This window comes from Lygodium microphyllum, chromosome 25 (assembly GCF_053477565.2).
Source record: "Lygodium microphyllum isolate KBCC chromosome 25, Lygodium_microphyllum_v1.1.10, whole genome shotgun sequence".
Classification (NCBI taxonomy): Eukaryota; Viridiplantae; Streptophyta; class Polypodiopsida; order Schizaeales; family Lygodiaceae; genus Lygodium; species Lygodium microphyllum.
The window spans coordinates 69,187,459-69,254,594 of NC_141159.1; the positions used below are offsets into that span (position 1 = coordinate 69,187,459).

The following is a 67,136-nucleotide window of genomic DNA, read 5'->3' on the forward strand; positions in this document are numbered from 1 at the left end:
ATGGTGGATGATGAAGAGGAAGAACAAGAAGTTGAAGTTGAAGAAGAATAAGAAGATGAAGTTGAGGAAGATCAAGATGCAAATGGACCAAATATTGAGCAAGAAGAAGAGCAATCTCAAGATGCCCCCTAAGTTCATCATAGCTCCAAGCAAAGATGTCGCGGAACTCCCGAATCAGGGACACATAGTCCTCTCTCTCTTTCAAATTGAGCATGGAAGCTTATTTGATTGGCCGCGAATCATTAGGCGTGCCAAGGTTCAACGAGAGAGAGAGAGAGAGAGAGAGAGAGAGAGAGAGAGAGAGAGAGAGGGAAAGAAGAAAAAATTTAAAAAGAGAACAAAGAGGAGAGAGAGAGAGAGAGAGAGAGAGAGAGAGAGAAGAAGAAGAAGAAGAAGAAAAAAGGAAAAGAGGGGAGAGAGAGAGAAGAAGAAGAAGAAGAAGAAGAAGAAGAAGAAGAAGAAGAAGAAGAAAGGAAAAAAGAGGAGAGGAAGAGAGAAGGAAAAGAGAGGAGAGAGGGGGGAGAAAGAGAGAGAGAGAGAATGGAGAGGAAAAAAAAACTAAAATAGAAGACAGAGAGAGAGAAAATTAGACACAGGGAATTTTGGGGGAGGGAGAGAGAGAGAGAGTAAATTAAAAAATTAGAAACAGAGAGAAAAAATAGGAGAGCAACAGATGAGAAATGGATTGTTGAGCGAAGTTCGCACGGCAACTTTGCTCGCAGCTTCAAGGTGCATGGAACGCTAGTTGTATAGAATGCAACAAGCATTTATGATCACTGGCAAAGATTGTAAGTTAGGGTTTTCAATGGTCTTACCACGATACAACCATGATCACTCTAGCCTGCCAGATGCCCACTCCACCACAATCCTTGTGGAACAGTACATGTAGTTGTATGTGCACCTCTCATTGGTAGTCAACTCATCCTTGTGAAATGGTGTAATTAACCAGGGCAGAAGAGGATATGCTCCATCCCCAACAATGAGGTCGCCAATTTCAAAGGGAGCACTGATCGATCTTCTTTGCCTGTGACAAAGCTTGAAACAACACTCGTGTCATACTGAATGTTCACAATCAAAGAATATATGCTAGCATCCACAATTCCCTGGACAATCATGCTATAATGTCCATAGTGAATGTACTAGGTCTGCTCCATTTTCAAGTGGAGGCATGTCCAGCTTCAACTGTGCTGCATCAATGGCTCCACACTAAATGGGGAAGAAATGCAAAGCTTGAAATCCCTCCTTCACCTCGTTCAACTTGAACTCCTTTGGGGCCGCTGCAGAGCAGATGTCTGCCATTTTTTCCTAGGGAGGTTGCAAAGTCAGTAACAATGTTTGAAACTGTTGAGCCTCTGCATCTGAAATTCTCTAACACATCTGTGCAACACATCCCAGATGATAGACGGAGGACAATGATCGATACTTTGCGTGCCACAGAAAACATTCGTGGGGGGACACATTGAAGATACAGTGGAATTTGACCTAGCTGCATGTCATTATGAACCAGGGAGCACAGAAACTCGAACAGTCCGAATGGTAGATGAAATACCTCTCAGAATCTAGCGCCATTTGCATACGTGAAAGACATGTTGACAGACCAAGAGAGAAAAGGCTGCTGCAAATGGCAACATTTTGTAGCCCCCGTGGTCGACCAAAGAGAAGGAAGTTGCTGCACAATGACAGCCTTGTTGTCATCGCTCCCATTGTCTTTCGATGAATTTAGATTTTGGACATACAAATCAAGAGCCTGGCCAGCCAGGGACAACAAGGTAGGAAGGATTTGCAAAAGGTCACGAGCATAAAGTTGGTTGTGCATGCCATGGATGAGAGGTGTGAATCCATGTCAATAGATTCACATTAGTATCAGCAGAGTATGCATCAGAGTTGGGCAATTTGGGCGGGTGAGTATCCATTGGATGAAATCAACAAAAGTCAGTGTGCTGAGATCTCTATTTGATAACTTGGGTTTGGAGAATTGTTCAGTGCAAAAGAAACTGACATGGTCTGCAAAATACAGAGAAAGGGTGCGGGATTGTAATTGGTTATCTTTGGCAGACTAGTTTGGATGGTGGTGGTGGTTGACAGCTGGGCAAGAAAGATAGACATGGACCTTGGTGCAAGAGAAAAATATTTTTTATGAGAGTGGGTAGAGCATATGCTGTCAAAAACAGGCTGAGAGAGAGAGAGAGAGAGAGAGAGAGAGAGCGCACACGCGCATGTGTGATGGAGAGAGAGGGGCAACATTGCTGCAGATTTGCTGTGGTTTGTGGAGAGAGAGAGAGAGCCACCTGCTTCACCTGTCATCATTGACTAGGGTGTGGCCATGACATTTGAGAAGTCAGCACTAAGCCAGGTCAAGTTAAATTTGCCTAGGCGGGGTGTGGGTCTTAAAGTCCATAGCTTGAATATCATTCTTTAGCAACTTGTGGCAGAATCAACTTTATATATAAGTTTATTCTATGCTATATCATTTTCTTGACCTTCTTGTAGTGAATTCTATTGATTTTGCTTATGTTGGCTAATTGTTAGCAACTAGTGTCATCAAAAGAAAAACAAGTCCCTCTCTGATATCTTAAGCATGTCACCTTGTCTCCTGGACATCAAGCCCCATCTCTTTTGGAACTCAAGAAAGTGACATGAAAGGGCTATCAATGATATGGTACAACAGGTTCTGCAAGGACAAGAAAAACATGTTCGATTCTAAATGACTTTACAAGAGCTCTGTCATGTTGAATGTGTTCCACGCTTCCTGCAATACACAAATGCAAACTATGATACCAGAATTCTTACAAGGCCAAATTGACAGAAAGACAAAACAGATCTGAAGAGCTTAAGACCTGAAGAACAAAAAAGGCTGTTTCTGCAATGAATTTCTGCTGAATGGTTGCGTCTCTCTGCTGCAGTTTATCTGGATGAAGAAACAGTGTGGCTTTCCTATATGCCTTCTTGACATTGGCCTCCTCGATTAGGTCTGTTAAAGGGACAGGTTGCCATCCACTGTTTGGCCACAGAACCTGAACAAACAAGGGCAGTGACAGAATATCAGTCGAATTCATGGAGATCACTGCCTTCTTGTGGGACTGCACATAATCACTTCTGAAAAAATCTTGGACATTCTCCCCAAAAAATACAAGTGAGCATGCTCATTCGTGGTTTTTTAAAAGGCATTCAATGGAAATACTCAGTATAGAAAAGAGTGGATTAGGCAAACTGTAGATCCATTTGACGAAATAGATACAAGGAAGATTTATGGTGATTCTCAGTGTGAAAAAAAACCTCCTCTGAAAGAAGTTTATGAAACCATGATAACCAATAGGATACCTTAGCGCTGGTATCACTAAGGGCCTTAAAAACTCTAACAACACTACAACCGTCTAACTACCCTAGTCTACTAATAGACATTGCACATGAGCTGCCATCCTCCTAGAAACCAGTCTTTTGCCTCAGAGAGGGTGGTATAACTTGATTAATCAATAATTACAGCAGGCAATTAAAGCATATAAAACTGAAATGCACAATTCACAACTTAATCCTAGAAACCAGCCTTTCGCCTCAGAGAGGGTGGTATAACTTGATTAATCAATAATTACAACACGCAATTAAAGCATATAAAACTGAAACGCACAATTCACAACTTAATCTTGGACAATGGACAGCCTATTAGTCCCAAAACTCACGCCTCTTATAGTATTTCTTTATCTTTTATTGCAAATGGATGGAGTACACTAAGATTCTTTAATCTCCTCCGCTAATCCACGTGCCTCTTGTTGTCATAAATTACCAGCAAGCCTTCAAATGAATTTACCCATTGGCTTACTTAAATATTGGTCTTCAATTGTGCGCCTTGGGTGACAAATTCAGCCCCATGCTGGCCAAATGGCCACTTTTTTGATGTGGCACATGATGTGGTGGCCCAACTCTAGTTGAACTATGTCATCCCCTATAGCCATGCGGAATTTCTGCATTCATGGTTGAGGTGAAGAGTGATTGGAGTAACCATGCCACATGTCACTCTCTGATTTACCAAACTATCTATATATTGGACTTAAAAAGGACATAGCTATGGCCTAAAAGAAGCGACTTTTTCATTCTTCCTTATTACATGTACACCCAAATGGTCTTAGTTAATTGTGTGTGAGTTGCTGCAGTTTAACTTTCTAGGCAAACACAGATCTATGAGTGAGTTTACCATCGAAAGTGACTTGCATCTTACTTCACCCCATGAGACCAAAACTAGGAAGTCCTTGAAAGAGGTTTTCATTTCTTGCTTGCCACAATCTTTGTAGAAGCACTAAACACATAACATGATACCCAATTTAGATATAGAAAAAATAGTTTGATATTTAGGAATACTAAGAGATACAAAGTTTAGGGCATTGCTTTCATTATGTTGGCCTTGCATCACATTCTCGCATTTTAGATTGAGGGAAGGCACAATTAGAGAATTTGCTTTCCCATCATCAATCAATTGAACATTGATACTTACTAGCCACTACCTCCCATGGTATCTTGTTGGACTTGGAGAGGTTGTAAAGGTTGCTAGTCTCTTCAAAAGGTCGTACGCCTTTTTTCTTCTTTATCAAGTGGCTTGATTTGTATTGTTGGAAGGTTCATATAGATACCCATCTATTCAATTCATCATGCCGACAGTGTACTTACATATTCCCCTTGATTCCCTCCATCCACGGGGGCGTTTTTATCTGGCTGGTCACGCGTACAAGACTCCTTGACCATTGCTTTGCTTGTAGGACGATTAGACACTGTGTAGCGGAATGCTCTAGGACATGACAACGACAGGTTTTCTTTAGGAGTAAGGGAGGTAGAGCATCAGAGAAAGCATGTTGCTAGATAGAGGAGGTGACAACGCCAACAATAGTGAGAGCGTGTAGACAAGGGATAGGGGCCAGAGGAGAGAGACCCAAACCCATAGAGATAGATAGAGGAATGGTGGAGAGTGGTCAAGGTGTCAAATTGCTAGCCCGTACAGTGGTGCCACCTTAGCCTCCTATGGCTTTCATAGATACTCACCTTATTTGGGAGCCAAAGATTCCACAATCCCTAGGGATGGTGCAGAGTGGTTAGGGACCTCAAACCACCAACCCATGCGGTGGTGCCATCTCTCAAACCACCAACCCATGCGGTGGTGCCATCTCAACCTCCTGTGGCTTCTATAGTACTTGCGTAGTTACCTAGGAGCCAAAGATCCATAGCCCCTAGTTGTAGTAGCCCCATAGAAGGGTGGCACAACCACATAGATAGTGACACCATAATTCCCCAAGAGATGTAGCAGGCCATAGACATAGCAATATCTCCTGGACTCTCTGCTCACTAGGCGAAGCTCCTAGAGTTGATCCCATTTCATGTCCACAGTAATCGGTAGGTGGGAAAAGCAAAGGTGACCCATGAGAGTGAGCAAGAGGCGAAGGAGTTGAATGCATATTTTGAGGACTTCCCCCCAGACAACCGATAGTAGATGGGGAAAGCTAAGGAGACCTAGGAGAGTGGGCAAGAGGCAAGGGACTCAGATGCATATTTTAAGAACTTTCCCCTATAACACATTGTAGCAAAGCTAGGAGAGAGGACATTCGAGAGGGTGAATACTAGGAGATACTAGAGATAGGTATAGGTTGTAGAGCCACACTAGTCTGAAAGGCTAAGATGCATCCCATGAGGATACTTTCATGGAATGTAAGAAGTTTCAGAGGATGACGTTTTACGTAGGGATAGAGCCTCATGCCATAGGGTTTGCATAAAGGATTAGTGGGATGATCAATTGATTTTCTCATGTTGCAGGAGCACTACTTGTTGGGGGTAAAGGCGCATGTACCTAACTGCCCGTGTATTCATTACTTTGATAGTACCTGCACATTGTACATTGCAGGTGGCGGGCACCCATCACTATCACTTTATTCTTTATTCTTTTAGTGACATTTGAATAAGGAAAGACCGGTCACACATTGTGACTATTGGAGTTCCCACATCCTGTGTCTCTTGCTCTTTCCACCATAGCTTTTGCCTCCGCTTGCGTGCTTCTACTGAGGGCTTCCTCCCTTCGACTCGTATCACAGTAGAGATTGAGGAACTCTTCCCTTCAATTTGTTTCAGCCTATATTAATACCTACAGTGGTTCATTTTTAGGGCAGCCATGGCTTCTTCCCTCAAGGTATGCACTTGATGCTCCACCTCTTCCCGGCTTGTAAAGCTTCTTCCAGGCCTTGAATAGGCTTTCTTGAGCATTGCTAAGTGCTCTCTCCACCCCATTTATTTCAGCAAAGACACCATCAAGGACAGCAGCAGCAAAGATGATTTGCGCCTGTTGCTGCTGCCCCATTACTGCTCCATTTCACCTCATCTCCAGCTTATCACACCTGCTCCCAGCCTTGGGCAATCAGTTGGTATTGTATCCAGCACCTTTGGCATGAGATTGAACATTGATTGGAGCTCCTAAACCTTTGTTATCTGCTGTATACAATAGTAGACTTGCTGTCGTGTGTTACATGCTTAGTTTGAAGCCTCTCTAGTGTTGGGATTCTTCAAGCATGCTTAAGTGATGACTTGAGGTGCTAGTGGATTGGATTTGAGCTTGCATTGGCTTAGTTTTAGTAGAGATTTCATTGCTGTAATATAGTGGGCAGCAAGCTGGGAAGTTTTATGACTATTGCTCCTAGATGTTATTCGGATGCTTCATTTGGTCTATTGATGTATGCCATTGATGTTCTACACCTAGATATGCTATTGAAAGCTTTTGAGTTTCGATTTTGAGCTTGGTGACATTCATCTTGGCTGTGGTTACATGCCTTTGTTACTTTAGTGGCTTATGCAGTTACGGGCTTGAAGACTCTATTGGGTTTTATGTGTGAGAGTGCGCAATGGAAGAAGAAACTTGAATATAGAGGAAGAGAGAGAGACAATCTGCAAGAGAAGAAGAAAATAAACCTGCACCAAACAAGGAATAAATGTTGAATACAAGAGGAGGATTGATCAGTCCTTGCACGTAGCCCATAGAGCCAGTGAAGGCACAAGATTAAGCTCATGATGATAACAGCACCGAATATGGAGGAAGATGATGGAGTCAGAGTGTGCACCTGCCAAGGAAGGAGGGAAGATGATAATATATATGACTGCTAAGTGAAAAATAGCTATAAATAGCAAAATATCCCAAAAACTAGCTGACTTGAAATCTAGGGCAAAAAATATGGCAAACTTGCATTTAATGCTAGTCTGGTGGTCTGACCAACATTTAATGCTGGTAAAAATGCCAGAAATGCTAAAAAAAATCTCAGAAATGGTCGACAATGTCTTACAAGTGAGGCAAGTTGAAGAATGCAAAAACTACCCAGGAAATGCACATAAAATCCCAATTGGAGGAGAAAATGTACTGAAATGCAATAAATTGAGTGCTCTAGAATGAGCTACCTCCTTTGTCAAAACAAGTAATAGATAGATAAGAGCTCTTAAAGTCTTCGTCTGACTTAGACTGAGGCTCACAGGTAGGAGATGACAAAGCATGACAAACATGATTGCTAATATTATGCTCCCAGCTTATACTTCATGACAAACATGATTGCTAATATTATGCTCCCAGCTTATACTTCATGTATCTTGAATGCTTGGATGCTACATCTCTGATGTATTGAGCTTCTTCTACTCATCTCACATTCACTCTTTATTTCAGTAGGAGCTTTCATGACATTTTGGATGGTTTGGATATTTGTAGTTGAGCTTGAGCTTACTTTTACCAAGACCGTGGAACACTTTACGTACATGCTCTCTTAATATGTATTGGATGCAGTTACCCTATAGTGGACTAATTTGATCGCTTACTTTGGACGTGGCATTTATGTCTGTCAGTGTGTTGTCAGTGACATTTATATGCTTTTGGGTTATTTATTGAGCTTTGCTTAGTGGGTTATGCATTTGGTAGTTATCTTCTCTTTACCTTGAGATCTCCTATGTACATGATGTCTATGCCTACCCCATGTATGGTTACTAACATACTATAGTATGAGAACGTTTAGTGCCGGTTGTTCTTGGTCTTTCTTTCTTGATTGCTTACAATTAATTAGTTGTTGACATTGTTGCGGTTTATTACATCAATCTGTCATTTCAATTTTATGCATTTTATCCGAGGGGAGTTACTTGGATTTGATAGTTATTTGATTACAATTTGTGGACAGCTCATCATTTTGGTAGTTCCTCTCGCTTAGCCCTTGATTTGGCTATGCTTTTGGGGCCATTTTGCTATCTACAGTAGCCTATTTGTCTTGAACTGTGCTTTCATTTACTCCATTATGGCTGGTGGGTCAAATGATAGTGCTATCTTTAACATTGATAAGTTGGATGCCACCAACTACAACTATTAAAAGGCATAAATCTAGTAGAATCTAGTGCAAAAATTACAGATTAAGCCATTGAGATATGAGGGTGTAAAGCTCGAATACTTTGATGCAGAGGATTGGGCTGAATTGGATGAGTTATGTAAATCTACAATCATTTTGTCACTCTCTAAGTAGGTCTACTATAATGTTCTCTCTTACCGGTAGACCGTCTGGTAGTTATGGGATAAGATTCATAATATTTGTAATAAGAAAAGCCTTAACTCTTAGATGTATTGGGTAAAGCAACTTATGGACCTTCGTGTGAAGGAGAGAACTTTCATGTCTGCCCACTTACATGCGTTTCATTCTATTTTCAGTCACTTATCTTTGTAGGGGATTGAATTTAAGAACAATCTTCATTCCTTGTTCTTGCTGGTTACATTGCTCGAGTCATGGGACACATTCCATACTACTATGTGTGCAAATATGCCAGTTGATGGGCTGAAATTGCAAGATGTAGAGGGTGCACTCTTGAATGAAGAGGTTAATCAAAAGAATGTAGATGCTTCTTGCACCTCTCATGCTTTGACAGTCAAAGGCAATAATGGTAGGAGTGGTAATGACTGCTGTGGGAGAGACTCTCAGAAGTCTCGTTCTTCATCACATAGATGGTCTTGTAGTAATTCTCGTGGCTGTAAGTTTGCATTGACTTGTTACTATTGTGGGAAGTAGGGTCATATTTGGCCATAGTGCAGTATTAAGATTGAAGAGATTAATATCTTGCAAATTGATTCTGATGATGACTACATACTTGCAGCTTTTTCTCTTGATGTTTCGCAGTTGACTGATGCCTCATCTACCTATGCTCAATGTTGGCTGATTAATTCAACGGCTTCATTTCATGTTTCCCCTTATCAAGGGTGGTTTCACTCCTACCATAGCATGACAAATTTGTCAAATTGGATAATGACTTGGCATTGGATATTGTTGGTATTAGAGATGTCCAGTTGTAGTTTCCTTTAGGTAGTGTGTTTACTTTACATGATGTATGCTATATTTCGGCTTTGACTAAAAGCTTACTTGGTTGGATAGTTGGATGATGTAGGCTATTTATATCTTTTGGTGATTCCTCATGGAAGCTTACTCGTTGCAAAATTGTCCTGGAATGAGGTGTCAAGTCTGACACTCTTTATCACTTGTATTTGGGTCTATCGACCATGTTTTGGTACTGGTTGCAACACCACATGTATCGTTATGGCATCATTGCTTTGGGTACATGTCATTAAAGGGAATAAAAATGCTTACCCATTTGCAATATCTTTTGTCCCTCGACTATAAGTGTTTTGATTCTTGTGATCATTGTCTTTATGGCAGGTAGACTCATAATTTGCATAAGAAGTCTAGTATTACATACATGGGTGAGCCCTTGACTCATGTTTATTTTAATGTTTGTGAATCTATGCCCTGTAAGTCATCAAGTAGTGTGAAATATTTTGTTACTTTCATTGACGATTACTCACATAAGGTCTGGCATAACCCATCAAGCAGAATTCAAAAGTCTTGGCTACCTTTTGGTGTTGGCTTGCTTTTGTTTGAGAACCAATCTGGGTATAGGCTGAAATGCCTATGATCTAACAATAGGAGCGAATATGTATCTAAAGCCTTTGAGCAGTTTTGTGATGAGAGGGGTATTAAGCATCAATTGACCACCCTGTATATCCTACCCTAGAATGGTATGGTTGAGCGTATGGATAGGACGATTCAGGAGTAAGTATATAGTGTGCTTAGCTAAGAAGGCTTACCGCAACATTTTTGGGTTGAGACAATTACTACTATCGTACACTTGATTAATCATTGTCCATGCATTGCTCTTGACTATCAGGTTGTAGAGGAGATATTGTCTAGAAAACCTCCATCATATGCTCATTTGCATATCTTTGATTGTGAGACTTTCTATGTTTTTCCCAAGGACAAGCGCAACAAGATCGATTCTAAGTTTGTGAAATGCATATTTCTTGGTTATGGGAGTATAGGTGAGATAGGTTATCGCCTAAGGGATCTGCAAGTTTAGAATCTCATTCGTAGCCATGATGTTGTTTTCCATGAAGAGAAAATACATAAGTAGCTTGAGCAGGTCATTGAAGTACGCAAGGTGATATTTCAAGACAAGCCTTCGATTAATGTATAGCCAGCTATACAGCCTGTAGCAGTTGATGCTCCAGTGGCCTAGGATCATGATGTTAGACAAGAGGTATAGGCCAACCAACCTATTATGTGGCAATTTACTAGAGATAGACGTTAGTCTAATCCGTTTGTGCCCTCTATGGATTATGTTATGATGACAAATACCAGTGAGCCTTTTACCTATGATGAGGCCATGTGGAGAGGTAATAGTCACTCTTGGGAGAGGGCCATGCAATCAGAGTATGACTCATTGTAAAAAAATCATATGTGGGATTTGGTTCCTTTGTCTAGTGGAAAGTGTGCTTTGCACCCAAGCTAGCATATAAGGCCAGATTGGTTGCTAAGGATTTCAAGCTAGAGTATGGTGTTGACTTCGATGAAGTTTTCTATCCTGTAGTCAAGATAACTATCCTATAGCTTTGGTTGCACAGCTAGATCTGGACCTCTATTAGATGGATGTCAAGACGACTTTCTTACATGGGGACTTGCATGATGAGAATTATATGCGGCAGCCTAAGGGCTTTGAGGACAAAGGTAAGGAACACCTAGTATGCAAGTAGAGAAAGAGCCTTTATGGCCTTAAGCAGGCACCTAGGGAATGATACTACAAGTTTGATGCTTTCATGCATTTAGAAGGATATGTCTGTAGTGATATGGATCCGTGTTTATACATGAAGAGGGGCCATGATGACTGTCTTATGATTTTGATACTTTATGTGGATGATATGTTGATTGCTCGGAGTACTTATAATGAGCTCGATGCCTTGAAAGGTTAACTAAGGAAGAGCTTTGAGATGAAGGACATGGGACATGCCTGACATATTTTTGGGATGTGCATCACGTATGATCGCTCTAAGGGGCTCCTTAACTTGTCGCAGGAGTACATCCAGAAGATCCTTGAGTGGTTTCATAAGCAAGATGTTAAGCCTATTAGCTATCCTTTACCTTCTCATGTGAAGGCTAGTCAAGCCGATTGTTCACAGTTTGATGACTAGAAGGCTGAGGTGGCCAAGTTTCCTTATGCATCCGCAGTGGCAGTTTAATATACGCCATGATAGCCACTCATCTTAATATAGCATTTGTAGTGGGTTTTGTGGTACGATATATGACTACACTTGCAAGTGGCATTGGGATGCCACGAAGGGTATCATGAGGTATCTTAAGGGCACTACAGATATGCACATATGTTATGGTGGCTAGGATACAGGAGTTGTGGGGTCTATTGACTCTGATTATGCAGGACATGCAGACAGTAGGAAGTCCACCTCTAGCTATGTCTTCACCTTTGTTGGAGGTGCCGTTTCTTGGATGTCTAGAGGGTGTAAAAATGCAAAACCCTATCTGCTATAGAGATAGAGTATGTTGTAGGCAGTCCCACTGAGGCTTGCAAGGAGGCTCTCTGGTTATAGGCTGCCTGGTCGCAGACCTTCGTATTATTGATGTGGTCTCTACATTGTATTTGGATTCTATGAGTGCTATTCAGTTGGGTTTTCCATGTGAAGACAAAGCACATTGAGGTGCATTACTGCTTTATCAGAGAGGTCGTTGAGGATAAGTCCAATAAGCTTGTCAATATCTCAACTGGCCAAAATCTTGCAGATCTGCTCATTAAAAGTCTCCTAGCGGAACATTTTGCCTTCCTTAAAAAGCTGATGGGTATTGGATGAGATATCGTATTTCCTCATCTTGTTGTACTTTATGGACATTTGTACTTTATTAATTTTTTTCTTTGTTCTCTTCTCACTAGGGGCACATTCATCGTTAAGTGGGGGGTTGTGGGGGATAAAGATACCTGTGCCTAACCGCCCGTATATTCATTACACTAAGAGTACTTGCACACATGTACACTGCAGGTGGTGGTCGCCCATCACTGTCACTTCATTCTTTTATCTTTTAGTGACATTTGAAAAAGGGAAGGCTGGTCACACTTTGTGATTGTTGGAGTTCCCACATCTTGTGTCTCTTGCTCCTTCCACCATAGCTCTTGCTTCCACTCGCATGCTTCCACTCGGAGCTTCCTCACTTCACTTCTCAATAGAGAGGATGTCTCGATGTTGTGGCAAGTTATTGTCAGGCTAGAGTCACATACATTGGACAATAGCTATGGGTGTCATAGAGATACAGAATGGAGTATGCATATGTGTTGGGAAGTAGTGGACCCAGTTGGTTCAGGGCTAGGATATTGTGATTCCAAGGAGAGCAATGTGGGTCTCTATAAGAGTAGAGGATGTGCTGATTAGTTTGTTGGCAATTTACCCCCCCAATGGCCAAGAACAAAGGTGACAATTTTCAAATACCCTCAATCAATCTCTACCATAGGTTGGTCTCATTGAATAGTAGGGGGCGACTCTAATATGGTGGACGCTTTAGAGATAGGATAGATAAATACACAAAAACTACTAGAGAAGAAGAGTAGGTTGCCTAGAAGGAGCTCTTATTTTAAATTAGAGGTTAGGATCCATGGTTCATAGTAGAGTTTGATAGGTCCACAAGCTTGCTCTAGTTCTCTAGGAGAGACAAGTTAGTAGGAGCCAAGACTTTCTCTAGGATCAACTAACTCTATGTGGATGACTGAGCATGCAACATGGGCAGCCTAACAAGCATCATACCTAGTATAACCCTTTCGAATGAATGGATGGTTTAGCTACTTCTTTTTGAGAGAGTTGAAGGACCGCACTCCAATCTTAGGATTCCAGGGCACCTATTCTATGATTTTGATCTTAGAGTGATAACCACATAGATTTGGAGATCTAGATGCTTCTCACTTGGAATAGCAGATAGTGACTTAGATGAGAGTCTATAAGAGATCAATTATTTCTTTAGGGAGGAGGCCATGAGGAGGAAACATGTCCTTCTAGAGAAGGAGAGATCCGCCATAGCATTATTGGTTGCATCAGGGGAGGAGAGACATCTAGGGTGTAGACGGGTAGCTTAGAGGATGCACATTGCTAGAGTAGAGATTGATGCCACAAAGGAAGCCAAATTAGAATATAGGTTTCGTACAAGATTTTCCTTTTGGACTCAGTTTGGTGACAAGATTAGACTTAGTTTGGTGACAAGATTAACAAATACTTTTTCTGCACTACCAAGGCCAAAACTTAGGAGAGTTGATGGATTTGTTGCACAAGGCCCTTTGGGGATGGTACATGTGACTACATCGTATTGCACAACTTTGCTAGGATCCATTGCTAGACCCCATGGCTATAATAGGGACAAATAGACATATGGTAGAGTACCATGAGGTGGTCATAGACATTATTAGTAGATATCCAATGGCCCATTTTGTAGAGGAGGAGCTGAGAAGGCACTTCTAACACTACCTTCGAGCAAGTGTTGAGGAGAACATGGAATGGATAAGTTCTTCTTTTTAAGCTATTAGGATCTTATCAACACAAGCCTCATCTCAACTTTTCACAAGATTATGGCATCAAGGGTTATGATAGAGAGACTTATCGAGGGACTCTACAAGAGAAATTCAGCATTTAGAGATTAGTTAGATAGGCTATCCATTAGCCCTCTTTTTGTTCTCATTTGTAGCAGAGACCATGAGCTCCTTTCTAAGAGACACATCTACATGTGCCAGAGGCATAAGGTTACCCATCTTGATTTTGAAGAGCTTCTTGATGTGGAGTTTGCTAATGACACAACAATTTATCTAGATGGGGATGAGTGTAACTTTCAGGCCTTTATACTGGCCATAAACATATTTTGTAGAGGAGTAGGTGCCTTAATTTGACACAAGTCCTATGGATTTTGCATATGCAAAACTAGGCAATTGGAGTGGCAACCACATGAGGATTTCATATGGATAGTTCCCCATGTTTGAGATTAGAGTTGGGCCACACTCTTGGATAGAGGACATACTAATCATGAGGCAGATTCTCTCTATAGGTCATTGCATTAGTGGGAGACTAGTTTGTATTCCAGGGGCTACCACAGGAGACTTAGAGATAGAGACTATAGGGGTATGTAGGGAGCCAAAGATAGAGACTATAGGGTCTATTGGGAGCCACAGCTATGATTGAGGTTGTGATGAAGGGAGCTTCACCAAATTGGTGTATAGATACATCTACTTCTTAGACTTGGATTGGTCTCTTCTTTAGATAGGTGTTTTTCCAGTGACCATTGTGATTAGCAGAGACATGACATTCAGTTTATGGCTGAGGAGGATGGCCACCTCTAGCAAGAGGACTTTGACTAGACAACATTTACTAGATACTCCAGAAAGAGGATCAAAGTAGTGTGGTATGCTGTGAGAGGAAGTGGTACATCAACCCAAACCTAGCCACTTGCTTGATATAAATGGATGGAGATTTGTGGCTTATCTTTAGAGATTACAATGGGTTCTATAGATGGATGGAGATTTTTGGCTTATCTTTAGAGATTACAATGGGATCTAGAGATTTATTGGATGCTCCTGAAAGAGGATCAAGGAAGTTGTATGTTGTGAGAGGAAGTGGTACATCAACTTAGACCTAGCCACCTACTTGATATAGATGGATGGAGATTTTTGGCTTATCTTTAGAGATTACAATGGGATCTAGGAGAGTGGGTGTGAAGGGATCTATTTCTTGAATAGGCCATGTGATGTGTCCTTCTTTAGGTATACTACTAGGTTAGGGAGGAGGATTCAAATGAGTAGGATTAGAGCAAAACCAACAGCTTCAACTTTGGGAGGAGGCTACGTGACAGTTTTAGGTCTTGGAAGATCTCTCTTGCTATGGCTTGTAGCTCACAGGAGCTTAAGAGTTGGTACTTGGCTTGGATACAACAGGGATATAGTGGCATACACGAGATGCGGTGAGCCAAAGGAGATGCATAGACATTGGCTATGGGGATGTCCTAGAGCCTAGCAGGTTTGGAGGGGAGCTTTTAGAATGTTATTCCATGGCACAATAGAGACCATGGTGGAAACTTGGGGGGCTATAGCCTAGGTCATGGATAGAGACCCAACGTGTGGCTATGAGGATGTTTAAGGTAGCCTTTCTTTTCTCATCATTGGACAGCATTTGAACAGGATTGTGTCACTCTAGATTACTCGTAGATGCAGTGGACCTAGGGACACTGTCACAAATGGGGGGTTGATTGCTAGTATCATAACTTGATACATTTGGACCATGATGTGTGCAGTCATGCTATAGACCTATATCCATAGTAGAGACTCTATCGAGGATTTGGATAGAGATCATTTGCACTCTCTGCGAGAGAAGGGAGAGGATGCAAGGCAGCTCCAAGAGGACGAGGAAGAGAAGAGGAGCCTTTTTGCGGACGTGGGACTCGTGCAATTTTTGGTACACTGCCCCTTAGATGGTTTAATATTACAACCCATTAGATTTGTTGTTTACATAACCATTGTATTTGTGATGTACTTAGCTACTCTTTATAGAGTTTTGTGTACTTTATATTTTGCTTTGGGTTTGTCCTTGGAGGTGTCAATAATAGAATTTTCTCTTGTGAAAATTCTATTTAAAAAAGGTACTTTTGAACTATAACTTCAAGTTATTGTTCCCAAAATGGACGAATGTTTGTGGCATAGATTTTTTTTCCCTGCGACCTACTAATGAACTTTACACACAATATCTTACCTAACTTTTCTCAAGGCTGTCTAGGTTTCACATTTTGGGAATGTTACAAGGTCATGTTTACTATTATTGCTGAGGTTTTTGGGCCTTTGAAGCTCCCTTTTATGATCAAAATAGTCAATGATCTATATTAATTCATGTTTTATGTGGATTCATAATCGTGAAGTATTGTTGTGATAGTGCTAAGTTCAAGTCACTTTCCCCAACAGGAGCTACTCTCATGGACTATGCCAATAAGCTTTTATCATAAAATCTCACCCAAAAGTTTTCCCGGTCTCCAACATTGATTGTAGGGAGATTTCCTACATTGGCTTACAACATCCGAGTCTATCTTGTCTACCTCTATAGAGTACTCACATTCTTTAATGCTTGGGGAAGTAGATGCGTCAAAACTTTCATCCATGTCTTCATTCAAATGTCCTTTAAAAATTCTATTGTCAATGATTTGACATAGTAAAATAATCTGAAGCCTTTGGGAAAAATACAACTTGATACTTTAATGAAGTTTTCATAAAATGGTAACTTCATACATACATGCTGAAGGTTGGAAAGCAAAGCCCGAATATTCCCCTCCTTACTGGCAGCCCAACGCTTTATCTCATGTAGCTGCCAAAAGATTAGAATGAAAATTCCAAAAAATCAAAACATAAGGTTGGAGAAAGCTTCTTCCAAATAACATGCCAAATTCTGTTTTTAGTAGTTACATTGTACATCAGCTCAGTGTTCGTGCAAAACATTTTTGGTAGTAGATACAAAAACCTATAAGTTAAAATCATGGAGGCATTTTCTAATCAAATTACACTAATTGCTAGTCTTATAACTATGATTTTTAAATAAAATTCAAGGTTTTAAACCTTCCTTTTTCACTTTCAAAGGTTTTGTTGAAATGTTTGGCAATTCATTTTACATTAAACCTCCATTCAACATTACATCTACTATACATCGCATGAAGGAAAGTCACAAACAAGAATGCAATCTTTGAAGAATCTCCTCATGATCCTAAGAATTTCTCCACTTAAACACAAAGGGCCAAGGGATACACAATCACTTCCCCAAGATCATCCCTCTCTGAAAGAGATAGAGAGTATGAGGGAACCACCAGAGGAGATGGTGGGGGATGGGGTAGAAGTTTTGGGATGGGGGTTGCACAGATTGCAAAGTGTGGTAATAGAAATTTGCCTCAGAGGGCCCTTCACTCTAGAGAGAGAATGAGCTCTACTAAAGATCCCCATCATTTCTACAAAGGCCTTAAACTTTCCCTCATCCCTATTTAATAGATCCCTATGTCATCTACGAACTCCACATCAAGGAGCTCATTAAATTCTGAAGGCTAATCCCTTTGATACTTGTGGACTTGACTGTCAAGTAGAAGCTTATGGCCTCTACTATAGTAATCAGTGAAAATGGACAAGAGGGCAATGTTGTTTGGGATGTTGCACTCCCAGAAAAAACTTGTTTGAGTAGGGTGAATGATTTATATCAGAGGGAACAATCTAAGTCCGACAATCTAAGTCCGATCACCTTTGCAAAAATCTTATAAGCAGTCCCAAGCACGGAGATGCATCTCCACTACGTGATCTCCAATTTTTTGTGTGCTGCCCTTGGGAATGAGGTGAATCAATCCCTCAAACAATCTCTTTTGCATCTACTCCAAACGCAGTGATCTTCTTGAAAGTTTTGTTAAGACCTACATGAGAGCCCTTTCGCGCTTGCCAGCTAATGTTGACTCTCACCTAGTGCCCCCTGCCACTGCTGTTTGGTTCCGCCCCGTCTCTTGCCCCACCACTATTGCTTAGCCACTGCCATTGCTGAATAGCAGCCCTCAACACCATTGTCCCTTTCCCCCAAATTGTGCCGCTGGCCTAATGCTCGCACCTGCACTCCCATCCTCTCCCTGACTCAGCACCACTCTCTCCCTAACGCATAACTCGGGGATGGAAGTGCCATCACTATCTCTTTCATGACATTGATATCAAATCCCTTGTCTCCCTCCAAGAGAAATAGTTGCAAGTGAGTGATCCAGTAAAGTGGTGCCATGAATGATGCCAACGAGGCCCCCTCTATGATAGACCCTTGATGTACCAAGGCTCCTGTTCCCCAATCTGAAAAATAAAATCCTCCCTTGCTGCCTTCTCTCCTCCTTTGATAATGTTGATATGTCTCCCCCTTATGTGTTAGCTTTATGCATATCATGTGTTTAGGCACTCTTGTGTGCACACTTTACTGTGCATTTCATGGGATTTAGTGGGTGCCATTTTTCGGCTGCTGGGTGGTTGCATTCACACTAGCCAACTTGATTCTCTCTGAATCTGGCTGACCTGGATACTTCTATGTTCCATTGCTATTTATAGGCTCCCATTCCTCCTCCTAGTATCATATTGGCATCACTTGCATCCTTGGAGAGGGGGATTGGAGGCTTTGTGTGGCAGCTTACTTAGTGCTGGCTACCTTCGTGGTATTGTACTTCATTCTTGTGCTTTCTTCAGGGACTTCATTTTTCATTCATGAGTTCTCTTTGAGTTCATGGTTTCTTTCTTTTTCACCATTCATTATGGCATAGTCATACCTTGTGTTTTTTGTTCCCACTTCTATTGTGCAGTCTCACATGGTATAAAAAATCTAGCTTTCTAGATGTTGGTGCTCTTTTGGCTTGCATTTGGCTGATTAAAGGTTATACCAGCTGTGTTTTCTGGTCCTGAGGTAATTAATTGCCGTGTTTTGATTGGCTGGAGCTGCTGTCCATTGTGTTTCATCTTCCCTATCATCGTCTCAAGCTGGGCAGCCTGCTTTTGGTGGCTGCAACAGACTTAAGCACTTGCCCACCCATCTAAGTCAGCTACCAATCCTGGGTTTCTGCTGCCCATGGTGACATCTTGCTGATTGGATTGATGTTTTGGCTTCCTATGCTGACAACTTGCTGTTTTCACTAATGTTTTAGATATTTATTGATATTTTGGTTGAATATGCCATCATTGAATGGAGTTCTCTCAGAAGGGACGGGCAATGGAGACCTTTGGTCAGACGCCGGTGCACTCAGCGACGAGTGCCCCCCAGTCAAGAACCTTGTGCGTCGTCCTCTCTGAGGAGCAGCTCTTAGCCGTCCGACCTAAGGAGTTAGAGCTAAAAGAAACAACGATTTATGGTCAGGTAGTAGGACATTCTCTAGCCAGGGCCTAGCTTCGAGACTGGCTTCACTCCACGCTACGCATCGGCACAGCGCAGATCGTGGAGGCGGTCCTAATGGTCCAAGGGATCTTCATGGTCCGGCTCTGTTCGGTAGATGCAACTCATGAGTTACTTGCTAGTTCACCATATGTGTCCACAAAGGGGGTCATATACATGGTCCCTTGGATTGTCCTTCCCGCGTCTTTCGTAGATGCAGTGACAGTTGCAGGAGTCCCAAAGGTACGGGTGGCTTGAAAGAGGTCAAGAGTATCCCATAGCTCCTAGAGATCGAGGCGGGTGGGCACTCCTTTAGGCAGCAGGTCATTGTGACTGGGCAACTAGGGCAATGCCTACAGTGCCACGACTTTGGGATCAGGCAGCAATAGTTTGCATGCGTTTCAGAGTCAAGGCAGCTCCGCCGACAGGCCCATAGGTGGACGCTGACGGCTTCACATGAGTCCAGAGATGATAGAGAGGGAGACGGCAAGGGGGGGTGCAGCCAGCTACTCAGACCCAACCTCGTTAGTAGGGAGCTGGTGGGTGAGCGATGTCCCCTCGGTAGAGCACGCCACAACCCCTCCTTGCCCGCCCCACCCGGCAGGACCGCAGCCCCCCACATCCACCTCCCACGCCATGGACTACTTCACCTAAGATCCCACAGCCCCCACACCCATCCCCCCCCACATCTCATGCCCCCCCTCACCCCCCCATTGACCCTGGCCCACAGCCCATCCCACCATCCCTCGATTCTCTTCCCCTCCACCACCTTCCCTACCGAGCACCCCCCGATCTGCACCCAGTTCAGGAGACCCCCCCCCCAGACCCACCCCCCCTCCTCCCACAGGAGGTGATGAGCCATACACGCCTACATCCTCCTCGCACCAGCAATCTTCCCCCTCCCATACAGCCACCAGCTCATCTGCCCCTGCCGCCGACAGACTTTTCCGAGACAGGCATAGTTGTTGCCACAGGAGTTTTTCCGCAACGGCCCATGGTCCTACCTGAGAGTTGCGGAGCACGGAGAGTTCCCACTACCTCTAGAGGTGGGGATCTTCGTGGTTCGTAAGTTAAGGAGGGGCAAGGTCCACCTACTAGCACCATCGGATGGACCAAACTACACCTTTTTTCTTTAGTCCTTTCACTTAGGGGAGTGGACGACTACACAGATAGAGGAGTTAAAGAGTCAAGTGGCGGACCACATCTCCCAGTGGATGGGAGAAGAGGGACTAGCACTGTTTGCACAACAGTGACCTGGTTGCATGATGGACATTAATTGGTGGGCCGGTGCCGAGGTCTCACACTTGAGCATTATCTTTCGAGCCCCCCTATAGTGGAGAGCTCCAAGGGATGTGATCGACTAGCCCTTGACACAAGCGGCCTGTTTCTACCAATGTACAGAGTCACTACTCTTAGCATGGCTGATAGATGCATTGATAATACCACGTGGAGCATCTATCACCCCTATGGTCCAGCCAAGGGCCACCATAGGGGACTGGAGTTCGCCGTCTAGACCGGTGGCAAAGCGTACTTGCATGCCTCATAGCTTCTCCTCCTCATCAACAACCTCCACACCAAACAAATGCCTATTCGATAAGTCACAGGTTTTCCCATGAGCTTACACCTTGCATCTTGGAATGTGAATAGTCTCAACTATAGTGGGGCATGTGGTTCCATGAAGTTGATTGTTCGGCAGGAGTTGCAGCTTGCCCTTGCCAGACGGATCAACATCTTACTTCTTCAAGAGCACAAGCTCACCCCCACCCAGGCCCAGCGGGTAGGGAAGGTGCTTCTGGGAAGCTTGCACACTTACTGGGAGCACGCCATAGGTGCCCACGGCAAGAGTGGAGGCGTATGCACCTCTATTGGCCCGAGTCTCACGGCCTGTGTTCAAGACCACGGGACGATAGTGGTAGGGAGGGTTCTATGGATCAGATTGGATATTGGGGACTTGTATATTGAAGTCCTCAATGTCTATGCCCCTATGGAGGTTAGGGCATGTAGCATGTTTTGGGTGGAGCTCACGAATGGACTCCTAGAGGTGGACTCCTGGATCGTTGGAGGAGACTTCAACAACCTAGAGGCTTTGGAGGACTAGCAGGGCAGAGGCAGAAACTACCAGGGCATGGCTAGGGAGGAGCAAGAGGCATGGGAGGTCTTTCTTTTGGTAGTAGGAGCCCACGATGCCTGGAGAGACCCTGCCTTCCATAGGAGGAAGAGGTCATTGGACTTCTCTTGGGGATACAGGCGGCTAGGTGGAGTCCTGTTGAAGCGGTTGGACAGGTTTTATGTGGGAGAGTGGGGAGGCTCTTGTGGAGGTCAGATTGAGCAGTTAGCAGGCACCATGTTGCCCGATCATTGCCCGATTCTCCTGACACTTGATCCCCTAGCATCTACCCTAGACACACGATCTTGTCGGATCCCTGACTCGATCTATAATAGGGAGGAGGTGACGAGATAGATAGAGCAAATTTGGACCAGAGAGTGGGACAAGGGGAACCGGATATCAGAGGAGGTTGCAGAGGTCCTAGCCAAGTCAAGCAGAATCTGCCAAGAGGCAGCCATACAGGCCAGGTAGCAGAGCTGGGAGGAGGAGAGAGCACTATGACGGGACCTTGTAGCCACATAGAGATTATTACAGGAGGCACTAGGGGATCCCACCCTCCACGCACAGGAGGTGCGCGCACAAGTAGCCATTGCTGGCCTTGATGAGGATAGGTGTTCGGAGTTCTCTTTCTGAACCTCAGCAGCCTTTTGGGCACGGAAGGGGGACACAATGTGCAGGGAGTTCTTCCATATACACCAGCCTTGCACCGCAAGAGAGCAGATACGCAGCCTTCGGGATTAGTATGGGAGGACTCATTCTAGCCCAGACGAGGTAATGGAAATTGCTACTGACTATTACACGTGCCTTTTCCAGCAGGAGACAACTTTAGCTAGAGGACAGAGATGTAGATAGTAGGTCTGGGATCACATCCCATCCCTCGTTATAGAGGAGATGGGACGCTCTCTCCTAGCCCCCTTCACAGAGAAGGAACTAGAGGAGGCTTTCCATACACAGGATGGGTAAAAATGCGCAAGGGAGGATGGCCTCTCTAAGGCCTTCTTCACTACCTACTGGGAAGTGGTGAAGGACCCCCTATTGATGGCCTTCCAGGAGATTTTCACTTCAGGATAAATGCCAAGGAGTCTTTCGGCAGGCCTTATCAGTCTTCTCCCCAAAGGGGGAGACTGGTTGGAGCTTTCATAGTGGAGACCGATCACCTTATTGTTAGTGGTCTATAAGGCACTGGAAAAGATGATTGGTAGGTGATTACACCCCATGCTACTAGACATCATCCATGACACACAGACAGGCTTTGTCCAGGATAGGAGTATCGTGGACAAAGGAGTATCCTGGACAATGTATTTAAGGCGACAGAGTAGGCTCAGCACAGTGGGCAGAGACTGGCAGTACTATTCTTGGATTTCAAGAAAGCTTATGACAGGGTGAATTGGAATTTCCTAGAGGGCACCATGATGAGGTTGGGATTCCCCCATGTTTGGATTCGCGGGGTCTCCGCCCTTTACAGATCGGCCACTAGCAGGGTTCTCATAGGCGGAAGGCAAGGGGAGGAGTTTCGGCTGGAGAGATAGGTTTGACAGGGCTGCCCCCTGGCCCCTTACCTATTTCTACTCTTTACAGAGGCGATGTCTCACTTCCTTAGGTCACGTGTGAGCGGATTACGCAACCTCCGACTTCTAGTGAGAGAGGAGACTGAGTTGTTAGACTCAGAGTATGCAGATGACACAATACTCTATATAAAGGACGATGAGTTGATGCTGGAGACAGTAAGGCTGGCTCTTGATGTGTTCTATTCGCAGCAGGAGCAAAAATCAATTGGCGAAAGTCGGTTGGTTTCCTCAGAGACCCAGACTCTAGTACGGAGTGGGGCGTCCACCTGGGATTTAGATGGGTGAGTAGAGGGCAAACCGTCTGGTACCTAGGGTTCCGACATCACTCTTGCCCAACAATTTCTTCCTGTCCTTGATTCTATTCGGCGGAAACTGACCTACTAGGGCACGACTCGCCTCTCACTAGCCGAATGAGCCTTGGTGGTTAACCAGGTCCTCCTAGCTACGGCCTGGTACATCGCCTCGTGTTGGTGCTTCTCCTTATCATGCATAGTGTAGCTTCACTGCCTAGTCCGGAATTTCCTTTGGTCAGGGTTAGATGGTTCTAGGGATTCCAAGGTCAAGGTGACGTGGGCGACCATCATACGCCATCGGTCAGAGGGAGGGCTCGGGATCATAGACCTAGAGTATCAGAGTATGGCCCTCTTGAGCAAGCTAGTTGTTCGCGGCCTCACACCAAGTGGGTAGACCTGGAAGGTCTTATTGCAGAAGGGCCTTCAAGACTATAGACCGAGGCTTGGCGGTGAGTGGAGGCCGTCCCTGAGATGGATCTTCACGTCAGCCTAGATCACCCCCTCCCCCCCCCAGATCACCTTTCCTATGCAGCTTACTCCGCATGTGGCAGGGCCTCTATAGGGCCCTAATCTAGAGCCCCCCAGGCTACAGGAGGAGATAAACCATTAGCCGGTGATCTCGAAACCCCAGGTCAAAGATTGGGAAGGGGCACAGATCGGCGAGCGCCCCCACATCCTATGGGATGGTTGGGAGGCCGGCCCGGCTCGTACCATCAGGACATGGCGGGAGGTGTACAGGATGGCAAACGAGGAGGTGCTGTAGCGAGTATCAGGCTGCCAGAGAGAAGTGGAGTTGAGTTGAAGGGAGATAGACACAACAATATCTCTGGAGTGGCTTGCTCCCTCGATACGAGAGCCGATAGAGCCTGGGGAGGTATGGGCAGCTAGGTTTTCACCAGCAGGCATCCCTCTACAAGTGGCAGGTAGCGTGGGCGGTACCCCGTAGGGGACTTTCTTCCCCGTTCAGGAGGGGGAATGTCTGGTTGACAGAGGGCAGCAAGATGAGGGGATAGCCGCCCTTTCGTGGAGGAGGATTCGGGTGGTGGGCCTTTAGGGGAAGACATGGCGACTAGACTCCTATGTTTTTTGGAAGGAGCTCAGGGAGTGGCGCCTTTGGATATGGGAGGGCAGACCACTTGATGAGCTAGAGTGGGATCCAAGAGAGTGGCTATGGCCGGCCACTGCGGTCGCCAAGAAGCCACCCAAGTTCCTAGAGTACACTGCTAGGATTAGTAGACACGTACTAATGCAGGAGGATATGAATTGGGAGCCGTCACGTAGTAGGCATTGGGTGGAGCATAGCATCACCGAGCCTTTCCAAGGACCTTCTGGCTCCGCCTATGGGATAGCTGGAGGCCAAGGAGGGTGTCGTATTTCTTATGGTTGGTGATACATAGAGGCTTGGTGGTGGGAAGCTGGCTTGCCCAGATGCAGGAGGGTGGTTGTAAGCACTGCACACTGCAGCCTCTGGAAACCCCAAAGCACTGCCTTTGGTCCTTTGAGGAGGCACAACTTGTGTGGAGAGGAGCATGCCGCATCCTTCACCATATAGCACCCAACCTTGGATGTATCTCATGGGGAGCTTTCTATTGGTAGGCAGTCAGCCAGGGCCGTCACCTTCTGTATGAGGTCGGGATGCAGGACATGATATTCTTTATTGAGGCAGGGTCGTGCGCAGTGGTCGGTTTGGAGGCTCTACCCATCTGCCAAGTACTAGAGCCCACAACAAACTCGGAGGTATGGGAGATCATAGGGAGTCTTATTGGACGGCATATCTAGAAGGTGCGGTGTCAGGAGGCTTTCGACAGAGAGAGACTTTCAGTATAGGCGACCTTAGCAGAGCTATGGACCTCCATCATCCACTCCCTCCGCGGCCGATGGAATCACGTGCAAGACGAGTCCAGGGTTCGTCAAGAGCTTCGTTGTCATTTCATGCGCACTTGGGGCAGCCAGGACCTATTTTTCGTGATGCAGGCATGCAGTCCCATTTGGCGATACATCCCGCCCCCCCCCCCCCCCCCCCCCCCCTCCATGGCTTCTTGCCCCCATCACCCTCGGACCGCCTTGAGAGGCTTGTATACATGATGTATTTGTGACTTTGCATCAGCTCCAGCTAGTCTGTTGAGCATGAGCACTCTATTGTAATCAGTTTTTTTGAGTAATATAATCAGCCACATTTTACGGGAAAAAAAAAATGCTGTCACTTGGCTGTGCTTGCTGACAGCTGCTACCTCTAACCTTGTCTCAACCTAGGTGTTATAGTCCAAACCCTATGTTTTGTGCTTAAGAAAGGGTCTTCCATGTTTGATCCTCCATGTACTAACAAAGAGGATAAGCTCCAAGGTCATACCTATCATACTTGGAGTGCTGTCATGAAGGCTTGGTTTGTGCAAAAAAGGATCTGGTATATCATCTTTGGAGTAGCTCCCTGATTTGAAAGATGAATCATTGCTACTTGACAGTTGGGTGAAGATGACTTTGAAGAGAACCACCTCCTTTGGTACCATGATGATGCTTTGGCTATTCGACACTTCTGCGGTGTACCTCCAAAGAAGTCCTAGTTGTAGTTGCCTCATGTGGGATATCTCCAATGTTGTCAACCAAGCTTTGGCTCATGTACAAGGCTCCATCTGCAACGGCGACTGTTACTCCCTATGGTCAGCTCTTCAGATCACTTGATTCAAGCCAGGAGATTCCCTTCAAGACTTTCTTCTTCGAGTGACACATATACAAGATCAACTTTGTACCATGAGAGTTGTCCTTCTTGAAGCACACTTAGTGGAAATTGTCCTCCACATGATCCCTCTCAAGTTTGATTGTTTGTGAATGACTTGAGGGCTCAAACCTCATCCACTCCAGACAGTTTTCAGCATTGAGGTCACTAACTGAGAGCACTTAGGTTGGAGAGAGAGGTGGCAAGAAGTGCTACTTCTGTAGCAAGAGGGGGCATCTCCACAAAGACTGTAAGAAGCTAGTGGCTTTGTGAAAAGAGAGGAGGAAAAGGGCAAGGGTGACTCGTATTCTTCATCCTCATCTGACTCTAACTCGGATTCTTGTCAGCCAGTTAACACTGCTGTGACCACAAAGTCCATCTTCTATTCCTAGTGATGTTGTCACTCCTCATGAGTTTCTGGGGGAGAGAGGGATTGTGAAAGGGTGGTGGTAGTGGGGTATCCCAACCTCACTTATATCTTTCATTTTGGTAGTTCCCTGAAGGTGGCCTTTTATATGCATCAAGTTATTTGGTGGTTTTGAAACCTTGAAACTAGTGTACCTTCAGCTCCATAATGACAGATACATGAGGGAACTGTCTCTATTCCTAATTGGTCCCACATGGGGGTGTTAGCAATCGTGTGTCATGTATGGTTGCCTGTGAGCCTTGACTTCAGTTAGACAAGGACATTTTGAGCTCTAAAATTGTACTTTTCCATCATTTTATCTGCCTAGACACTTCAAGTGGAGGTCTCACACCTGCCTAGACACTGCAAGTGGAGGTCTCACACATTTTGAGCTCTAAATAACATTGTACTTTCCATCATTTTATCTGCCTAGACACTTCAAATGGAGGTCTCAGATCTGCATTTTATTTCTGCTAGGGTGGACACACTAAAAGTGATGCCAGGAGGCATAGTCATGGTTTCCAGGAGGCATAGTTACGGTGGATTCCGTGAGATTTTACGGTGGATTCCATAAAATCTCACGGAATCCACCGTGACTATGCCTCCTGGCATCAAAAAGTGGGCGGCGGGCTGGCCCTGGCCCTTGGCCAGCTAGTCAGATAGTTTTGGCAACGATTGGCTATTTATAGCCAGCCCCTCTAGGCTTCACCATATCCATTGTTGATTCAGCCAGCCCTGGTCATTCTTTTGTCTCCTTTGCCTCCCTTTGGTGCTCACATTGATGATTTGAGCTATGCCTTGGGGCTAATTATTACAGCCTTGTATCATTCAGTCTTTTGGCAGTATTGTTTCTTCATTTTACTACATTTCTTTCAGTCTTATTCTTTATTCACTCCACTTTCACTTTCCATTTCATTGCGAACTCTGACATGGTATCATTCACTTTGGTGGGAGCCGGAGTTGATCGAAGAGAAGCATCTATTCTGGTCAAGATTGCTGGGTGACATCATTCAGGTGCTTGAGCAGAGCAGTTGTGTTTCAAAGCATGGCAGCCAATTTTCCAGCTGTTTGATTAGATCCAGACTGTCCACAACCTGCTTTTTCTGTTCTAGCCTCCATCTCCCCCAGCAGTTTGTACTACTGCACCCTCTCCTTGCTGTGTATTGACCTGGCAGCACTCTGGTGGCCATCCTACACTGCTGGAAACCTCTACACAATATGCGTTTTGCGTCAAAAGGGACTCTTCTTGTGTGTTTGACCATGCCAGCCTTGCATGAGGCTGTGTTTTCTGTCACAACACCTGTTTTGCATTTTTTAATTTTCTGTGTATGCAAGCCTTTAACTTTAGTAGCTCAAGACCCCATCTTAGGCTCAAAAAGGTGCCCACATGGGGAGAGAGTCTAACTCTGTACTCTTTCACCCAAAAGGCTCTCCACCAAAGAGACCAAGGCATTGGATCCCCATGATCTACACATTCTATCTAGGCTAGAGCCATGCATTTTCAGCCATGCCTTGGTGGATGCATCTTCGCATCTTATTCAGCAAGGAGAGGGGGATAGTGTTGTGTCTTCTTAACATTCCAAGGTCAAGTTTCAGGCATAGTAACATGGGACAAGTGATGGGGACGGGGATTGGGACATGAATTGCCATACTTTGTTGCCATAAGCAGGGGCTGTAACATGGGCATGGAACTGGAATGGTAGGGGGACTAGATTGGACTGGGATGGAAAGCTCCAAAATGGTTATTCCATGTTACGATGGTTTTGGGCATCTTTAGCTATCATTGAGACATTAGAAGTTACTAAAGTTCACTCATGCAAGCCCTGGTCTCATGATAGCACTGATACCATGTGAAAAAAACACTCGGGTTGGTAGAAAAAATACAGAATGTGTATAAACACGAATAACAAGAAAACTTAGAGATAGACTCGAAAAATGCAAAACAAAAAGTGGAGAGTGAAAGAATGACTCAATGATTTGAATAATACAATGTAGGTCCAAGAGTAGAGAAAAACTCAAACCACTATCTCTCAAGAAGTGGGCTAAGCAGAGGGAGTCGATGGATATGGCCTCTAGAAGATCTTCAAGGGGTGCACCTATAAGAAACCATTTGTATCATGTGTGTTCAAAGGGATGAAAAAATATCCTTTACTTAAATGTTATATGGCAATGAAATGACCCCTTTTCCTTAAGAAACTTATGGTTTTTTAAAGATTGTAATTAAAAAACTGCTTTTTAAATGCAATCATATAAATTGTATTAGATAAAATAATTCTTTTGTTGAGTGCACGTGATACACTTCATTTTTTGAGGTTCATTTTCCGAGAGAAGATCCCAAAGTAACACACTACAAAAGCTCAAATGTTGGAGGATGCCATGTAGTTGGAGAGGAAGAAAACACAATTGTATCAATCCTAGAGAAGTGATCAACAGCAAACATAGCCTCTGGACAAGAAAACACAGCTATAGGAGTATTCTAGGAAGAAGCAAGGAAACAACAGATCTCATGAAAATACAATGAGAAATCTATCTGGGATGATGACATCAACCAAGGTGGCTAATCAACAGAAAACACAGCTACAACAAGTGCTGGGAATGCCAAACAAACGGCTAGAAATTGGTCGCCAGAGCTGATAGATGATGATGTTGCAGTTGGGCGACAATTGGGTGGCAGCAAGGCAATGCATTGTGCAAAAATGCATCCATGTCACAATAGGTCAGGGTGATAGGTGGAGCACTTGCTAGCAGGTGGAGATGGCATAGGAACAAGAGTGATGGCATCAACTATGTGGGATGCGAAGTGGCTGAACAAGTCCCCTATTTATAGATAGATGAGCCAATCAAATATCTAAGGTGGCACCTATACACTTTAGGTGCATTTAATATTTGAGTTTTGGGGATGTTTAATGAGCTGAGCAAGGGTGATTGATGTTAATTAAGCCTTTGTTACTCAACATTTCTAACTATTACCTAACCTACCATACTTGAAGGAATGCAACCTACATTGTTCCTATTGTAGCCTACATTTTGCTACTTGTGAAGCCTATCAGTTGACATAATTCATCTTCTTTGAAACCAGCCTTCCTTTCAAGAAAAGGGTTGTAATGACCTGATTAACACTAATCGCAACAAGAATAAATACCACATAAACTGGAAATGCGAAATTTGCCACTTAATCTTGGACAATGGATAGCCTATTGGCCCCAAATTGGTACCCCTTGCAGTATTTCTTTATTTTGTATTGCAATCTAGATGGAATACATTGAGATTCCTTCAATCTCCTTCGCTCTCCAATTGCCTCTTGTTGTCACAAATGACCAGCAAGCTTTCTTGTCAGTTTCCCCTTTAATTTCACCCAGAATTTGACCTTCAATTGACCATTGGCAGATCAAACCTAGCTCCATATTTGATTAAGATGGGCTGGCTTCTGAAATCCCTAGCAATTGCTTCAATTCCAGCTGTTGACTTCAATGTACTAAGCCTTCAATCTCTAGCACGGGTCCCAAGGTGGCTGCTACCCTAGTTATTGCTGTAAATTATGGTTTACAGCAGTAATCACTTTGCCATCCACCAAGTTTGGCTGAAATCTACTACCAATGGTTGAGAATTGTTGAGATATGTTGAGGAAAGGCTGGAGGAAGAGAGAGAATGCTATTGAGAGCCGCTGCACCGATTTGTAAAAGAAAAAAAGGGGAAAAAAAAGAATGCTATTGAGACAAAAAATTCAAATTTCATCACCAGAAACTCTTTAAATCTACTGTTGCCCTGATCACAAGTGCCCTATTTGTTGTTGCCTAGAAATCTAGTAGCTCTAGGACCCAAAATTGCTATTGCTTGCTTCTTGAGGGTCTTCACGGGCTATCACCTACTATTCCTTGCTCCTTTAAGGGCTGCCATGGCCTCCAGACTGCAGGTGGATCTCTCTCTCTCTTTTTTTTTTTCCGTAAAAGGTAATTGTATTAATTACGAAAAAAAATACAAGATTACTTGATTACAAGATACATGACGACAATGCAAGTCATCATGCGAAGAGGTGCTAAGTACTACAAGTTACAATTTCATGGCAAGGATGCGGAGGAAATTGCCATATGCCAAGGACGGAAGTCCTCCGTAGAGAGCAAATCAGAACGATGGAGAAGAGCTAACTGCCAATACAAGAGGCCCTTAAGCCTCACAATATGCCGTTGAACATTATGGGCGGAGTCAAACAGAAAAGCATTCCGAATGGTCCAGTTATGCCAACAGCCCCAGTATCGAAGAAAGTGATACATGAGCTTCATATGTGGTTGTGCGGGAGTAGGGTATTTGGGCTGACCCAAAACCCAATCAAAGGGGCGCAGTGTGATACCAACCACCCCTCGCCAAACGGCGGACAAAAATAACCAGACTTTCTTAGCGACGGGGCAGGAAATAAATCAGTGGCGGGCGGATTCCATAGTAGTGGTGCAAAAGAAACAGGTGCCATTGGAGATGCGTCGCTTGGAAAGAGCCGAAGCAAGCGGAAGACCCCCAATTATCACTCTCCAAAGAAAGACTTTGTATTTAAAGGGTGTCTTGTTGACCCAACCCTCCATCACAGTGACCCTCCACCACGAGCGGGATTTTTGCAATCCCCATAAAGCATTCGCTTTAGTAACTAGCCATTGATTATCTTTAATCAGAAGATGATACACTTGATTAGCAGAAGCTTTGCTCAAAGGCAGCCTGCCTTGTAGGTCCCAATCCTGCCAGGGATGATCCAAAACAAGAGCAGGAAAGGGTTGTCTGCTCTGGAGCACCGTCACAAGCTGTTCCCATAAAGGCCTATATCCACGAGGGATCCGGAAAATCCTTCTAGCAGTACGAAACGAGATAAGCACATTGCGACTGGCAAGGGTGGCATCCGCAACTGAAGACAAGCCCAAACGTGCCATCCGGTTGAATTGTGGTCTAAGCTCATGTTTACCTTCCCACGAAAGTAAACGCAAAACTGCCAGTAATTCCAATTGAAAAGAGTTAGTAGCCAGGCGATCCTCCGTTGGGTGCCACTGAGCCTTTCGAAGGACGTGTTTCCAGGAACACACCAAATGAGTAAGCAGCGATGAAGAAGAACTGGAAAACCGCGAATCCGCATTAAGAACGTGCCACCAAGAACTCTGGAGTCGGGTATTGCCATGCCGAAGCCCATGACCCTCAAGGAAAGAACGGGCGATCGCGACCCACGGATGATGATCATCCAAGCACATGGCGCGGAAAAGGGACCAACGGAGTGCCTGCATGTGAGTTTGGGCATCTAAAATAGCTCCGCCACCCATGCTTTTGGGGGTGCACGCATGCGACCACGAGATCCAGGAAATACCTGCATGCAATGAGTCCTTCTTCCAGAGCATGAAGCGAATAGACTGAGTGAGAGCATTCAGAGTCGTAGGAGTCCAAGGCAACAATGGCAAGAAATATGTGATCATTGGTAACATAATTATCTGGGCTACTTTGAGGCGAACATGAAAAGGCCAGGCCTGAGACTTCCAGTACATAAACTTGGCCACCATCTTCTGAGAAATCCACTGCAGAAGCTGCTTTGAGGGAACATCAACACCCAATGGGTATCCAAGATGCCTGACAATGGAACCTCGAGGAACAACCAGACCCTGCCAGTCCAAGAACTGCAAATCCGACTCCGTGCAGCTTAGAATGGCTGATTTGAGCGGATTGATACGAAGGCCTGACGCCTGGCCAAAGAGACCCCAAACATCCAATGCTTTTCGAAGGTTATCCTTGTCCGCACGCAAAATCATAAAAGTATCATCCGCCAGGGATTGGCTAATGAAATATTGTCCTGTAGGAAGCGACAGTCCGGCCAACTGGGAAGAGGCGGCCATATGTGATAACATGGAAAGAACTGGATGTGTCGCAAGGGCAAAGAATAAAGGGCTCAAAGGGCACCCCTGTCTGACAGAACGGGCAAGGACAAATGGTTCAGTAACACCTCCGTTCAGCATGACTCGCGAAGACGCCGCAGCACTAATGGTGTAGATCAGACGAGACATCCGAGCACCAAAGCCCATAGCAGACATAAGGTCAGCAACAAAAGACTAGTCCAGATAGTCAAAAGCCTTTTCCAGGTCCAGTTGAATCAACACCACCTCCTGATTAGAATGCCGGGCATAATCAATGGCCAATTGGGCATTCAAAACATTGTGTAGAATATTTCGGCTCTTAATGAAGCCGTACTGGAGAGGGTGCACAAGGGCAGGGAGATGCTGATGGAGCCGATTCGCCATTACTTTGGAAAAGATTTTGTACATGGAACCCATCAAAGAAATGGGGCGCCAGTGTGTCAACTTAGATGGCGAAGGAACTTTTGGAAGCAATTTAATAAGTCCTTGTTTCCATGAGGGAGGCATGATCCCCGTTTCCCACACCTGCTGAAATAGAGCCTGCAATGGTTTCGCCAGTTGGGTAGCGAAAGCTTCAAAGAACTCATTAGTGAGACCATCCCAACCCGGACTTTTATATTTGGGCAAGTGTAACAAGACATCCATAACCTCTGCTTCACCAATATCTGACTCCAGAGTAGCTTGCATGTCCTGCGGTAGCTGATTGCGGACCAGGTCATAAAAGACCGAACGGGCCTGAGTAATTTGGGCTGAAGGAGGAGAAGCGGAACCGAGAAGGTCACGGAAATAATTCTTGCACATATGCACAATAGTCTGTGGATCCAGGATAAGGTGGCCTTGTGCATCCTCGAGTCTGGTCATATTCTCTCGAGCAGGAGAGGCATGGAGAGCTCGAAAGAACTTATGGGTCTGACATGCACTATCTTGCAATGTCTCTGTTAGATGTTGCAATTTGGCCTGCTGATACGATTTTAACTGGAATTCTTTAACAAGATCGGCCACTCGCAGGGCCAGTGCAAGCAGAAATGCATCATCCGGAGTGTCTATCAGCAGGGAGCGAACCAAAAGCAGCAGGTCCTCCGTTGCCTGTCGACGGTGCCGACAAATAGAGGCATGATAGATCCCATATTGCCGAGCAACCCGCTGCACATTAGAGAGCAATCGGTCAAATGACGCAGTGCCCTGAGAGGAAAAGTCCAAGGAGAATCTGTCAAGCAATTGCTGCATATAGCCCTGAAAAATTGTATGCTTTAAGTAGGAGGAGTTGAAACGCAAAGGGAGTCTCTCCAGAAATTGCTTGAAGGGGGCAATGGGTTGTGCAAGCAACTCGAACTGCAGAGGGAAATGGTCCGACAAGACATATTGCTGCAACACTTTTATTTCGAGCATCTCAGGCAGAAAATCATCATTCTGCATGATATATATGCGGTCCAACCGCGACCATGTTGTGGCATACTGGGCCGAATGGAATGTAAAGCCTGGAGAAGACGAGTGTAGCCAGGACCAAAGATCTTGCTTAAGAACAGCAAGAGCCAAGTCGTGCCACATACGACTTTCCGGCGCATCCATGACCGAGTGCTCCGATGTACACTGGGAAGAATCAACACACATATTGAAATCCCCCATGAAGAAGCCCCGTCTGCCAAGTGACAAGGAAGTCTGCAAAGTCTGCCAAAGCTCCCGGCGAGATAACGAATCATTCGGAGCATAGAGGCCAAGTAACCATAGGATTTCCCCTTCGAATAAGATTTCAACCACCAAAAAGCGGCCATGAACATCATTTTTAATAAGAACAGGCTGATATTTGGCATGTACAATCATGAGCACACCCGAATAATGCATGGCCTGTGTTCCTGCATAGAACAAACGAAAGCCATGGCAATCCACAACTTTACCGGCGTCACTGTGACTCTTGTGCTCAACAGCACACAGGACATCCCACTGATTCTCATACAATGCAGTCCACATGGCATGTTGCTTGTGACGAGAACAAATTCCTCGCACATTCCACGTGGCTATTTTCATGTGTATACAAAACACAATCAGGTACGAGGCACAGCTTGCCTCGATTTGACTTTGTCGGTGAGAATGTCCAGGACTCCCTCATCCAAGAAATCTGCCAACACCGCAAAAGAGTTCTGAGGACCAGATTTGGAAGTTGACGGCATATCGACTTGCTTGGGGTTGGAACGTGGGTAACGACGGTCCCACGGAGTAATGACGTTGCCTCTGGTGTCAAAAGCCAGCTGTGCAGGTGGACCCTTGAGACGATCCGAATACATTTTCCTGGCGGGCTGATGACGGGGAGCTGAAGAAACCATAGCAGGAGCAGAGCGCTCGGACGACATCATTTCCTTCCTGCGCATATATGTTCTCATGGAATCGTGTGAGGTAGTAGGCCCAGTACTCTCCATGGCAGCACCAATCCTGTTGCCTTTTTTGGCACGTACTTCAACCCAATCAGTGGCACGGGAATCCGGACCAGAAACCTGTTGTTTACCTTTGGCCAGAACTTGGGGCGGGTGGTTAGGATCCAGCGACGGAGCATCACACACCATATCTTCCATGGGCGGAGCAACATGAGCTGCATCTGAAACGTGTTGTTGCTCGGGGCATTCAGCCATAAAGTGCCCCAACTGTCCACAGGAAAAGCAATGGCCAGCAAAATTACCCCATTTCAAACGAAAGTGTAACGGATGCATGCCAGAGCAATTGAGGCGTAACCAGGCAGGCCGTTTCCGTGCAATATCCCATAACATGCACAAGCGGTTGCGATTCACAGCCCTGAGACTGGGAGGGACCAAAACCGTGCCCACAGCGGCCATAGCATCCTTTAATAGCGGCCAATAAACAGCCGGACAATTTTCCACTTCTACCCACACAGGGCATTCACGTTGCAGGAGGCGCTGGAAATCTGCCATCGGGCGCCACGGAAGCACATGAACCAACCGACGATCAAAAAACAAAGGCAGTTTAGACAGGAGAGCGGCACGGTGCATCTCTGTTTTCAAGAGGACCTCAAAAAAACCCCGGGATCCAACAAAAATCTCTTCAACACATTCCGCTTGTAGCAGACTCTGCAGCCATTGGCGAATACGGGAAAGCAGCGGGATGCGACCCGTGAAGAAGAGTATCACCGCGTGATCATAAAATACCGAAAAGGAGCGTAGGACTGTTTTTGGCTCGACAGTAGCTTCCAGAACATCGTCTGGAGCAGAGGCAGAGAAGGCTTCCTGGTTATGTTGAACATATTCACCAAGCAGAGTGTTGGCAAATTCCAACAGATGCTCCCAGTCCACCTCCTGAGAGTCCACTGGATCCGAAGCAACCTGCGCATAGGAACGATCCGGAGTAACGCCTATCTCTTCCGGGGTGTGCTTGGGACGTTTGCCCGCAGGCTGGATGTCAGGACCCGGGGGCAATTCTTCAGTGCACGGAACCATATCCTCGGGTTCCTCAGCATCAGAGTCCGGGCCAAGTGCTGCCACCGTTTGGTCTAGGAAATCCAGATCCAAACCAGCCATCGCGAGACAGGCAGGAGACACGGCTACCCATAATTTCTTATCTTGGTTTCTTTGAAAGGGGAACTGTTTTTCATTAGCAAAGGTTGGATTATCACTTCCTATTTTCTATGTTGATCATTTTTCCTAATGGCTTATGCTAAGCCTATGCTTAAGGAGTTGCTAGCTCCCTAGGGTATCATACAATTACTTGTCCTTAGGGCCTTTGATGAAGACTTTAGCTACAATTTTACCACCGAGTCACTCTAGGGTTGGGATCCTGTTATGGCTGCTCTACACCCTTAATATATAGTCGCTTGTAGTTCCATCCTCTAGTTGAGTCTCATTCATTAGACAAATAAGGACCTTGCATATCTAGCCTCTAAGAACCTTCTGATGAACAAGTTCTGTAAAGTGGAGAACAAAGGCTTCTTGTGATCATCCAAGCTCACGAGTCAAGCCTGGTCTCCTAAGCACAAACCAAAGTGGAAAATAGAGACTTCTTGTGACAACTAATTTACTTGACTCATTATTTTCTCTTGCTGGGTTGCACTCACCTTGTAAGGTGGCTTATTAGGAGAGTTGCTTTCAAGGATGAGATCTATACCATGATCTTCTGGCCTTTTAAACAGTAACTGCTCTAGAAGTGACTAAGGAAAACAATCAACATATGTTTCTAAAAATGAAATGCGATCCTTTTCTAATTTAGATATGTTCCCAACATTTTTATTATCATTCTTGTCTTTTGTGAAAACCAAGTACACTGAAAAATGACCTTTCATTACTTTAGAAGTGGTGGCAATTGATACAACAGGGATAGATTCTCCTTTTAGTTTTACATCCAAGGTATAAGTCTTTTCCTTATGTTGAATAGCAATCATTTTAGATTGGAGTGAATTACGGCATGCACACGAAGACATACCAAGCAATTACATCTCAACCCTCAAGTGGTGCAATGAAAAACTCTTCACTGTCCAGATAACTTTGTATATGCAAGGGAAGTTTTCCAATGAGTTGTGTGATAGACTCCGGCATGCCATACTAACTTCTCCCATGGGTCCATCTCATCCTCTTTGATACCTAGATGGGCTACCATGTCTATTGAGATAAAATTGGCCTGCGCTCCATATCAAAGAAGATCAATGCATGTTGATCTATTTTTAGATTTGCCCCTTTTCTCAACCTCTAAAAAGTTCTTATTCGGCTTCTCATCAGTGACTTGGAACCTGAATCTTTCCCATGCTGCAAAGTATTAGTTGTATAGCTATTTCTATAAGTTGTGACATACTAGACAACCCACAAATATACTTTTACACTTGCTCATGAAGGAAAAATGGAAAATAAGAAGTCTCGGGCTCTAAGACATCCCAAAATGGTGATTCCTATTCTTGTTGCACCCTCCATTTGTAGCAACATTTCCCCCGGTATCACAGCAGCTAGCTCGGTAGGTCCTCAGCAGTGACATGCAATGGAAACCTCTGGTTAGATGCCAATGCATTCTGTTAGTGCCCCCCAGTCAAACACCTTGTGCGCCGTCCTTTCCGAGGAACAACTCTTATCCATTCGTGCCATAGAGCTCGAATTGAAAGAAACAACAATCTTTAGACAGGTCGTAGGACACTCTCAATCCAGGGCCCAGCTTTGGGATTGGCTTCACTCCACGCTACGCATTGGCATAGCGCAAATTGCGGAGGCAACTCTCATGGGTCAGGGGATTTTCATGGTCCGACTCACCTCCGCGGATGTAGCTCGTGAGCTAGTGGATAGCTCACCTTATGCCTCCAGGAAGGAGGTCATCTATATGGTTTCCTGGTATAGTGGCTTCACGAGGACTTTGCGCTCTACAACAGGTTTCCTAGATACCCGGTCACACTTCTATTACGGTAGAGTATCGTCAGTTAGTGGAGAACTTCGGATGGCTTTCCAGCACAGTTCTTCCTCCCTTCATTGTGGATGCGATAACAGCCGCATGAGTCACGAAGGTACGGGTGGGCGTGGAAGATACAAAGAACATACCTAAGTTTCTTGAGATTGAGGCAGACAAACACTCTTTCAGGCAGTAGGTTATGGTGACAGGGCAGCCTGGTCAATGCTTGCGATGCCATGACTTTGAGCATCAAGCAGCAGATTGCACGCGTTTCAGAGCCAAGGCGGCTTAGCCGACAAACTTGCAGGTGGATGTTGATAGTTTTACACGGATGCAATGAGATGACAGAGAGGGAGACAGGAGGGGAGGCCTCAGCCACCCCCTCAGACACAGCCATGGTAGCAGAGAGCATGAGAGCGAGTGATAGCCCCCATCAAAGCACCCTGCAGTAGCCTTCCGCCTATCCTACCCAGCAGGATCACAAGCCTCCATCCCCACCACCCACTGAGGCTCCACGACAGCAGAGAGTAGGAGAGTGGGAGACGGGCCCCCGTCGGGAGCATCCCGCAGCAGCCCCCGCCCATCCCACCCAGCAAGATCACATGCCTCCACCCCCACCACCCACCACAAGGCGTCACAACCCACCCCACCCAAGATCCCCCAGCCCCCTTGTCCACCCCCACCTCATGGATTGCCCCCCGACCCTGTCCCATAGCCCCCCCTTTCTGAGGCCACTCGCCCCCCCTCACACCCACCACATACTTCCGATCACCCCACCATCCCTCACTCTTTCTCTTTCCCACCATCTCCCCTGCCGACCAGCTCCCCATTATGTGTTCCCCCCCTCCCATCCATTCGCCCCCCCTTCTACAGGGGATGACGAGCCTTACACGCCCATATCTTCTCCTCGCCAGCAGCCCAGCCGCCCCCCCTTCCCCTCCCCCCCCCCCAACACACACACACACACACACACACACACACACAGCCACTAGCTCATCTGGCCCAACCACCCGTGATACTTTTCCTCAACAGGCGCAGTTGATCCCACAAGAGTTTTTCTGCAATGGTTTGTAGTCCTATTTGAGATTTGCAGAGCACAGAGAGTTTCCATTCCCTCTAGAGGTGGGGATCTTCGTGGTCCGCAAGTCAAGGAGGGGCAAGGTCCATTTACTAGCACCACTGGATGGACCAAACTATGCTTTTTTCTTTCAGACCTCTCATTCAAGAGACTAGACAATAACACAGATAGAGGAGGAAATGAGGGTCCAGGTTGTAGACCACATCTCCCAGTGGATGGGTGAAGGAGGGCTAGCACTCTTTTCCCAGCAGTGTATGGGGTGCATGATGGACATTGATTGGTGGGCTGGAGCCGAGGTCCCACATCTGAGCTTTTTTTTTTGAGCCCCTACCCAGTGGAGCTCACCGATGGATGTGATCGAGTGGCCCCTCACACATGCTGCCCGCTTCTACCAATTCACAGAGTCACGCCTCAACCTCTGGCTGATAGATGCCCTAGTTGATAGATGCTGACGCCTTGGTTGTACCTCCTGGAGCATCTATCACCCCCATGGGGGAATGGAGTTCACCCTCCAGGCCTAGCCAAGCACATCTGCATGTCCCATAGCTCTTCTTCTTCATCAACAGCTTCCATACCGAACAAATGCTAGTTCGGTCTATCATAGGTTTCCCTATGAGTCTACACCTAGCATCTTGAAACATGAACAACCTACACAGGATGGGGCCTTCCATGCACAGGATGGGCAGAAATGCTCGGAAGGTCTTTCTAAGGCCTTCTTCACTACCTACTGGGAGGTGGTGAAGGACCCCCTACTACTGGTCTTTCAAGAGATTTTCAGCTTAGGATAGATGGCAATCACCTTGTTGTTAGTGGCCTATAAGGCACTGGCCAAGATGATCGGTAGTGGACTCCGCCCCATGCTTCCAAACATCATTCATAACAGGTTTTGTCCATGATAGGAGCATCCTAGACAATGTCTTCACTTTCTTCGAGGTGACCAAGTGGGCTCAACACAGTGGTTAGGGATCGGCAGTACTCCTCATGAATTTTGAGAAGGCCTATGACAGGGTTAACTGGGACTTCTTAGAGGGCACCATGGCGAGGTTGGGTAGCATGGATCAGTGGGTTTTCTACACTTTATAGATCAGCCACTAGCAGGGTTCTCATTGGTGGCAAGAGGAGGGAGGAGTTTTGGCTAGAGAGATCTATCCGGCAAGGCTGCCCTCTTGCCCCGCATCTTTTCTTACTCTTTGCGAAGGCGATGTCCTACTTCCTTTGCTCAGGTGTGAGCAAGCTACGTGGCCTTTGACTTTCAGTGAGGGAGGAGACTGAGCTACTGGACTCAGAGTATGCAGATGATACTACTCTTTATGTAGAGGATGATGAGTTGATGTTAGAGAGAGTGAGACTAGCTCTGGAGGTATTTTGCACTGTAGTTGGAGTGAAAATCAACTAGCGAAAGTCAATTGGTTTTCTTACAGATCTAGACTCTAGCACGGAGTGGGGTGTCCACTTGGGGTTCAGATGGGTGAGTAGGGGACAAACCGTCCAATATCTAGGGTTCTGGGTGGGACTCGACATCACTCCTGCCCAACAGTTTCTTCCAGTTCTCGACTCTATTAGGCGAAAGCTGATCTATTGGAGTACAATCCGCCTTTCCTTAGCGGACCAAGCCCTGGTGGTCAACCAGGTCCTCCTAGCGATGGCTTGGTGCACCGCCTCTTGTTGGTGCTTCTCCTTGTCTTGTGTGGTTTAACTTCGCTGCCTAGTGGGGAATTTTCTCTGGGGGTTGGCTCAGACGGTTCTAGGGATTCCTAGGCCAAGGTGGCATGAGTGACCATCATCTGGCATTGGTCTAAGGGAGGGCTTGGGATCATCGACACAGAGCTCTAGAGCCTGGTCCTTTTGGACAAGCTAGTGGTTCGTGGTCTCACACCTGGTGGGCAGACCTGGAAAGTCCTTTTTGCAGGAGGGTCTCCAGGAGTGGCGGTGGATGGAGGCTATCCTTGAGATGGATCTTCATGACTGCCCAAATCATGCCACCCAAATCTTCCTTCCTCCGCAGCTTACTTCGAGTGTGGCAAGGTCTTCGCAAGGCCCTAGTTCAAAGGCCCCCAGGATGTCAAGAGGAGATAGCTGGTGGTTTGGAACTCCTAGGTCAGAGCTCGGGACGGGATACAAATTGGTGAGCGTCCCCACATCTAATGGGCTGGCTAGGAGATTGGCCCTGCTTGTACTATCAGGACGTGGCGGGAGGTGTACAGAATGGCAGATCAGGAGGTGTTGCAGGGGGCATCAGGTTGTCAGTAAACAAGGAGCTAAGGTGAGGAGGGAGATTGACTCAGCGATCCCTCTCAGCAGCAGCCAAACCCCCCGATCTGAGAGCTGGTGGAGCTTGGTGAGGTGTGGAATGCTAGATTCTCATCGGCAGGTATCCCCTTACAGGTGGCAGGTAAAGTGGGCGGTGCCCCCTACGGGACTTTCTTCACCGTGCAGGATGGGAGGTGGTCGGTTCTTGACAGAGGGCAGTAGGATGAGATTGTTGTCCTTCCTTGGAGGAGGATTTATGTGGTTGGACTCGAGGGGAAGACCTGGCGACTGGATCCTTATGTGCCCTAGGAGAAGGCTCAGGAGTGGTGCCTTTGGATTTGGGAGAGAAGGCCACTTGATGAGTTGGAGTGGGACCTTGGAGAGTGGCTATGGCCGGCCATTGTGGTCGCCAAGAAGCCATTGAGATTCTTGGAGTACACACCCAGGATTGGTAGACATGTATCGATGCAAGAGGACATGGATTGGGCGCCTTCGCGTAGCAGACACTGGGTGGAGCAAAGCATTACAAATACCTTCCGTTGGACTTTCTGGCGTCACATGTGGGACAGCTAGAGGCCGAGGAGGGTGTCGTATTTTCTTTGGCTTTTGGCACATGACGGTTTGGCTGTTGGGGATTGGTTGGCTCAGATGCAGTAGGATGGAGGTTGCAAGCGTTGTCCACAGGAGCACTTAGAGAGAACTTGATATCAATGTCGATCTTACTACCTTCTAAAAATAGAAAAGAAACATAGCATGCCTTTGTGTCCATCATCAATGTCTCATAGTAGTATACAGGACTAGCCCGTCAAAAATGCCTTTGAACATATGTGACCATGGATTCCCCGCCTTTGGCTATAGGCCACCAAAGTGTCTCTTCATGTGAGCACCACACTAGGAGCCAATCTTGCTCTATCAAATAACAACTTATCATGAACCTAGATGTCAATCCAAGCTCTACGGTTTGAACCTGTCAAACTTCGGTCAATGCATCAAAAATGTCCTTCTCTGGAACTTGTGCACTTGTATACCTATATAGATGAGGTTTACTAACCCCATCCCACCATCTTCTCATACTCTATCTTTTGGCACTAGAGAGTCATGAGGGATGACTGCATTACCTAGACTAAAAAGCAACAAAGGAAGGGGTAGTTAGCTCCTTCCCTCAATTTGAGAAAGCGGATCCCTTCTACGCCTTGGACTTCTCCTTGGCTAGAGGATCGGAGTTGGAGTCTGAGGAAGAGGATGACTCATTGTAGGAATCCGCATTGTGCTTCTTCTACTTCTCCTTCTTCTTCCGTGAGGTTGCTAACTCCTTGCAATCCTTCTGCAAGTGTCCCTTGTTACCATAGTGATAATGCTAGTCCTTTGACTTCTTCTTGTCAATCTTCTCTATAGTTGTAAAGGTCTCACTGGAACCTCCATAATGAGATGGAAGCCTTCTTTGTAAACGCAAAGATGCCTCATGCTCAAGCAACATAAAGGATATATGTGTGAAGCTCACAGGTGTAGATGATGTTTTTTCCCTCAAAGCATTTTCCACTCCATCAAAGTCTGAGGAGAGCTTGTAGAGTACCATTCCCACAAGATGTGTCTCTGGAAGGGAAAATTACATGTGTCGAAGCTGGTCCTATACTTGTGTAACATGGAGCAAAAATAATTGAATGGTATCCTTCAACTCAAACTTTGTCTACTGAAGTTGGCCATAAGGGTCACTGCACGCATGGTGAAAGGTGCCTTGTACAACATTTGAAGCTTCGATCATACTTTTGGAGATGTCTTGTAGGAAGTAACCACCGATAGGACTTCTTTAGAAATACACCATAGCAGTGCAGAATTCGCACGTGCATTGTCCGAATCCCATGTAAGCATAGCTTCCTCATGGTGTTCTCATCAAAGTTGTCAGGAAGAGGGAAAGGATGCCGAGGCCAAGGAATAGCTCCACTAACTATGTACCAAATCCGCTTTTGCACAAACTAGGCTTTCATCACAACACTCCATGTAAGATAGTTAGGTCCATGTAGCTTATAATTTGTAGAAGTGCGCAGAGGAGCCATCTAGGATAAGAAGAGAAGATAAAGAATAGAAGGTATATAGAGAGAGAATATAGCCAAACCAGTAGCAAAGATGTCACAAAATGAGAGTTCATGTAGTGTAACTAAAAATATGGTTAGAAACAAAGGCCAACTACTACAAAATGAAGAAAACCTAGTCAAAAACTGCTAGAAACAACAAAAACGGCCTGTGAAAATAGGTCCCCAGTTAGGGGTAGAAAATAAAAAATGCAGGCTGATTGAGCATTTAATGCAAAAAACTGATGATTGCAGGATGGAATCCCAATGTAGGCTGAAAATGCACATTGCTGGTCTGAAAATGCAGGCAGCAGCAGCAGCTGAGTACACACGGGCTGAACATGAGTAGCAACAGGGTGCTTGATTGGGAGGGGATAGAAAGGCCTAACATCAGTAGAAAAATGGCAGCAGAAACCTAGATCCTACAATCTGATACCATGTCAAAAGTGGTGCAACAATGGAAGCATAGACAAGTGCTAAAATAAAGTGTTGAACACAAGTTTGAAGAGAAAGAAAACAAAAGAACACTATAATGGAAGAGAACTCAGAGACGTGCTCAAGAAATGGAATCCATATACCAAACACAAGACAATCATATATAATAGTGAGTTACTAGATTCGTGGATTTTGGTGCCGGTTCCTCTCTCCAATGATAAGTCCACTTGAAGAATGATGATGATTGTATATGTGGAGGAGGAGGAGCACAATAAATAGGCACAAAATATGCCATATACAGCCGCTGATCAGCAAGCATTAAATGCTGGCCGACTAACATAAAAATGCCATAAATTCCACACAAATAGGCACAATAAAGTGCCTAAAATAATGAGAAGTGTGCCCAGCCTATTAGGCATGCACAAACTCACACATGAGTTGACAACTACTAATATGCCATTGATCTACATGACATTTCTACCATTGAGACTTTCTCAAGGATTTGGATAGAGATACTTTTATTCATACTTGGGACTTTGCACCTTCCACTTTGAATCACATATGGTATGGCATTATAGTGTGCTACACTTGTTGTATACTTAGCTCTAATATTATAGTTTATTTCTGATATACTTTGTAGTCTCACATAGGGTGTATTTTGTGCTTTGAATTTCCCATTGAGGAAGAATTTTTCTTGAGTTTTTATTAATAGAAATTTCAATTCTTTGAAAAAGAAAGATGGCAACTACCTTTTTTTGGTGCCAAACAACAAAAATTTATTTAAAGAGAGACATTGAAAATCCTCAAGTAGAAATATACTTGCTTCTCTTCCTCTTCATTGTTTACCGTGGTGATGCTTTGCTGTTTCTCTTCCACGTATGCCTGCATGATGGAAATTAAAGTGGACATCAATCTATAAACCATAATGAACACACCTTGAAATTATAATTAACAACAATGAGAATAAAATGAAGAGAATTAGAATGCTAGTTTATTCATGAGTTGAAGTCTTGTTTATATGCAAATACAATGTGAGAATGTGCAATGAAAGATAAACATGAACATGGAGAGAGAGAGAGAGAGAGAGAGAGAGAGAGAGAGAGAGAGAGAGAGAGAGAGAGAGAGAGAGAGAGAGAGAGAGAGAGAGAGAGAGAGAGAGAGAGAGAGAGAGAGAGAGAGAGAGAGAGAGAGAGAGAGAGAGAGAGAGAGAGAGAAGTGATAATTTGTATTGAATTTGGATGGAAATCCAAATACAATGATAAATCCAAATACAATGATAGATTGATCAATCCTTGTATGTAGCCCCAGGTGTTAGTGAGGGCACCGGATCATTGTGGCGCATCAGAGATGGAGTGTGCGGAACCTATCCAAGTGTGGGGGAGGTTGGCTATAAATAGACAAAATAGCCCAACAGTGGCTGATCAGCTGCACATTGACCAAGAAATGTTGGTGAAAATACCAAGACAAGTCCCCCCCAAATTAAAAAAAGAAAATTGATGAGTAAAATCATGTTGATGAGCCATTGAAAAAAAAAATGCAAGTGGCTGGTGCTAGCGTGAATACACCCTGTACACACTAAAAAAGGAATGCACACACCTAGACTAGGCCAAAATAGTCAAAGCTTCCTTGTCTCCTTCAGACTCTAACAAAGCTCACAACTAGGAGATGATAGATTAGCAAAGTACAGGCTAACAACCCCTCTTTGATCCTGGGGATGTCTAAAGACCCAAGACCTCATGTAATGAAGCATAGAAGCCTAAGACAATGGTTTCATAAAGAGTTCCCCTACATTGTTCTCCATGGTTTAGTAGGCCACCACTAACTCAAAATCCACAATCCCCTCCTGTACAAAATGGTGAACCTTTATTTACTTCATGTGAGCATAAAACACAAGGTCCTTTGCTAGAGATAAGGTACTTTGGTTATCCATGTGAAACTGAATGGGTCCTATTTTGTGGAACTTAGGGTCCATGGGGCATGAAATAGGCTTATGCTTAGCCATACCAAACTCCATGAGAAGCTCTGAGCTATACCTATGCTAGGAAATAAAGATACCTTGGGTGAGTTGATAAATCTCAAGACCAAGGAAGAAGTGCAGGATCCCAAGGTTCATCATATCACATGTCATCCTCAACCTTATAATTAAGTCATCCACATATAAAATGACTAAAGCACATGTCACCCTTGACCTTATAATAAAGAATAGGATCATATTTAGAACAATGGAAGCCACTCTGTAGAAAGAACTGATCAATCTGTTTTGGTACCATGCCCTAGGAGCTTGCTTTAGGCCATAGATGGCCTTTTGCTTCCACAACCTATAGATATGATTCTCCTTCCCCTGCACATGAAAATCGAGAGGTTGATCAACATAAACTCCTTTAAGATGCCATTTGAGAAGGTAGACGTTACATCCATTTTGTAAAAATACTATTGGTTATGAGCTATAAGAGTCAAAACAACTCAAATAGTAGACATAGGGGTTATAGGTGAAAACATCTCGGAATAGTCCAAGCATGCCCTTTGTGCAAAACCCTTAGCAAAAAGTTGAGCCTTGTGCTTGTCCAAGGTGCCATTAGCTAGGTATCTGGTCTTATAGACCCATTTCACACCAATCACCTTTGCCTTCTTGGATGCGGAACCAACTCCCATGAATGATTTACACTCAATGGGATAGAGCTCCCCCTACAAAGCATGATGCCATATATCTTGTGCAAGAGCCTCGTCAATAGTACTAGGCTCATGATCCTGTAGAATCTGAGACAAAATGGCTTAGTTTACATAGAGTGAACTACCTTGCCTATCTTGTATCTTGACTAATCTACATGGGCAGGTCAGTGTAGTAGGAAAGTGAGAAATACCCACATCTTGCATAAGCTGCCTATAACACTGTACAATAACAATAGGATCATCCTACTATGATGGAGACTAAGAGGCCTTTGATACCTGTAATATACCTATCTAGGATAGGGACTCCCTCTCATTGGGTAAAGGTACATCCCCCTCACTAGAAGAGGACGGCTCCCACTAAGATGGCTCCTGAGAGACACCTAATGGGATGGGGAAGGAGTAGAAATACTTGATGAAGAAGTAGAAGAAAGAGCCATCAAGAGTGCAAGGGGACTGAAAAGGGAAGGAGGGGAAGGACTCGTAGACGAAGAAGGGGTGTTGAAGGGTAACTTGGAAGGAAGGGGAAGGGATGATGTTTTGGGGGTGGAGTGGGGGTTCCATTGATGATGAAGAATCACTTGCAATAGAAGCACCATCAATCGGATCATCAGAGACTACAACCTCATCAAATACCACATCCTTACTTATCTCTATCTTTCTTTGTCATAGAGTCTGCAGCCTTTTATGGTTGTACTATAACCAATGAAGATGAACTTCTTCAACTTTGGGTTGAGCTTGCCCCGTTTCTTCTTGTCCACATGGACAGAGGCATCGCACCCCAAGATGTGAAAATGAGACACCAAAGGTTTCTTCCCAAAGAAAGCCTCATATGGAGTCACGTCCTATTATGCAGAAGTTGGAGGCCTATTGTGGGTATGCACTATTGTAACGACTACCTCACAAAGGGAGTGAGAAGACATCAATGCTCCAACATCGAACAAGCCATCTCAAGCATGGTCTTCTAACTTTTTGGTGCACTCGATCACATCATTCATAGATGGTGTAATTGGATGAGAATTCTCCGTTGGAATCCCATACTCTTTGCATAATCTATCAAAAGCCTAGCAGCAAAACTCTCCATCATGATCTACTCTCACACTATAAACCTTGAAAGAAGTTTGTGTTTTAGCAAACACCTTCCAATTACAAAAGTTGGAGTATGCCTCCTCTTGTACTCCAAAAAATACAGTCACAAATACTCGCTCAAATCATTGATAATAAGGATTAGATATTGGCCTTCCCAATGGAGACCGTGCCCCTAGGTCTACACAAGTCGGTATGCACCAAATCAAGTGGAGTAGTAGCCCTAAAAGAAGCAACATGTGGATGAGGCCACCTATGCTACTTGCCCCATAAGTAGCTAGCGTATAATGTGTGAATGGGGGAAAACTAGGGAAGTCCCTCCACTAACTTCTTTCGAGAATCGTGTCTAATGGAGTCCTAAATCAGGTGCCCATAATTGGCATGTGAAAGTAGCCCAAGCTCTTGGGAATTCTACTCAATGTGCTTGGTCTTCACATGAAAGACTGGATTACATGCCAATTGGATGACACTCATAGAATCCAAATGCAAGGTAAGAGTCACAGAAGTAATACTAAGGTCTGCAACCAAATGGCCTAACCGTAGGGCCTCCTTGCAAGCCTCAATGAGTTCAATGTACTTAGCCTTGGTAGTAGACAAGGCAGTGCATTTATGAACCCTAGATATCCAAGAAACAACACCTTCGGTAAAGGTGAAGACATAGCCAGAGATGGATTTTCTATTATTTACATATCCTATGCAATTTAATTCAGTGTAACCCAGGACTCCAGCATCTTGACTGCTATAGTAAAGGCACAATTTTGTAGTGCTCTTAAGGTATTTCATGATACCTTTCATGGCATCCCAATGTTGCCAGCTAGGTGTTGCTATGTAACGAGCCACAACTCCCACTACAAATGCTATGTCAGGTCTAGTGGCTATCATGGCATACATTAAGTTTCCCACTACAAATGTGTATGGAATCTTGGCCATCTTTGTCTTCTTATCATCTAATTGGAGACAATCTACTTGACTGACCTTCACATGAGAAGATAAAGGGGTGCCAATGGGGCTACCACCTTGCATATGGAACTGCTCAAGGATCTTGTGAATATACTCCTTCTGCGAGACAAGTAGAGCTTGTAAAGCCCACCCTCATGGGTACTTGTCCAAAGAATAGAACCTGAAGAAGAATCCTCAAAGGTCACGACATCTTGGGTGAAGACCACCTGAGACTTGAGTACATAGTTATACCAAACCATGGATAGAAAGAAGGTTAAAACCTAAATCAGGTACATAAAGACCTTTCATAGATAAAGCTTGTCTACTTGGCAAAAGGGCAAGAGTCCCCACTCCACAAATGGATATGGAAGACTTGTCACCAATGGTGACAGAAAACCCCCTCTGGAATGAAGATCTTGAAGTCAATCTTATTTGTAGGTCATATTTCAAAGCTAGTGATGTATCTTCAACCTCAAGCAAATGAACAGAGACATACTTGGTAGTAGCAAGGGTAGCCTTTGAATCCTTGGAGCCTTCCTTTGGCTTCAAATGGGGGGGGGGCTTTTGCTAATACTTCTTCGGATGAGTGCTCTTCCCAAAGTTTGGGCACTTTGGCTTCCTTCTTTTCATCTTGTTCTTGTTGTTATTTGTCTTCTTGTTTTTCCCTTTTACACTTGTGGGAAAAGGCCTTGGTAAAGCTCAATCCTCTGACTCCTATGTCTTTGAGTTGCTCGTTATGCTCCAAGACAAGTGGAGCTAACTACTCCCAAAAAAGAATCTCATGCACCCTAGAGATTAGAAAACTAGTGCAGAAGACATCGTATTTAGGAGAAGCCATGTCCTCTTAAGGTATCATCCAGCCTAGGGATACAAGCTCATCCTGCATATCCTCCATCTTGTTGATGTGATCCTTCATAGAAGGATAATCATCAATGGAAATCATTTTGAGTTTCTTCATGAGAGTAATGAGGTGGGAAAAATGTCTTCTAATGGCAGAGGGAAGAGAGCTTCGTCCACATCTCTGCCGTTGTTTGTAACCTGTGTACATGAACAAGGACAACATCTTGTAGACTCATAAAAAGAAAGAACTGAGCTCGTAAATTGAGCTGATCCTACAGATTTGCTTGGTCCATGGTAGAACCGATGGTAGGATCCTCCTTGGTGAGGAATAGTAGTAACAAAATCCCAAAGATCAAAGGTGTGGAGGACACACTCCACTTTGCATGACCAAAGGGAGTAGTTTGACCTATTAAGTCAATCTTCTTTGGGCAAGGAAGGTAGAACCAGCACCATAGCAATACGAGGGCTAGAAGGATGGGCCTTATATGAGACATGTAAAGAAGTGGGAGGAGGAGCAAGCCGCTCCAATCTTCGAGACTAGTCAAAGTGATGTTCCCTTTTGGAACGAGGCTTTGATCTCCATTCTTCACACCACTTTTCATGATGTTCAGACAGGTGAGAATGCCCATCCTCAAAGGAAAAGATGGTTTCCTCATTGAACTCATCAAACACATTGAACCAGCGGTACTCCATCTCTATAATAGACCTACAAGCACAATAGAAATTTGTGTTTTGGTGTCGGGATGCCCGAACAGAGGAAAAATCACCAAGTCAATCTTCTTTGGGCAAGGAAGGTAGAACCAACACCATAGCAATACGAGGGCTAGAAGGATGGGCCTTATATGAGACATGTAAAGAAGTGGGAGGAGGAGCAAGCTGCTCCGATCTTCGAGACTTGTCAAAGTGATGTTCCCTTTTGGAACGAGGCTTTGATCTCCATTCTTCACACCACTTTTCACAATGTTCAGACAGGTGAGAATGCCCATCCTCAAAGGAAAAGATGGTTTCCTCATTGAACTCATCAAACACATTGAACCACCGGTACTCCATCTCTATAATAGACCTACAAGCACAATAGAAATTTGTGTTTTGGTGTCGGGATGCCCGAATTGAGGAAAATTCACCTCCACCCTGCAAAAAAAGATTGTAGATGTCTTGCATGCTTGTTAGAAGGCCCGAAAATAGCAACAAGATTGCATTCTTCATGACAAATCTGCTCCAAACAACAACCTAGATGTGGTCTCCTTTTGTGGATGCCTATGTGTCCTCACTTAGGTGATGATACTCAGTGAGAGTGTGCAATGGAAGAGAAACACAAACACGGAGAGAATAGAGAGATAGCAAGAGACAAGAGAATGAAGTGATAATCTACACTAAATCTGAATACAATGGCAGACTGATTAGCTTCTGCATGCAGGCCAAGGCATCAATGAGTGCACCGGATCAGGCTGATTGACTGTGGTAGCACCAAAGACAAAGGAAAGCCACAGATGGAGTGTGCTAAGCCTGCAGAAAAGAGAGATGATCTGCCAAGTGCGGGAGGACTGGCTGTAAATGGCCAAAACAGCCCAAAACAGGCCAACCAGATTTGATTCATGATTCTATAAATACAGAGATGGACTATAGTATCAATGTTTGCATGCATCATAGTCAATCCATGACTAACCTTCACTATAACTATTGAAAGCTATCAATAAATGTATGCATCATGAACAACAACTCAAATAAAATTTTCACAATCATTAAATATTGATTGCTGATTATAAAAATGTATTTGCATTTTTATAATCAGCAATCAATATTGGCATTGATTGTGAAAATTTTATTTGAGTTGTTGTTCATGATGCATACATTTATTGATAGCTTTCAATAGTTATAGTGAAGGTTAGTCATGGATTGACTATGATGCATGCAAACATTGATACTATAGTCCATCTATATTGTATAGAATCATGAATCATGGTAAATTTGTGTTTGCTAATATTCATGATTCAACCATCTTGAATGAAACTCATTTCTAATAGTTTACAAAACAAATGAAACCTATGAAACATGTTTCCTACCTCCTATTTTAGAAACTCTAGGGAACTATGGGTAGGATATGGGTGTGTGGGGCTCATTATTGCCTGTGGGTGTGGGCTGAGAGTGGGGAGTGTTAGAAGATGAGGGGGCATACTATCAGGTGGTGGAGGTGAAGGTGGGTGTGGAGTGTCAAGGGGAGGGTGGTCTATTGAGGGGTGGGGGAAGGGGGTAAGTGGTGGGGCATGACGACCCTCATGTGGGGTTTGGGGGGAGGGGGAAGGGTGGGTGGGGGTTGGGGGGTGGGGAAGGGGGTGGGTGGTTTGTTGGGTTAAGGCCCTATTGTGTACATCATTGTGCGATCACCGCTCTTGGACTCTTGGCTTGTTGGATGGTGTACCTATACACCGGGATGGTGTGGGTTGGTGGTATTGGATGCCAACCCTTGGGATGTGGTCATGACCCAGAGTGTTGCTAGCTCCCAGGCTTGGAGGTGAGCTTGTTTGGCTCTATGGTTGGGAGGTGAGTCTGATGTCCAATCCCTTTTATATGTGGATATGGCTTGTGTTATGTCTCATGTGCGGGTTGGATCCTTGGGGAACATTCAGTGGTTCTACTAGTACCCTCTGCCAGCAAGGCCCCATGTGGCTACTATTGCTAAGGCTATTGAGGCTACTGGGGCCCCCTACTCCAGCATTGTTGTACTCTAATGAAGCTGTCATTGTCCATCTGTGCAGTTGCCTCTTGCATGTTCTTATCTCCAAAGCATGTGCACTTGGAGGCCTACTGCCCAAAATCATGGCATTTGAGGCATTGCCTCCGCTATCTTGTAACTATGACTCGCACCCTGAACAAATGTCTTCCTGCCTCAATCTCCAAGAACTGTGGGATTTTCTTTGCGTCTTCCACTGCCAACCACATCTTGGTACCCCTTCACCCATCACTCCATTAGTGAACGCGGGTGGAAGCACTGTGCCAAAGAGTTGCCCAAAATCCTCTAGGACTTGGCAATACTTGACCGCAAGACTGAGGAAGAGGAGGGTGACGGGGTATGTTTGGGGAAGCTATGATGAAGGCTAAAGTCCGAAACTGTAAATCCACTGTTCCATGGAACCATACAGATGACACTCTTAGTGGATACAGATGGAGAGCTTTCGATAAGTCACTGCTGGGCAGCACTAGGGGAAAGGCACACATGGCGTGGGCAGGCGGTGGTGAGAAGATGGTGGCATCAAGTGGAGAGGTGGCGGCCCATGAGCAGCCTACATGAGGGCAACCAGCTTCACATAGCTCCAAGGTCTAGTTTTGTCTCTACAGTGGTGTATGAAACCACAGCCACTATATAGTCTCTGTGCAGTCTACAACATCTCCAGGCAGTAGGTGATAGCAACCAGCCACAAAGTGCAGCCTGCAGCAGAGTGGACAATAGGCAGCACCACCAGCTGACAGGCCAGCAGCCTGCAGCAGAGGGAGAATGATGGAAGGGGAGCTGGCACAGGAAGTGGAATGGAAGATCAGGAGATGAAAGTGGTAGTGCAAAGTTACCACCCTTTTATAGAACATCCTGAGCCAGTTGACATACTAAAAGGTTTCATGTGTCATCTAAAATAAATAATTGCTTTTTGGGGGACTGATTTAAGAGTCAGAATAATATGATAATTTAAGTGGAAATTTTAAAGCTTAAATAACTCCCCCTTTTTTGACCTCCTGATCACAACCATACAATATGTGTATTCATCAAACATACAAACATGCTCCAAATTGTACTGCTACTTTTTCCTCATAATTACTGCAAAGGTTGGGTCTACGAAAATCATTATGCCTAATACTCGTAGCTGGGTTCCTCTTTTTACCTACTGGCCATGAGAGGCTTTAGCTCAAATTATATGCTCCCCTGATATTTGGATCTTGATTTAGATAAAAGTCATTGTATTTCTGATTACACTTTTGGATCACACAGTATAGACAGCAAACTGACTTGTATATTCCCCCTTTTGCATTATATTCTTCCTCAGCATGCCACTCTTTAAGTCTTTAGTACCATTACTTTGTACATGTGCAGTTCAGATTTGAGCATTTCTATACTCTCTTCCACTATAAGTCTGACCCCACCCATTGTGGGTGCTAACAAATCCATGAATCCTGTCACCGATGCACCAGCTGCATAGCCTTCTTGAAGGTACCATAATTCCCATTAATCCTACCAAAGTTTGGTCTGATCAACATGTAAAGTGCTACTGTGATCGGATACCCTTTGCATTGGAACAAATACTATTACCCCTTCAATTTGCGATTCTTGAGTTCCTATCCCACATTGATCCATGATGTTCTATTGTTTAACCTTCTGTCATAATATTTCTCTCTGATGCTTTCTATTCTGGGGTTTCCCTCCCTTTAAGTGCTCCATTTCACTTTGAAAGAGCTCACATTTTAGAGACAGAGTGATTACCATTCCTTTGAGCATGCTTTTTGGACTTTGAAAGAGCTCAAGTTTCACAAACACAATGATAGCCATATAGAGCCAGAGAAACACACAGTCAGTGAGGGAGGGAGGAAGGGAAAGAGGGAGCTACATTACCTGCCCTGATACCTGGCTTGAGGTTTGAACATTCTCATCTTTTTCTGGTTCATGAGCTTTTGCTAGCACTTGATCCTCTGAAACGGCTTTAGTCTTGGCCCATCCTACATTGGTATCCTTGTCCAATATTGTCTCAAAAGTCATTTTGGACTTTCCAGTAGCCTGTGCCACACTAGAGTGCACTTTAATTATTGAAACGTTCACAGTTCCTCCCTTGTGCGAGGACTCTTCAAATTCATCAAGGGTACCTTTCCTTTCTTTTGTGCTTCCCAGTTTGCCTGGGGAATGAGACAAATGCTTACTGACCACTCTAGGAGCTTCTACTTCATCCACAATGTCTTTTGTCGAGAGTTCATGCCTGTCTCGATTTGCACTTTTTCTCCATTGTTTCCAATGCAATTCAAATCCTCTGCCTATGGAATACTGTACTTGCTGAGGCTGATGTTCCTTGGACTGTTTAATAGCACCCTCACCTGATGGCGAAATGTTCCCTTTGTCCTTCTGAGATTCTTCAGTTCCTTGCACCGGCTTGACAGAGCCTTTTTCCTTCTCCTGGTTTGCATTGATCTTCCAAGCACTTGCCAATAAAGCCTGCAATTCTCTTTCTTCCATTTCAACAGTTTCCTCTGCAGACTTGGCTTTTAGCTTGATTCCTGCTGGTTGCAAACTGGATGAGTTTGGAAGTGTTTTTTCCTCACGAAAGCTATTAGTACTCTTGTTTATCCAGTCTCTCCTGTCTGTTGCCAAGGTGTTACTATCTCCACTGTTTCCCCTCTTCATAGAAACTGACGGCATTGCTGCCACGGTTGCTTCAATGATATTGTCAGATGATGACACAGAGGATAGAGAAGCCAGACCATCGACATGATCAGCAGGATTCTCCAGAGTCAATTCTTTCCAAGATTTATGCTTAAGTGGAGGACGAGGAGCAGGCGGGGGCTTAGTACAAGGTAATCTAGCGAATGGTTGGTTTACGGGAATCACATTGTTTAATGCAATGCCAAATTTACTCAGAAGCCTTTCAAGTTTTCTAGAATCAGTGTGTTTGTATGTTCTCAACTTTACAAAGTGATTGTACGAGCCTTGCTCTTGATTGGATGAAGGGGAACTGGTAGGAATAGATTCCTTGTTGACTGACTTGTCAGAATGAGAGTCCTTTGGTTGGACAATGGATGCTCCCAACTTTAATTTATGCATTGACCCAGCACTTGGAGCCATTGGTTTTATTGTATCAACATACTGTACATCTGGCAGATGTATGGAGTGCTTCTTCTGAGTCAATTCATCAAAAATGTCATCTAGATCTATAGGTATTGGTATTCTAAAACTGTTGCCACTGTTTGACCGCATTATTCTTTTACAATGAGCCACCTGATCTTCTCGAGGAAGTGAGAAGGGCAAGCTTGATGCAATGGGATCATTTTCAAGAGCTGCAGCTGGACTGTAGGAGGACTTTGCTTTGTATGTATCAAATGTTGAGAATGAGCACCGCCGTGCGGACTTTCCTCCTGAAGCTGACCTGTTCTAAAGGGCACCATTAATTCAAAAAATCAGAGTCATTCCAAAGCTGATCGTGTTTCAGCTGCCAAAAATGCAATGAAGAATATAAAGTTCCAGGAACATCAACACCTTTGTGGGCAAGTATGATATAAGAGAAAGTTATCTCTGCTTGATTTGCAGAGAAACAACTTCAAATGAATGCTACCTTCCTTCCATGCATTGTAAAATACTGTCTATTATTTGGAGACAACAGTGTATAAGGTTTAAAACACAAAAGCAACAGATACTAGCACAAAGTTTACTGGCTGCTCTAGAGGCTGCACTAGAAGTTTTAGACAAATTCCCACATTGTGAATTATGACAACATCCATGAACTTCTGTGAGGGAGGGACTGTACCTAAAAGGAGGCAGGCAGCCCCTGCCTCCAACCACATTTGGCTAGGTATGCAGTGCCTCCTGAGGAGAAGCTCATGAGGTGGAGCACTAAACTCGAGAAAAACAAGGGGAAATTTCAAAAACTTATTGTGCTGGTGAGTGTAAGCTCAAAGCCACAGAAAGTGGGGAATAGGAAAGCGCTTGAACTGGGGGCCAGGGGACACTCTCTATGATTGTGGTTGTAAACAGTTGAATACCTGGGGTGGAGGTATGCAAATGAATGAACCGGTTGCAGCACCTAAATCATCTTGCAGCCAGGATGCAGCTGTATGAGCAGGACTCATATGTCGAGAGCTGCACTGAGAGCTTGGTTTGGACCTTGAGCTGCCAGCCTGTGAACTGCTCAGCAGATTCGTGGCTGGTACTGTAGCAATGGTACTCTTGTTATCTACTGCCTCCTTGAAGCCTCCTCCAAATTGAAGAGACCTGACCGTAATCTCATTCGATGCTGATTCTCCTCTTAGGTCATTCAATGCTGATTCTCCTCTAAATTGAAGAGACCTGGCCATATTCTCATTCAATGCAGATTCTCCTCTTAGGTCATCATCTCTAGAGATAGGAAGCTCAAAGATGGGTAATGCTGAGGTTTTGATGCCGGAGGGGACTCTAACAGGTGCCTTGAAAATCTCATCCAAAGTGGTGGAAGCACGACCCTGAGGCCAAAGCATCAAAGTCGCATACCGGGGTGGACCTCCAAAGACATCATCATAATCAATGGGAGAGTATTGGTCCTGCCTTTTGAGGTTGTGCATGCTGTTGAAGTAATTCCCTGCTGCAGTATCCATGGTGGATGGAAAAGGAGGATGCTTTAAACCTTCGAAAACAGATGGATGTGCGAGTGGGAGCTTGTTGTGCGGTATTCGGGCCCTATCACCATATGCAGAATTTGCCATTGCAAAATCTGCCAACACTAACCAATTAAAGAGAGATCAGATTTTAGGGTACTAGCAGCCATGATGAGAGGAAACTGATTCCTGACTGATTGTACAAGCCATGATGAAGTTGCTGTCTGATGGTACGAATTACCCTAGCTGAGCTGCTACAGATGATATCAGCAAAGCTTCTGACATGAGGAAAAAACATGACTCCATGATAAGATAACCTGCTGGGTGCTGCACTCATTAGGATTATGATAACTTTTCAGGGAAAAAATGCATGATGGCTTAAGCTGCTAATAACTTCAGCTGCTTTGATCATTGGGAGTCTACATTGTCGGATTGCCTCCCAGGGTGCCGAACAGTCGTAATGTCTCTGCGGAAGGAACTGCATCGTGTGTTGAGGTGCTATCGTTGCGATTGTGATAACCTCTCTGAGGAGGAAGTGCACCATGAGTCATGGGATTAAGATAACGTCTCTGAGGAAGAATTAGTGCATCATGACTTGAGCTACTTTCACTGGGATTATGATAACTTGATCTCTAAGGGAGAACTTGGCTGCTTTCATTGGGATTCGGATAACTTCTCTGGGGAAGAAGAAATGCAATCCAAATCAAGAGAGAGACAGAATCAGAAGCTTTTCTGGGATGAAACAAGCTCTGATGATCTGCGGCTGGTCGAGATGTACGTCAACAGGATGCTACAGGCATGGCAGCTTGCGACAGGATCAGCAAAGGGATCTTTGGGGAGCTAAGTATGGATGTAAGGAAGGTGAATTACAATCAAAATCAATCAATCAACCTGAATGACGATACAAAATCATTGATATGCAGGGAGTAGTAGTAGTAGTAGTAACACTGCCAACCTTTCAATCTTGTGTTCTTCTAATTGTGTGTGTGTGTGTGTCACCATCACAAAAATAAAATAAATCAAAATAAATTTATTGAAGAAAGCAGGAGATTTCCTGTTCTCCACGTGGAGCATTGCCAGTGGTCCACTTGTCGAATTCTCAGCGGGCAGCCTTTTTTGCCTGGGGGGAGTCCGGGCCTTGGAATCGGATAAGGAGGTGTTGGTGTGACCGTCTCTGAATTCGTATGATACTTCGCTAAAAGTGACAATTTGTGTACACCTTGGAACATTCCAAGGTTGCAACTTGCAACACCTTTCACAGGCGGTTTTACCCTTCCAAATATATTGATTTTTAAGATATATATAATTATAACATTAAAAAGTAGTTATATCCCCTTCTAATCTCATTAAGAACGCAAGTCGTGCTCCTCTAAGGCCTTCCCAATGTAAAGTTGGGCAACCTTTCAAATTTGAGTCCGAGGCCCAATGCCCCTAGAAACAATTCCTACTCGAAAGATTTTCTAACTAATCATAACATCAAGGTCACAAGTATAATCCAACTGGTTAAAGCTCATGGTTATGAGTGTGGGTGTGCGCATTCAAATCCACGCTTCATAAATGGACTACCTCATCCAAAATACTCACATACAAAAAAACTAATCATATGAATGGTGACGTTACACCTAGTGACCTAAGATGTTTAGAGCCATCCCAGAACATGTAAAATTTGCTTGCAATAGCCTAGTGTTGCTAAAGAATGGAGTCGATGTATGGATGAGGCATCTAACTATCAACTCTATGGATCATGGAGATTTTGCAAGTCAAGTAAGTGGTCCTCTAATAAACACCACTACCACATGAACTTTGGTCGGTTACTCTACTTAGCACACACATAGAGAGAGAGAGAGAGAGAGAGAGAGAGAGAGAGAGAGAGAGAGAGAGAGAGAGAGAGAGAGAGAGAATTGTCTTGGTCAAGGCAGTGAATGTGTAGGCAATGGTTGACACTTGAACTACACACGTAGTGGCTAATTGGTGTTATTAGAAGTATACCCTTTGAGGGGATACTCTATCAACCTTGAAAAGTCGATGATACACAATAGTAGGAAATTGGCGTTTAATCATCTCTTTACTTGCAAGGCTCCCAAAAAGTCTAGTATAAGCTAGAATTAATAGCACCCTAAACGTAAGCTGCTTTTACTCAAATTTTAATATGGGATGTTGTATCTTGGTCCCTTTTACAACATCCACCTTATTGACCAACCAAGAATAGGCACGCTTCAAAAGTAAGTTTTACCAAACAACATTTTATATCTATTATTAGCTTTAAACATGAAATTTGTACCATTGACTATACACAAAACTAGAAAATGTGATGGATGAAAATGTACCATAGACTATACACAACTAGCAAATGTGATGGTCAAACCATTACAAGATGTATGAATCTATATGGCCTAAGGAGAGGCACAAGCCTAGGAATGAATCACCTTTCTTATTTTTCTAAGAATCTACATTTCTCATTTTGATTTGCAAGCCTCCAAATTTTCTTTTTGGTAAGATAGAGAATCATATGCTTAAACTGTAGACTATCTTTTTTTCGTATATAATAAGTGTAGGTCAAAAGTTTAGGCAAACATGACTAATAATTCAAAGTTAGGAAGGGGACAAGTGTAGACAAACTTACTTGCATGTTTTGGCTTGTCCACCAGCAATCATCTCCACATGTAAGCTCAAGTCGTGGTGGTATTGCCAAATGCAGGTTGCACAATGAAGAGAGAGAAACACTAGCATGAAGGGTGAAACCTCTAATTCATGAATGTTAGGACACCACATTTCCTTAAAGTCATTAAGTTCATAGAGTATACTCCACATGAGGGTACTTTGTCAACTTATCCAAGTGCAATAAGTCCTAGAGTTTAAGTCAATAAGGACCAGATTCCATACATTGTTCGACTTTAATATGATACCTCATATAGGTTGATTTGACCTAAGTGTGTCATGTCTATTACAAAACAAGAACTTGAAAGAACATTAACATCACAAAGCCATTTAGTCATTGCACTTGGAAAGAGCTTGAAAATAGAATTTGATATCCAAATAATAATGAGGTATTGGTCTCTCTCTCCTTTTAAGGGAGGAGCACATGCATTGAATTGTGTGCGTGTGTGTGTGTGCATGCATGCGCATGTGTGTGTGCGTGTGCACGTGCACGTGTGCGTGTGCGTGCACATGCACCCACGTGCTTGGTCTTCTCTCAAAGGTTGGTTACACATCAAATGAAGAATGCCCGATTTGGAAGTTTTAACAAATCAAAGTACTTAATTAGGGATTGGGTGTCCATAGTGCTTTACACACTAGAGAGCACATGACTTGTTATTTACATACTGAACAAGTAAACTCCTTTCCCGATTTTAGACGATGAGTCTCTCCCTCTCACTTTGTAAAGTGATAGTTAAGGCTATAGTTTTTGCATTTTTAGCCAATAAAAAATTATATGTTTGTATTTTAAATCCATTGTGGTCTTGTGCTTGACCAGTTTGGAGTCTACTTATGGTGTCTCAAACCATAATGTTAACATGGCAAGCTCAACATGTATAGATATTGATGAGCCGCCTAGCTAGATGGGCCTGCATGTCTATTCTTAGCACATCAATGGTCATCATGACCACTTGATCATTAAAAATTCCATCTATGGTATCTCAAATCATAGTGTTGAGATAGCACAAATAATGGATCACCTAGCTAGTTGGGCTTGTATATCTACAATTAGCAAATCAATGGTTATCATTACCCTCACATGACCATTGACGCATTGATTATGTATTTGGTTAGTTACATCTACTTGCAAATGGCATAATTATGGAACTAACCAATTACTATAGTCTATTATTCATTCCTTAACTAAATAGGTTACTTTTCTTTATGATGTAACTTACTAGTACACTTAGTGTACATTTATAGTGTAAGAATATGAAGTAGAATATAAAAAAGGCATGTTGGCTTCCATTTATCTTCTTTTGTGATTGAGTGAGCTTTCCTTCCATCTTTTGTGTGTGTATGTGTGTGTTTGCTATAGTGGTTCAAGCAAGTGTTTCCACTATGTGAGTTTTTCCATGATATCAGAGTCTCAAGACCATAAAAGATTTTTTTAAAAACTAAACTATAGGAGAAAGAGCAAGGATTCAAGCAAGCAAGTAATGGATACTAAGCTCTCTCAATCTTTCATTATTGGCTTTGGTTATTGTCATGGAGACACCCAAACTAGGGCCAAGTGACAAACTCAAATTGCTATGATATTTGGTATATAAGAAGTACACTATATATACTAGAGATAAGAATGTAAGGGCTTTCATGCATGCATTTTGGCCATTTAAGACCCACTTTGGATTCCATTTTGGGCTCGCAAGGTTAGGGACAATAGTTTCTTGACATACTACATTCTCAACAATGTTGATTGTTCTTAATGTGAGAGTGTGCAACAAAAGAGGAAAGCGAACACGAAGAGACGGAGACAAAGAGAACACAGGAGAGAGAAGGAACAATGTGATTGCAATGGTTGAAGATACAAGGATGCAAATAGTTAGCCCCAACACGCAACTCTACATGTCAGTATGGATGCTAGACAAAGGAGGGTTGGTTGATCACAAAGGATTAGTGATGGATAGTGAATAATGAAAGTGGGACGGTAGGATGCCTATATAAATTGAGGCTCATAAGCAAGAGATGACCACACGAGTCACACATGACTACTAACACCCTCTCTCAGATCTCCTGGATGTGGTGAAAGGCCAAAGGATATGTAGATCTAAGGGTGGATGTCATCACTCTCGCTAGCACACCACCAAGAACCACAGAATGCTTATTGCTTTAATCGTTTCAAGCCAAGAGTTATGGCTACCTCTCATATAGTTGTATGCACTCACACACACACACACAAGTGTAGTGAGCTTATCTTTGAATCTGATTGAGTTGGCTCTTTCTCACGAATCTACTAGTAGCTCCACAATCCAAGATGTGCTTTTAAGTAAGCTCCATCTCCAAGCTTCAAGCTTCATAGTCATGCACACGAGAAAAGAGAAGAGAAGAAGATGATGATGAAGAGAGAAAAAAAAGAGCTTATGTATGGTCCCTCACACACACACACACACACACACACACACACACACACACTCTCTCTCTCTCTCTCTCTCTCTCTCTCTCTCTCTCTCTCTCTCTCTCTCTCTCTCATATACAAGAATGAAACAAGGAGCAAGAAACAAGAAGAGAGCAAGTTTGGCTACACACCAAGAATGAGCTTTTTCATTCACTTTTTGACTTTTATACATGCCCTTTTTATCCCCCGGTCTTTGTCCATTCCTCCACTCTTTTTCATCCTTTCTCTTAGCATGGCCTTAATTCGTGCCTCTCATTCTTTACAACGTGTATGGAGAGCCCAACATTTTTTTACAAAATAAATTACAATGCCTTTGGTACTCTTTTTGCAAAAATATTAAGGTGCGCTTATGTTTGTGCGCCTCCCTTTTACATTTAGAATTTTTCCTATGTTTTGTCTTCAAGTTTTCCTAACTACACCTTTGTCCTCCGTCTTCCTCTTGCCTTAGGTCTGTCTTCCACTTTTGATTTTTCAGATTTTTTATCTTGGTCTTTTGAGGGTTAACATTACCCCCCTCCTAGTTGAGTGCCAATCCCATGGCAATTAGTGGATCGTACATGCTGAAAATGTTGAGGATTGGTGTGGAATGGTTCTTGGAGCCATTGGGGAGGTTGGTCATGTTGGAGATGCTCTATGAAGCAGGTTTTAAGGTTGTTGATATTGAAGATAGATTGGTGGGTGAAGAAGGCCTCTGCCGTGTCATTGCACAATGTACTTGAAAAGAAGAATGAATTCACTTCCTAGGGGAATGTGTCTACCTTACTGTGTAGTGCACTGTGTAAGTGATGGTGGAACTAGGAGATGGGCAAGTCTAAAGTATTGTTCCACACTTAAGGACCCAGTTCGTGTAAAGGTAGGTGTTGTGTATTACTTAAGGAGACATGTCTATCAAAATGTCATGCCCTTGATGTGCCCTAAGTTGTGAAGTGGGGGAGGGGCTAGGGTGGTCCCTAGGTGCAGTGGCTGTGACACTCATAGAGTACAAATGGAGGGATTTCATTTTTCTTTTCTTTTCTTTTTGATTACAAAGGAGCACGTTAATTGGCATTTTGTTCATGGGCAAGGGTCAAGCTGCGGGGAGGCTTGATGGATTTGCTTAGGAAAGCTTTGGTTTGCATATAGCCCTTCAAGTTGATTCTTACATTGAGGAGTGTGGTGGACAAGAACGGTGGTTGCACCCAGTAAACCTACTATCGCTCACATCTTCTAATAAGCACATACAAAATGCTCTCAAGACGGTGGCTCTCATCATGAGACGGGGCCATTGCGCAGCTATCTATCCCTACATTAATGTCAAAAAAGAGGGGCGGTAACCACTCTTTCTTTGCAGTAGTAGGATTTTGTTTTAGTAATATTCTCAAGAGACACATATAATTACAAGTGATGATGTAGGATTTATGCAAAAAGAGAATTTCCTGAGGAAGCTTGCTATGGATGGGCGGAGGTCCCTCTCTGTGTGAAGCCTCCGGAGATGCAACATTTACATTGTAGATCTTAGGAAAATCATACCTACCATACACCTCTTGGTTGAAATCAACTCCAATTCTCCATGGATAGAGAATGTAGGTAGGATTATTCCTCTCGTATGGTAGTGTGTTACAGAATGCCATACAAGTATCTAAGTTAGAATTCCATATGTTTCTTTGCCACTTTCGGCTTCATATCTTTCCACTTTCTTGGGCAGCTCCATCACATTATCTTCCCAATAGTCTGCTAGCTCTCATTGCCACCTTGTGGGATGTCTAATTCTCTCCTCCGACCATCACTTCCCCAGCCTTATCGAGAGTCTTATCACTTCCTCCACTATCCTTGGAGATAACACTTTGTCCAGTGTTTGAGGGAATGTGAAGGTGAATTCAAAGGGTTGATTGCGATTCTCCCACTGCTCCCATACTGTAAGTTCCTAGTTCCAATTCACAGGATCACATTCCTCTCCTTGGAGAATGGCCACATTAATAATTTGCTGCGGCTTGGCTTGGTTTTTTCTTCATGCTAGCTCTACATGTTCTCTTCGCTTGTGCCTCATATCCACCATTCTCTTAAGGGGTATGGTTTTCTCACCTTGCTCTTCTATTTGTACTTGTGTTTGCAGTGGGGGACTTGGTTCATGCGACTACTCTTGCTCGAAGTCCCCGGCCCCTCTTCGTGTATTGGTGCTCTTGGCTCATCAAGGGGAGGCTATGATTTTGCTACTCTTACTCCCCAAACCCTAGCAATTCAAGTTCTTGCATGGTTAAACTAGCTGTGATCAAATGGGCTCTTTGTTCCTCCACACCTAAGTTGGTGCTAGGTTTGGGGAGTGCCTTAGCATTGCGTCCATGTTTAAGTACTCTCCTTGTTAGCTTTAATTTCCTTTTGAGTTTATCAATTGCCTCTTCCTCTCTTGCATGGGTGACATCTAGTACCGTGTTCAAGAAGGCTTTTTGCTGCTCAAGCATGCTCCACCTTTGCTCTTCACCATAATGCATTTGCTCTTTGAATGTGCTAGGTGGTAGGCTAATTCTTTAATCCTATCGTCATTTTTAGCTACCCATTCTTCCACCTTTCCTTTCATCAGCTCCAGTCCTTGGTCCTGGTATTATGCGAGGGTAGCGATTACTTGCTCTTGCTCTCACCATAATGTACTCATTTGTTCCTTTTCTCAGTTCTAGTGGTCTACATGTTCCCTTAGGATGGCTTCCTCATGGAAAGCTATGTGAAGTTGGTTATGAAACTCTGTCATCTTTCTCCTTACTTCTTGCTCCCCTTGTGCCTTTACCTCTTGTAGTTCTTTAGATAGTTGTTCTCTTTGTTGCTTCAAGCTATTGACCTCTTCCTCAAGGCATTGCCTATCTTGAGATGCGAGAGCACATTGTGGCTCTAGAGCAATGCGACTCTTCCTTTCTTCATCATACAGGTCTTTTAGAATTTCTTTGCCCCGCCTTGCCTTTAAAGCCTCTTTTAATGCCATTACTTCCCTGGTTATTATGGTCATTTGACTTGTTTTTTCTAGCTATTAGGTTACAAAGGCATTCCTTTCTTCATCTAGCTTGGCAAGTGCAGCCTTTCTTTCTTCATTCATCTTGTCATGTTGGCTCTAAAATTCTTTTACCCTGTTGTGTTGCACAATTGCTGAGGGCATCAAAGTAGTATATACTTCAAGGTGGGGTACCTTGGACCCTTTGGCATGATTTTGCATCATGTGATGCTGGCCTTTTGGTTCTTGCAACGAGTGGAGCTCCTTCACTTGGTGCACATGCAAGCTCTTGCACTTTGCTTATGATATACTACACCCAACCCATGATGTTACTTTCATTACCCCTTTGGTGGTTCCTTGCGTTGAAGTAGTTGTGGGGACCATGACTAGTGGGGGTGGGTGCAAGGAAGCCTTTCCCTTGCCTTCTACCACTGGACTTTGTCCGGCCTCTTCTACAGTAGCACTTGTGCTATGCACATCCTCATGTGTGGGGCTCATCATGACGAGCTCTTGAGATCATGAGGGTTGCTCTACTAATAGTCTAGTGGTAGCAAGAGCCATTTGCTCAAGCTACTCTCTTCTCAACCTTTCTTCCTCTTCCTCCTATTTCTGTTTACATTCTTCAAATCTTCTTGACTCCTCTTCCGTTCTCTGCAAGAAGCGCTCATCTTCTTCCTCCCATTTCTTTCAAGGTTCTTCTTCTAGTCTCCTTGATTATGCTTGGGTGGCTCTTAGGTCTCTGTCCCCTTCTGTTGTGGCTCCGGTCTTTCTGCTTGGGATTCTCAACATGATTCTTCTTCTTCTTCCTTGGCTTGATGGCACAAAACCTTGCTCCTCGTATTCACTAACCATCCTCTCGCTTGAAGTTTCTTATTGCTGAGTTAGGCGTTCGACTTCTCTCTTCTTAGTGGCTTCTTCTACCTCCTCTTGTTGAACTCTATTGAATTCTTCTTCCCTCAAATTCCTTGTTGAGAATGAAGCAAGAGGGCTCACTAGAGTGGAAGAGTGATGCTCTTCTTGGGTCAGTGATCATTAAGGGGTCTCCTCCACCACTTTTTCTCTTTCCATCTTCCCCACGGCTTCCTGTATTATGGCTATCAGCACCCCTCTGAACCTTACAAGATCAATGCCTTGAATGTTGATATTTTCCTCTAGATAAGGATATTTATAAATAGGCCTTGAATACACATGATGTAAAGGATATACATATAGTAACTTCTTCGAGGTTGCCCTTGGAGCTGTTGCTAGCACCTTTGCCGATGCCTAGATTGATTTTTGAACATAAGCATTCTAGTTCACCTTATCGAGTGCATTTTTTGCAAGGCTTTGAAGTAGGACATTCCTATTCTGTTCATGAGGGCATTATGTCTTTGACTTGAGAAGAGAGTGTGGACCGTCTTAACTTGTAGTCTGATGGTAGGCGCTCGAGGATATCAACCAAGGTGATTCTATCATTCATGTAAAGTTTCTTCTTATCAATTCCTAACATCCCATAGACATCCCTCTTTGGCCTCTTTTTTGGCTTATTCACTAAACCCAAGGCCTTCTCCACTACTTTCGGGGGCTAAGTTCAATGTCCGCCCTCCTAGTGGCATCTTCCTGTCTGATTTTACAGTGCCACTGTTTTTTTAGGCATCAAAATTTTTCAGAAAATTGGTGCATTTGCTATGATCTATGTCCTGGCCCACCTCAAGGTACTTAGCAAGATTGCACTGTTCTATTATCTATGTGATTGCCTCTTTCTATGTCACAAGCTCCTCTAGGTTATGGATGCTATAGCATTTCAACTAGTTGAAGGCGCATGTCTCCATGGCTAAGCTGTATTTTCTGTGTTCTTCCTCTAAGAATAAGAGCTTGTTGGTTTTATCCTATTGCCCTGTCATTTGGGTTCATTGTCACTGCACAACAATCCACAATGAGTTCTCTTTGAAGGACATTTCTTGCATAAAAGGTAAAGTGATTAGAAAAAAATACTATCAGATGGTGAATTATATAAACCACAAAATGAGAATCTTCACATCAATCAATCCATACATTTCATGCAATAACTTCATTTTACTAAAAGAGAAAGAAAATTTAATTCATCATTTTCTTTTGAAGTTTAACTCCTATTTCGATTTTTCATTGACCTTCCACTTTACTCCCTCCCCCTTGAAAATGATGAAAATCCTTCCTAAGATTGAGGAAGTAAAGGTGTAAGGGCCTTCAATGCATCCTTGGTGTGCCTCACTATTTCAAGAGCCAATTGTAAAAGATTCAGTTATACTCTAATGTTGCATGACAATCTATATCATGTGGTTTGACGAATGCCCACCTATGTGATATAAGTCAACTTGTGAGTTAAGAGGTCACCTCAGTTGATTCTGCTTGCAATGTGGAGTTCCTCCTCTATTAGGATCCTATCCAAGTACGTACCTAGTATGATATTGTCTTCTAATGGTCTATTTCTTGTCATTGCTAATACCCTAAATGAAGTTGGGGCCACATGTGTTTGGTCATACTTGGAAGTCTTGATGGCATGTCATTGCTCCACATTGGTCATGATTTGATAACCCTCTTGTTCCCATTGAATGCGCAAAGTATAACACTTGTGTAAGAAATTGGACTCAAATTTAACTAATCGTTGAACCTGAGCAAGTTCCTGGTGGTAGCATGGGAATTTTGTTATTCTTAAAAGATGTGATTAAGCATTGGCTTAAAGCCTGTTCTCTTGAAATTTCATTGGCAATCAACTCCTTTGCAATGGTAGAGATCTTTGTGAAGATAAATGTGTATTCTTGTCGAGAACATGTCAAGGAATGTACCTCATTTGCTATGCGTTTGTTAAGTAG

At 44.1% G+C, this 67,136-nt stretch overlaps 1 protein-coding gene across 1 annotated transcript; it reads right to left on the reverse strand.

The window, feature by feature from the left end:
• Positions 1-2,405: 2,405 nt before the first annotated feature.
• On the reverse strand, positions 2,406-57,056 carry LOC148014345 (uncharacterized). The gene is made up of 6 exons (XM_087667302.1): positions 55,670-57,056; positions 53,538-55,061; positions 44,228-44,290; positions 16,619-16,690; positions 2,838-3,014; positions 2,406-2,749 (listed from the first exon to the last, which is right to left on the reverse strand). The coding sequence occupies exons 1-6, from the start codon at positions 56,363-56,365 to the stop codon at positions 2,711-2,713; spliced, it is 2,571 nt and encodes an 856-aa protein (XP_087523428.1). The 5' UTR covers positions 56,366-57,056; the 3' UTR covers positions 2,406-2,710.
• Between the last annotated feature and the right edge of the window lie 10,080 nt (positions 57,057-67,136).

Excerpts from the sequence above, each read along its gene's own strand:
- LOC148014345 (XM_087667302.1), bottom strand. The coding sequence starts at position 56,365 with ATGGCAAATTCTGCATATGGTGATAGGGCCCGAATACCGCACAACAAG. Across the intron at positions 3,015-16,618 it reads TGCTTTCCAACCTTCAGCAT|GTTCTGTGGCCAAACAGTGG; the intron begins GTATGTATGAAG and ends TTGTTTGTTCAG. Across the intron at positions 2,750-2,837 it reads CAGCCTTTTTTGTTCTTCAG|GAAGCGTGGAACACATTCAA; the intron begins GTCTTAAGCTCT and ends TGTGTATTGCAG.